The sequence below is a fragment of the Eumetopias jubatus genome, unplaced genomic scaffold, assembly GCF_037043125.1.
Source record: "Eumetopias jubatus isolate StellerSeaLion01/CBP00866 unplaced genomic scaffold, mEumJub1_p1.0 scaffold_3, whole genome shotgun sequence".
In the NCBI taxonomy this organism is placed as follows: domain Eukaryota; kingdom Metazoa; phylum Chordata; class Mammalia; order Carnivora; family Otariidae; genus Eumetopias; species Eumetopias jubatus.
This window is the reverse complement of record NW_028274809.1, coordinates 186924336-186994529: the sequence shown is the minus strand read 5'-3', so window position 1 is coordinate 186994529 and position 70194 is coordinate 186924336. Positions and strand designations below refer to the sequence as shown.

General features: G+C 35.9%; 1 pseudogene; it reads right to left on the bottom strand.

Moving 5' to 3' along the window:
* Positions 1-47805: 47805 nt before the first annotated feature.
* LOC114215843 (nuclear receptor coactivator 7 pseudogene) lies at positions 47806-58247 on the bottom strand (annotated as a pseudogene).
* Positions 58248-70194: the final 11947 nt, after the last annotated feature.

The following is a 70194-nucleotide window of genomic DNA, read 5'->3' as shown; positions in this document are numbered from 1 at the left end:
CTAAATGAATGGAAGAAAACTGGAGGAAAGCATAACAACCAACATTTTCTAGACTACAAAATTAAAATTGCATTTCAAGAGGAAAATAATTATGTGAGTGCTTTGACTTTTTTTATATCTGCACCAAATTGCTTTTATCTTGAATAGTTTCTAAGTATAAAATTGTTTGATAGAATACAAAATAGATGTAGGAGGAGAGTAGACACATTAAAAAATAATTTATATGATTATTTTATATATAATTCAATATAGATATGGCATATAATTTATAGGCTATTGAATTAATGTTGTATTTTAATAACTATAACATTATTCATTTCTTCAAATTCTTACTTTAAAGATTAAATAGCTAAGCCCAGAGTTGTTATTCAGTAAGTACTGAAACCCAAGCTTTAAAATTATGCCTGCTTATATTTAAGGCAAAAAAAATCTACCTTTCCAGTAAGTAGTTATTATCAATAACAAACCAAAATAAAAGTTAAAATAATTTTAAAAAATAAAATTTCTATAAAAGCAAAGTATTAGCAATGAAGATGATAGAATAAAGAACAAGGGGGGCCCCAAATGCAGAATTTACAAAGGAAGTACCAGTGAACCAGTTCCACAGCATTTGAGCTGCTTGTTCAATCTGATAAAGGATATACAAATGGGTCACAAACATGGAAAAAGGAGAATATTTTAAAGATTTTATTTATTTATTTGACAGAGAGAGAGAGAGAGTGCATGAGGAGGGAGAGCGGCAGAGGCAGAGGGAGCAGCAGACTTCCCGCTGAGCAGGGAGCCTGATGCGGGACTCGATCCCAGAACCCTGGGATCACGACCTGAGCTAAAGGCAGACGCTTAACCGACTGAGCCACCCAGGCACCTAAAAGGAGAATATTTTAAAGAGATACAATGTTTGTACAATTCTTTGCTGTGAGTCCCAAACCCGACTGAGAGGAAAGCACTTAATATGGCTACTTGAAGAGATTAAATGTGATCAAGGTAGCTGGAAAAGGATTGAATTTCCCCCAAAGCAACAGGGAGGGTGAAAGATAGCCAAACAATAGCTTTGCTGGCAGAAGCAAGACCTACTGCTATGTTGAAAGTGGGCTGAACTCCTAGAATTCGTCAGGATAAAGGATCCATTGCGTTCCCCCCAAATCCGAACTGGCACTGAGTCGTGTTGGGTTCTGTTAATGAGGCCATCTGGAGTGGGAAGGAGCCACACAATAAGGAAGAAGCCACAGCTTGATGATGAATGCAGAGGGACAAGGGAAGGTGGCAAATCGCCACTGAGAGTGAATTTGCCCAGAAACTCTAGTTCAAGAGAAGCCCAGAACAATGAAAATCCAGACACCTGTGAGAGAAGGAACCAGCTTACCACCTGCTAGGTCCAGAGCCCATTCAGTCCATTTACAAAACCACCAAGAAAGAACTTAACAATTCCCTTATTGTTTTCTGTCTTCTAGGAGTTCTAAGGTCCCAAAAAGCCGAAGCCAAGGTTAGGGAATTAAAGAATGGGAAGGAGAGCTGAACTAGCTACATCCCTTCGCCGAGACAAAGGAGGGTCTGAAATACATCTTAGTGGAGGGAGAAGGGAGTCTATGCCATGTATGGAGCCACCGTTGCTCATAATCATCCCCTAATTTTGACAAAGTCACTGAGCATGTGTTGAGGCTGACTAATACAGACATGGTGATCACTATATGCGCTTGATATGGGATTTGCAAAATCTGACATAAACAGTCGGGCTAACTATTATGCAATAAGTATGATTAAAAATAAAATTTTAATTGCAATTAAAATTAAAAATTAAAATTGCAATTAATAGCCTGGCTCTTATGGTTCAATTTTTGTGACTTACAAACTAAATGAAAAAAAAAATTAAAAAAGTTGACACTGATAAAAAGCTACTTTAAAGTACCATCAATGTGAAAGATAAAAATTTCAACTCCATAAATTTTCTCATAAGACTATATTTCTAGTCAGAATTATCAGAATTAAAGTTAACCTTATTCATTTTATCTAGTTACTGAGATCCAGGTTGCTTGATTGCTTAAATGCCATTTATTATGGGGTTCATTTTATTCTAAAAATCATATCATATCATATCAGTACCTGATTCTACCATTTAATAAATCTAATATTTTCATGTGATAGATTCAGAATTCATTTAAATATTTCACTCATTTAATTGATCATTCAGCAAATAGTAAGGCCCATTCTAAGCAATGGGTTAAAAGAAGGAATAAAATAGACAAACTATCACTTCACGAGCTTTAGCGGGTAACGGGGGAAATTGTCCGGGAGAGAAACAAGAGAAGGAAAAGAAATCAGAGTAAGGAAAATTGCACCTCAAAGGAAATACCATTTCAGATCTGGTGGTCTAGGAAACCCATCCGATAAGGAACCATTTGAACAGAAACCAAAAACAGATGGGAAAGATCATGTGGTTAAATAAAGAACATCCCAGGAAGAGGTACAAGCAAAAGCTAGTCCCGAGGGAGGAGCATCATCCCTGGAGGGTTAGGATTTCTACATAATAAATTTTAGGGGGGACACAAACATTCACTCTATAGTACTTATTCACATGGATTATTTTGAAGACATTTTTGGTTCAAAAATAATAATAGCAATAATAATATTATAGAGGCAATACTGTGTTTTTATAACACCAGGTAGACTTCTTAGGAATTAACATATTTAATTTGTTTATGGGATTAGTTCTGTTATTACCATAAATAGTTTACAAAGAAGGCAGCTGAGGCACAGGACGGTTATATAACCTCTCCAAGGTCACATAGCTAGTAAATTGGAGTCAGTTTTCCAAATCAGGCATCCTGACACCAAAAACCAGGATTTTTTTTTTTTTTTAAAGATTTTATTTATTTGTTTGGCAGAGAGAGACACCGCAAGAGAGGGAACACAAGCAGGGGAGTGGGAGAGGGAGAAGCAGGCTTCCCGCCGAGCAGGGAGCCCGATGCGGGGCTCGATCCCAGGACCCTGGGACCGTGACCTGAGCCAAAGGCAGACGCCTAAAGACTGAGCCACCCAGGCGCCCTCTAAAAACCAGATTCTTCACCACTATGGTATCTTAGTTATCATTAGCGATTTAGACCATTCAGAAAACCATTTCATCAAATTCAGACCATTTCATCAAAACCATTGACTTAAAATGTGTTCTTAAAATGACTACACATATCATTTTGATGGTAGCAAATAAAATGAATTATTTTTTAATTTCACAATCTAGAGTCTCATAGCAAGCCATCCCCAAAATATTCAACATCATAACTCTAAGGGGAGTAAAAATCACGGATTTCAGTAAATATAGTAGAGCTTAGGGGAAAATAAGCTTTGGGGGGACTAATATAAAGTTAGTCTGGGCACCTCATTTGGGCCGTGCTTTGAAAATGGTTTATCAATAACAATGCAATTCACTGACAGTGGAGAGTGTTAATTTCAAAGGTTTAGAAAAATCTGAATCATACTTTGTCAATCTGTTAACAAAATGACAATATAAGCACTATATCCAAAGAGCCTCTTACATCCTGGATAATTATAATGCTTTTTATGCTAGGCATGTCAATTAGCATTGATCTTCGCTCTGAAAGCATCGTTAAGTCTTAGGAAGTTTGTGAAAGTGTGTAAGTATGGGTCCTGTGAAGTGCGATGTGTAACAATTCATTAAGCAGCTTTTATTTTAGCAGGAAAAAAATTGCTAGAAATATAGCCAATTCAAATCTTCTTGGGAAAAGTAATCATCCAGTCACTGCTAATACTGGAAAGAATAGGAACTTAGAAATTCATAAAATCAGGTTTCGCCTGAATCTATTCACTTCATAAAACATTCTTCCAAATATAGTGTTTCTTTCAATCAACTGATATCCATCTGTAGAGCTTGACTCCAAACAGTTACTATCAATCAAAGAGTCATGAAAAGCCTGATGTGATAGGGACTCCCAAGGGCAGACCACGGTGAGCAAACTGCTGTCCAAGAGGTACTCAGTCTTAGGGAGGGAGGTACGTTAGCTCCCATAGTCATTTTTTTTTAATATTATTTATTTATTTATTTGACAGAGAGACAGAGAGCACAGGTAGGCAGAGGGGCAGGCAGAGGGAACGGGAGAAGCAGGCTCTCTGCTGAGCAGGGAGCTCGATGCGGGGCTCGATCCCAGGCCCCTGGGAGCATGACCTGAGCCGAAGGCAGTCGCTTAACCGACTGAGCCACCCAGGCGCCCCTCCCATAGTCATTTTTTTATTTAACGCAATTGCCTTTCGAAGGAATAACAAATTCATCTGTGAATAGTATATGAACTTATTTTACTGTGGGTTTTTAAGACATTCATCTTTAAAGGTACTGAGAAAAAAAATTAAAAGACATCCAAACCAGATAAGTTAAGATATAGGAGGAGAGAATATTTATATTGAAAGCAGAATGGGGCGCCTGGGTGGCTCAGTCGTTAAGTGTCTGCCTTCAGCTCAGGTCATGATCCTGGGGTCCTGGGATCGAGCCCTGCATCGGGCTCCCTGCTCAGCGGGGAGTCTGCTTCTCCCTCTGCCTCTGCCTCTCCCCCTGCTCATGTTCTCTCTCTCTCTCACTTGCACTCTCTATCTCTCTCAAATTAATAAATAAAATCTTAAAAAAAAAAAAGAAAGAAAGCAGAGGCCACTGTGAAGGAGGCAAGAATCACATGTGACTGACATGGTCGGATATGGTGACCAGGGGCCACTGGTGCACTTTATTAAACCAGATTTTTTTTCCCATAAGAAAACTCTATCAAAGTCATCTGATATGACAAATACATATATACATAAAAACATACAAACATACATACATAACCAGGATAGCAAAAGGATCATTTTGCTGTCTGCATGGCAAGCTCATCCAGAATATAAGATCCAAGAAGAAAGCAGTCATCTCTGTCTTGTTCACTGTGATATCTCCTACTCTAGGTCATAGAATGAAAACGAGTAAGTATTCAATTCCCATTTGTTGCCTGACTATAGACATACTCTTCCCTTGTTGCTCTGTGATGAAAAGGTCACAGTGATAAAGGTTTCTTTAAAAAAGCATCCTCAGGCTGTGACAGTACTCCATATCAGGATTAAATAATTGGTAGAACAGCCTTTATAATATCTATGCCGCTTTAATGTTACACACTATATCCTAGATGAGATGAATAATATCCTCTGTCTCATTGATGTTTAGATAAGAGAAACACATTAGTTTCTAATAGTCTGTAACAGGAACAAAAATACTCTGTCAGGTGTTTGCTTTTACTTAAAGGAACATATCCTTTCAAAACCATTGAGACTTATGTTCCATGAGGAAGTTTTAAGTTATCAAACAAGTTTATTGGATCCATTAATTCAACAGCCGTCAGAATGATTGTTAAATCAAAGCAGAGAAACCAAGTAACTTTCTCAAATATACAAGTGGTAGAGGCAAATTCTGAACCTCACAGTCTGACCCTAAAGAATACTCCCTATAAGCCCATTCCTCTTTGCCCACTAGTAGGAAGATCCTGTCTCTCTTCTTCACTATGACATCCCTGGTTTCTACAGACAGAAATTCTCAGCTTCTGCCAATAGAGTCTAGATAAGTAGGAAAAGGAGAAAGATGGTGCTAATTCTGAGACTGTAATCCATAAACCCACCTAACAAGGTCAAAGGCAACATATTGTTAAGGGTTGAATTTTGCCACCCTTCCCCCCCCCACCACACACACCCCCGCCCCGGGCAAAAAGATATGTTGAAGTCCAAACCCCAGTCCCTCAGAATGTAACATTATTAAGAATCAGGGTCTTTATAGAGGTAATGAAGTTAAAGTGAGGTCATTAGGGTGGGCCCTAACCCTCTCCCACTCCCCCTGCTTGTGTTCCCTCTCTCGCTGTGTCTGTCTCTGTCAAATAAATAAACAAAATCTTACAAAAAAAAATAAAAAAGACATTGACAAGCCAAGGAACGGCTGAGGCTATCAGAAGCTAGGGAGAAGAACGGAGGAAATGTTTCCTCACAAGCCTCAGAAGAAGCCAACCCTCTAACATTATTGATTTTGGAATTCTAAGGTCTAGAACTGTGAGACGCTACATTTCTGTTATTTAAGTACCCCAGTGTGTGGTACTTTGTTACAGTCGCTCTAAGAAGCTAGTACACATATCATCTGGAACATACTGATCATCTTTTTCTCCCCATCTGGAAATGCTGAATGATCATTATTTTACTCAGGCCAGTGAAGGTCGTGGAACCTCAACCATTAAGTGCTGAATTGAGCTACCTCTTTAAAGAGAAGTCGAAAGAAAAAAATTTTTTTTATCTGTTGGCGTTTTTATGCTTCCTTGTTTGCTTCCATTATTACCAGTCCCTTTATACTAGAACTTTCAAAAGAACTCACCTTGTGTTTACCCAACCAAAGCAAGTTGTTGGACAGTTGATTCAAATGGCCACTTTGGAAGTAAGGAACGAGAAGTTGTTTGAATAGATTGTTCTTCTAAATGAGTACTGGAAAAAAAAATAAAAACAAAAACCGATAATGTAGTCCTGTGAAGACTCATTTGATAAGATTCTTAATAAAAACAAAGTCCAAAATCACATTATGAAGACTTCCTTAAAATAAATTGTATGTTTCATTTTAAAATACATGTAATAATGCCAAACATGAATTAAAGGACATCCAGCAAAGTGGCTATTTGAACGATGATATTTTCCGACTGGTACATGGAAAACTTTGCCACATAAATCCTATCACCTAGGGGCGCCTGGGTGGCTCAGTTGGTTAAGCAACTGCCTTCGGCTCAGGTCATCATTCTGGAGTCCCGGGATCGAGTCCCACATCGGGCTCCCTGCTCGGCGGGGGGTCTGCTTCTCCCTCTGATCCTCTTCCCTCTCGTGCTCTCTATCTCCCATTCTCTCTCTCTCAAATAAATAAATAAAATCTTTAAAAATAAATAAATAAATCCTATTACCTAGCTGCAGCGTCCTGGAAAGTTGTAGCTTGAGAATGCTTTGATAAAAACAAGCTGCCAACATGGACAGCAACGTGCCATACAACGAAAAAAGCACATTTCAAAAGCAGATGATAATTATTCTTTTGCTCGCATGCCCAGCAATGGCACTGCTGAAGTGCTAGGACTTTTTAAGCGGGAACCAAACTAATCTTTATTAATCCTTGTAATTGTGATTGCATAATGTCTGGATTTGAATGCCTGATGTGCGATACTCTCTTTTCTCTTCCTCTGGCAATCAGAAGTGTGAAAATAAACCTTACACTTTAAAAGAAATGCTGAGTTTGAAAAAAAAAAAAAGATATAATCATCTGAACCGAAAAGAAAAAAAATGCTTTGCAGGAGAAAAAATATACACTATGTCAGAGTTACAGACACGCTCTTTTATGTTAATATATTCACTGCTATATGTCAGGGCTGTGAAAATAGGCGGCAAAACAAGAAGGCAGGTGGCCAACTGCATACAGAGAAATTTAAAAAATTTGTTCATTTGCATTTTTTGAGAATCTCTCTCTAGAGCTTAATTAATACCTTTAAAATTACTTCCTCGAATGATCTGTGTATAGTCCCAATTGAAATTGCCACTGGGTGCTAATTAGTGAGGAAGGTCAAGTTCCATAATAAATAAATAAATGCAAACACAAACACGCACACTCGTGGAGCCAACCTCCCAACAAAGACTAGTTTTTGCCATTCTAGATGTTCTCACTCGCCCATGTGGTGAGTCCGGCTCGTGTCTGAGTAGGTTCTCTGCCCGTAGGAGCCACACATACACACACACACACACACACACACACACACACACACCAATATTTAGTCCATTTTATGGTGTTGAATTAGACCAAACATCACAGCATCTGGTTACATTCTCTATAATTTGATTCTAATGTGACCACTGAATTTTAGACCTCACAGACTGACATCTCTGCACACACCCAGGGGTCATCCAGGTTGACCAGCCTCATTTTGACCAGGCTCCCAAACATAGCTTGTTAAAGAGCTCCACGCACATCCCTAAGGTCACTTTTGAGGATTCTAGATCTATTTTTAGATCTATTTTTTTTTCTGATCTTATTACTTTCTAATTTAGATGTTAGTCTTGATGTAAAAAATAATCACCAGTCTGTATCTTTTTTAAGGTAAGAATTATATTTTTCTACAATAAAGAGTAACTTACTGTGTCATAATTATTTGTCTAAATTCCCTAACTCAACATTAACATTAAAAAAAAAAATAGAGGTGTCAGTAGCTCAGAGTCCTAGAAAGGTCAGGGCACAGTTCTGAGGAGAGGGCTCAACAGAGACGCTGTCCCAACCGAGGGTAAAACTGTAGTGAGTGGTGGGTGTTAGCTTGGAGGGATGTTGGCAGATTCGGCACTCACCTGAAACTTTTGGCTTGGTGTCATGGCTGTGCCTTCACTGGGCATCTGTGGGCAGTGGGCAGTCAGCAGCAAGACTGGGGTAACAGGCCCCGAGTGTGACAACACACACCTCCAACCTAATGTGGGCTCTTTCATTAGAGATGTTAGAGGTGAAGCAAAAGAGAGCACATTTATTTACAATGGGCCAGGTGTGACTGAGAATCTGGCTGAGGTGGATTTGTACCTTATGGGTATACCTGTGGGGATGGTCCATGATACAGCGGATGCTCTGTCTTGTTTTTATAAAACCAAACATTTCTAAATGTAGAAACACAGCTAGCTCCCAGGATGTGGGCCACTGACCTGAGGACTTCTATGATCCATGTTTTCCTTCTACCCTCCATTCCATGTCTTCCCTTCTCTTCACAGACAATTTTTCCGCACTGTAAACAATTGAGGACCTCCCTTTTCTGCTCCCCAGCTTATCTTCACCCCATTCTCACTGTGATTTCCTTGTTACCAAACCAGCTAGATTGCTATCAACCCCGTTAACATCACCAATGTCATTGCTTGCAGGCTTGTACTTTACCTTGCCATGACATTGTAATGCGTTTCTTCTTACTCCATGAGTCTCTCACTAGGCGATCTGCTCTACCCCAGACTGCACACTGTCTGACAACCCCCTGCTTTACCGCTCTAGGTCATAAGGAACCTCCCCCATATCCGTATGTGCCGCCATTTCCCCAGGACTCACATAGGTATCACAGAGGTGCCTTAAGTTCCGCAAATTAAAAAAATCAAGCTCACAACCTTGCCCAAGCTGGCTCTCATCCTGTGCATCATTTCTCAAGGGGTGTCATTTTAATCTTCCCAGCTCTATGAGCTGTAAATAATTCTAAGCATTTTGTTCCCCTCACCACCTATAATTTACCTATTACCAGTTTGACTTTATCTCCCAAAAATTGTTTATGTTTATATACCACTCTACATTCCCACTGCCACCACCCAGTTAGCAAAAATAATGAACTCATTGGAGTTCATTCCTTTTAAAATACTATCATTCCTCTATTTAGACCTTCTCCATATTTTCTCTGGGTCCTGGGTGAAAGACAAAGTTCTGATTAGAAACCTACCAGGTGCTGCTTGACCTGCCTTCGCCCCTCCCCAACTCCATAGAACACTGACCCACGGTCCCCATCTTTCCCCCTGCTCTTTGCTGACACTTAAGGACCAACCACACGGCCCTGTCCATCCCTGACATTAATGGGAGTTTCTGGAATGTCATTCTCCTGCCAGCAAGATTATCAGATTAACCTTTGAATTCTATACAGCTCTATAAAACACAGGAGGCCAAGAACCCATGAGGAATTTTTCTTCACCTTGCCTGGCACACAGGATATAATCAATATTTGTTGGATAAATATACCTTCTTTTAACAACAGTATCATTCAAATTATATGATGCTACTATAAAATAGGTAATTCATACCATTATAGAAAATATAGGCAATTGGAATAGATTGAAAGGGAAAACAAAAACAAAACAAGACAAAAGAAAAAATAAATTACCCATTGATCTTTATCCAGAAACAACCATATCTTGTTTATATTTCCCCCACTGTTTTGCTATTGACAGTTATATATCATATGATTTATATGTTTTTCTGACTATAACTTATTTAAGATTTTATTTACAATGTTCTCATATCACTACCAACTTTAATCTTTGTTACTTTAATGACTATGTACTAATTCTTTGGGTTTATTATCTTGGAATTTAACGAACACTCATAATTCGCTATTTAGATTGTTTCTAACTTTTGGCAATATAAACATCTGACAAAATGATCTGACAAACATCTCTCCACATAAAGCTCCTCTTCTTATCATATTTTCTTAGAACAGTTACCTGGTAGAACAATTAGTGAATAGAAGGGTACATGGCCCTTTAAACCTGGGATATAATTGTTGCCAAGTTGTTTCTGCAATGGTTTACCCGTGACTAGGGAAGACACTTTCATTTACTTGCTACCACTTGTTTTTGCTAAAATGTTAGACTTCCAAATACTAAATTGTTGATTGATTTGTGTTTCTTTAAATTTATTAATGAATGTTTTCCTAAAATAGCATTAATTCTTATCTACATGATTTCATTTCTATTTTTGTACTTATTGATAGATATGTGTGTATATATTTTCATATGTCTGTATATTTAGATAATATATATATTTTCTATTATTCCATAGATGTTACTATGTAGGCATAGCTACATAAAATATTTATTTATATTCAAATTTACTTATATGTAATATATTAATATATTGTATACTATTTTTACATCTCATACGTGTGTCTGGAGATAGATGTAGATATAACTGTAGACACATTCTATGTGCAGACAGTGCGCTGGCCTCTGAAAATCCAGCCGTGGATGAAACACCTTCTAGACAGTAATGAAAGTAGGCAGGAGTAAATACTGAGGCTACCTGTAACATCGCTGATTTTTCAAAACATTCACATTTAAGGCATATGAATCGAAATATTACAATAATATCCAGGAGTGATTTTTCAGATCCTTTCCTTTCTTACTTAGTGTTTTTCATAACTGTACTGGCAGTGATGTCATCTCTCCGAGGGGTTGGAGTGAAAGACCGTGCATGGAGTGCTTTCTCTTCAGATGCACCCCAGTCTGTAATACCTTGGCACAGTTGGAATAAACCGAGGGGATGCTGCCCCATCTGCAGACCTCAATTTGGGTATTTTGAGTCCATCTTAACATTTCTGGAATGCACTTTACCTGCAGTTCTTTATTAGCTTTATGAAATGTCTGTCTAGAGTATTCTAGTCGGCAGGGAAAACTGATTTGCCAGTCATGCTTTCCTTAATCTAGAAGACCCATCAGGATTGAAATGCAGGGTAAGATTTCCCCTTTATTCTAAGGTTCTTCCCACGAATGAAATCAAGTAACTTGAGAGCTTGTTTGGAGGTTCTAGCAGGGGAGCACAGCCACTCGTATACCCTTGACCAGAGAACGGTCCTCCTCTATCGGGGAAGGTCGTCGTCTTCGACGGAGCGTGCAGCTTCGGGAGGGATGCACATGGAGCAGTGAGGGAATAAGGGGACATCCACCTAGCCAGCCAGATCGGCCGAATCAACCCTGGCGATCAATGGGGTGACAGATGTCGCAGCCAGATCGCCCTCACATTCTGAAATCAAGTAACTTTAGAGTAACCATCACACGTGGCTTTTCTATTTTGTTAAACATTTAACAGATATTATTTTAGTGTGGAATTTTGTTTTTCTTTTGTACTTACTGCCTTACAAATATAGGTACTTTATTTTAGATTTTAATGAGACTGAGGATGTTAAAATGATTGGACTTTTTTGCCATTCTGCTGTCAATTAATCTTGCATTGATCTAAGAACAGGCATAAACCATTTACTTTGTATTTTTTCACAGTGATTGATCTATTACCCTATAACTTTGAACTTTGAATTGCATGAGCCTGCGGAGTACACTGGGTCTCAAAATTATGTCCTATGGACACGTCATTGATCCAACTGAAATGAAAAACTGCATTGCAGCCAATGTTTGATCACTCCCAAACACATCAGGACTTTCAGCGTGTTTTTCATGAGTAAATAAAAAGCTACAAAGAATATCAAAGAGCTTTTTGATAAGTGCATCGCACATCTAATAAGTCAGTTGTTTGCTCTTTGTATGAGATGAGAAAATGCTAATGTTTCTGGAAATCATACCTTTTTAAGTAGAGTGATAAGCAGTAGTCACCAAAATCACTAGAAAGAGAAGACTGAAGGCAAATAATTCAAGTAGTCTTTCTATTTCTTAGCTTCTTACTCATATCAACACCCTGGCATGTATTAACTTGCTAGTGGGACTTTAAAGTCTCACAAGAATTTTATACACATTTTTAATATATAGTGGTTTTTTTTTATTAGTTAATTCCCCACTTCACCCTGACCCAGTTTGGGGTTTGTAGGAGCCACATATTAAAGTATCCCAAAGCTTGCATCCATATAAAATTTTTCCAAATCCAAACTATAACAAATGACTTCCTATATTATAGGTAGTACTGTTTATTTAGATATTTGACTCTTCTTCTCTTTGTGCAAATTAAGATAGATATATGCTATTTAAATGCAAAATCCTTCATGAAAAACTGCAATGATTCAAGTTCTTGCTAAGTCAAACTTTTTCCTAATTATCCTAGTTCAATTACAATTCTTGAGTAAAATGATGGGTTTTATGTATTTGTTGTTGTATGTGCAATTCGATTAGGGGGAGCTCTAGAGTCAGATAGAAGGGTTTGAATTCGACTTTGAGGCTTTCTGGGGGTGAAGGATATGGTCTCTAATTAAGTAACAATCTCTGACCACTGTGCCTGCTCATTCAAATGGGGCTAATAATGATGATGCCTGGTTTTTGTGAATTTCTGTGCACAAATCTTGGCCTATGTTAAGCTGTCAATTACTATTATTAGCTTTATTATCATCATTACCTTCATCATCACCACCACCACTGCTATCAGTATTTTTATGATAATCTATTAAGAAAGACACAATTATACTAATATTAATGTACCAAGCAAAAAAAAAAAACCCTTAATTTTGAAAAACAGCGAAGTCAACTTGATCCTTTATTTCCTAAAGAAATTAATGAAAGAATAGGAAAAGAATCTGTTGGCTTTATGTTCTAATTCTTTTCAAAATAAATTTTATTTTCACATGAAAATTTCATTCAAAACATGTCTTTCCTTGTTTTTTTTAATTTTAATAATTTTAATAATTTTTATTTTCTTCTTGGCTTTTCTTCAAACATGTATGAAAAATTGCCATATATCTTTTATTTTATAAGTAAATAACTCATTTTTTGAAGTTTGCTGTATTAATCATACTAAGTAACTATCTTGAACAAAGATTATCAACATTTTCTGTAAGTTGTGGTTGACGCCACATTATCTCTAGGATTAAAATCAGGGAAGAATATGGAATAAAATAGTATTTCATTTGCCTTGCCTTGCCTTGCCAAGACTATTATCCCTTCTTTTTAATGTCCCTGAAACAGAATATTAGATGCAGGCACAAAGAATAAGATCTTTCCTTAAGGATTTGGGGGGTAGTTTTGATTCGGGAGAAAGAACATTGAACTTGGTTCCAGAAGACATATTTAAACCTCAAATCTGCCTCTTACACAATGTAGGATTTTCAGTCAATCATTGAATTTTCTTGGAGCTCCTTCTCCTCAACTGAAATTGAGATGATAAAACTAACCATTTGTTTTTGTTACAAGAATGAATTGAGATAAAATATTTTGCTGGCTGCTCTCTCATCTACAAATCCAATATAATATTGCTAATTAATATAAATGCTGTAATAATTTAAACTTATGAAAAATGTCTCCCGGTCAATTTAATGAATATATTTTCTGGCTTCAGAAACAATAACTTTTCCTCTGCTTCAGAAACAATAACTGATTCAGAATGACTCTGTCCAAGGCCACTGCTTCTTAAATCTAAACTGATATATAGTGTGTGTGTGTGTGTGTGTGTGTGTGTGTGTGTGTGTGTGTGTGTGTGTGTGTGAAGGGAGAGACGTCGAGTTTTCAAGAATTTCTGGTTCTTCATGGCTTCCATTCTCCAAATCGTATCTGTCTTTGCTATGAATTTTATTTAAAAATCAGATCAAACCCTACAGTTCTTTCTTCCTTTCTTCGACATGGGGTGGGCACTGTCGTTGGGATGCGAGCTCTCTGTTGTTCTCAGAATTCTCTGTCAATGCGAGCTTCTTTCATCTTCTCTCCCATCTGTAGTGTCTCACCTTCCACCTTTTCAGGCACTATGTAATTATCATGTCCGCAGACTACTTTTCTTTTCTCCATCAGCTTTGACAAGAAGATGGACCCTCTCGCTACAGAGTACACGTCATTGTTCATGAAGCACTTGCACAACAGGAACTTAAATATTAATTGTGAAAAAAACGGCATGGGGTAAGGATCTTTGATGAACTAAAATTACTGTTGTGCCATAATGTGAAGGGCCTTTAATTTTGCCATCTGGGTCTAATTGACAGAGAATGACTAAGAATTGTAGCTCGGAGAATTGGTGAACTTTGCGTATGGACAATTAACTAGAAAAAAGAACAAGCTAGTTTGGAAAATTGTGAGTATCTCTGAAAACGAGGTGTCTGAATACCTTCAGATTATGCAGCCATTTTTCCATCAATGGGACACATTTCTTGCACTGAAACAGTAGCTGAGACTGCAATTAAGATTAGTGTTGGTGCATTTGGACCTAAACAGAGATTTCAGCAGCCTCCAGGAACCTTGTCCCTTGTCACAAGATCTCCCAGTGTTTTGCCAGGGCTCTTGTTCTCTAACATTTCCTATTACAGCAAAGGTACCATTTTGCCAGACCTCTGACAAGGTACGTAAATGTCTCACCTATGTGATTTAGCAGATATTCATCCCTGACAGAAAATGAGGAAAATGGATCATAAGCATATACATTTTTAAGTTAAAAATAATTGATTCTGGGTTTATTCACAAGATCAGATTTTATTTTTAAAAGATCACAAAGGAGAACTGAATTGAATTAAGTCACTTCATGCTTTGAAAACAACTCGTTCGCTCTAACAACTAGGAAGAAGAGGGTTATGGACCTGGTTTTATCAAATAATAATCTGCTTACCAAATTCATTACTGTATCTGATCTTATTTCTTTCAAAAATCAGCTTGGACAGACACACAGCCTAAGTCTCTTGCATTTGACATTATTTCTTATGGTTATCATGAAAGAATCATTTTTAGTGTGGATTTGTTTCATGGCAAAATCGATGAAAAAAACATTTTTTTCCTCATAAACATTAGCTATGTAGAAGTGACTTAAAAAAATAAACTATTGTGATTTTGACATTACATTAAAAAAGTAGTATTTCAAGTTTATATTTCTTTTTTGAACCTCAGGACTTTAAACATGAAAGTGATGTGTGGGAAAAATATTATACTCGATAGATTTTGTTTTACATTTCAAATTAGATGCGTTGAACATTCTAATTTTAGGTCTGACAGGTACTTTGGAAAATACCTACCTCCATGCTGTCTTTGTAAATATAAGGAACTGAGACCCAAAGGGTAGGCGACATCACTAGGTCCTATCACAACTCCCTCCAGTCTACTCTGCGAACTTGGTCTAACGCTTACCAGTGCAAGGCCATCAGGATGGTTAAAAGTACAATCCGATAATTTCAAGATCAAGATCAAGGACATTTTATGGGCAAAAATACTTACAGAACAACTCTATGAAAAGTTCAGTGTGGAGCCTCCATTTAAGGTTTAAAGGATACCAGAGAAAATCGGCAGATCTTGAACATTGCAAATTTTAATGGGGGGAGGGAAAAAAAGACAACACATTTCTAGGAGGAAATGTATCAGTGTTTCCTAGTTAAGATATATTTGGAAAGGAGAAACATAGCAGATAAGACAACTGTTTCCAGTAATTTCTTGGGAAGCCTCATGATATATGAATGAACAAAATTGGGTTTGGCAAGTATCCTGATAGATATATAAAGCATTTTCTCCTTATCCACCTCTTTTGGCATCTTAAGGCATCACTTATATATATTAGTAAAGTATATGTTTCTGTGATCAATTTTATGAACTCTGTGTTTTCATTTCACTCTTGAGGAGATGGTGTTGGCATTGATTTCCAGAAGGAAATAAGCTTGTAGGGGAACTATGTGACATGCTGTTGCCTCTGTTTCTATCATGATAATGGTTTACATGGATCCAAAGTTGTCATTTCAAAACGAATGCAAGGTTTTCAAAATATATACAAGTTGCCTAAGAATTATGCCAAAATTTATTTCCTTGTCATCATTTCAGGATATGCGAATCAAATACTCTCATAGTCATTCCACTTCAGACTGCTGAAATCCCAAAGGTTGATGACGTTTCCTCCCCATTGAACCAGTCATTCTGATCGAAATGAGCATGCCAGCATCACTTCATCTTAACCAGAAGAAGTTACTTAGAATAATGTGTATTTTGGGGAAAAAGAGATGCCGTCTTGTCCATGGAATATGCCTCCAACCTCTTGAAAAGCCACTGGAATGAAGGTAATGCATGGCGTGTACAAACTAATACATGCTTTTCCAGTCTTATTTTTGCTGTGTTAAAAAAAAAAAAAAATCAGTATATTTCTCCTGAGCCAAACACTGCTCCCCGTGTGACTTCTGTACACTACTATTAACCAGTAATGAGATATTCCATACACTGATATCAGCCTTCTATTTCTCTTCATGCCTGCCAAAACATCCTCTTTTAATAATACCCTAAAACAGATCTTTCCTGTCCTTTCTCTTATATAAATGTACTCTTGTTCCTGTGTTTTATTAACATCACCAGTGCTGTCTCCTAGGTAAAAGATTAATTACTTGGCTGTGATTCACAGAAATGGAGCACTAACTAAATTACTGAGGGACTATATCAGAAAAAAATCAGTCATTGTTACATCACTGGAAAAATTCTTTACAAGAGGAAATAAAGAAACACTCTTCAATATAGTAACATGCCTACATGTTAGGGAAAAGCACCTCAAGCTTTCTTTAGAAGTAGATGGCAAATCAGAGAACATTAATAGGCAATGAGCAATGCCTACTGAATGCTGATAAATGGGTCTGACTTATCACGATGCCACCACTTTAGTGAATATCTCTTTGTTGCCCATTAATTAAATTTGGGTTAGCTATATTTCTGTGAACCTCCAATAACTGGTGGGCACTAGGGGAGAATCAAAACCTTGCTTCTAATTAAAGTAGTAATTGTGATTTGTAGTCTTTGAAGTCTCAACCCCCCAAATGCTATCCCTGAGACCCTGTTTTGTTTTCTAGCTTCTTTTAAAAAAAATCTATAACTCTCCAATACCATTATACAGTGAAGATTTATTAAAACATAATGGGCCATTAATAATGATAACTTTGAACCAAAGATTATGAGTAATCCAATTTGGTGCACCCAACAGCCAAATTACAAACATAATAATGATAATAATTGTGACAGGAATGAAACTGGAGAATGTTGACATAAACAAGAATCATATCTCTGTGGCTTGATGAACCTCTCTCTCTTGCACTCTCTTTTTCTTTTTACCCTCTTCCTCTTTCCAACTCAACCTAGGCTCCAGCCCCTAGATTATTGATTATGGCCCCTGAGAAGCTTGCTGTCGGCTTTTCTCAAAATATCTTATTTTGCAAATATACTACTATTGTCTTCTATTATTTATTTTTAAAAATGATGATGATGATGATTTTTAGCTATTGGATTCACTGAGTTTGGAGGTCACCAGAAATACTCATCAGGAAAAATGTAAGATTGTGGCATCCCAAGAGTGATGAGTATGGGGAGAACTTCTATATCCACTCATTGTTTTCCAAAGCCTAGGACTATTGTTCTCAAACGTTTATTCCAGTAATACCTTCAATCACACATAAAGCAATAGAGAGAATTCACTGACATATAAGCAAATGTCAGAACCTAGATGGACACCAGTGATGGACACCGATACTATCATCATTGATAACAATTAATGGTTGTAGGAAACATATTGAATTCATCCTTTTGTTCTGACCCTTCTAGTCTGAATCATATTTTTAAATAAATTTTTTATTTTAAAATGGTAAGTAGAAGAAATGTGTTGGATCTGATTTTTACTCCAAGGTGAATAGAAAATTTCATATGTAAAATATATACTATAATTTAAAGCAAAGTCACAGAATAACAAATGTAGATGCTAAATATGACAGAATGCTTGTGAAGACACAAGATATGCTAAAAAGAAGTACAACACTTAGGCATATTGTCATTTGAATTTGGGCTTTGTCACAGTGAACCTGCTGATGTTACTTAACCTAAAACTGAATTTTTTAGGTTAAGTAAAATTAATTATCCCTTAGATTTATTGAGAGACTATATAAAAGACTATTTATGGAAAACTAGAAGCACAATATCTGGCATATATAGGTACTCAATGTGTAGCTATATAGGATTTGATCATCATGATTTTTTAAATGGGAAAAATGTTAACAAAATTCATGAAAAACAACATAAAAAATAATGCAATATATATCTGTATTTTCATGATACTAATACTTTTCCAATATAGCCCATTAGAAAATTTCCATGGAAAATGCAACAATATGGATAATATAAATAAATAAATAATGCCCAAGCTTCATCTTAATTTTATATTTAATTTTCCAGTACCTAGCAATAATTTGGCCTATATTATATATTTCAGGGAAGCATAAGTATAAATTAATTATTGCCCATTGACATCAATTCTTGTTTCTTTTTTTTTTGAAAGATTTATTTATTTGAGAGAGCAGAGAGAGAAGGAGACAGAGTGGGGGTGGGGGGAGCAGAGCAAATCTCAAGCAGGCTCCCTGCTGGGAACAGAACCAGATGTGGGGCTTGATCTCAAGACCCTGAGATCATGACCTTAGCCAAATCAAGAACTGGCTGCTTAACTGACTGAGCCACCCAGGTGCCCCATCAGTGCTTGCTTCTAAGATGATGTTTTTCCTGAATTACTCAGCTGTGGTGGCGGCATCTCAGCATCTTACATAATCCTCATAGAAAATGTGCAAAGGAGATAAATAGAAAATTGTAAATGTAGGTATACATATTTGTAATAATATTAATTTAATGTAACTTCAATTCATCATTGGTTAAGTGGGTTCTTACGATCTTTACTATTGCCTCAATCACCATTAATCATATACTGTTATTTGTAAAACTATGCTTTCAGTTATCTTAAAAATTGGCTATGTAAAGTGATAAAACAGATATTACTTTTAAACATAGATACTGGTCAACGAAACAAAGCAATTTTAGTGGAGAGCAATACCAAATAAAAAGGTCTAAATGGGCTATAACCCATTTTTAATGACTTAATTATTTCAAAAGAAGAATTCTGAGTTTATTTTTCCTTTCCTTTTCTTTTTTTTCTTTCTTTTTTTTTTAGAATTTTGACCTTTGAGTCTGTAAGTTTTATTTTATAGTTAAGGTGCAGTAACTTTTTAGACTGTTTCATTGTGTATATGTGTGTTTATGTGTGTATGTGTGTGTGTTTCTCCTAAATTTATTCCTACCCTTGAACCAGGATAAATGTTATGTTCTCCAAATTGTAGTGGAAATACTGACGTAGTGATGAGGAAAATTAATCTTCAGAAATACACAGTAGGAATGACAGAGGATCTTAGAGCAGGGGTCAGCAAATTACTTCTCATAAGTGAAATCTGGCCCGCCACCTGTTTTTGTAAATAAGGAGTTATTAGAACAGATATGCCCATTCATTTAGGCATTCACTGGCTGTGGTTGTGATAGAATAGCACAGTTGAGTATTTGTGAAAGAGATCCTATGGACCCCAAAGCAGAAAATATTTATCTGACCCTGTATAAAAAGTGTTTCTAAACCTCTGTACAGTATAAGGTGCCAACATCTGGAAAAAAGCAAAGTGTTTATAATAGTAGAACGAATTTCCAAAGCTTATATTGTCCACTTATTCAGTGATTCTTTTAGGCAGCTTTGGACTTCATGGGCAATTGTGGAACATATATTCTTTGTACATATTTTATACATAAGATTCTTATTTTTTCATAGCACAATGATATAACTGCAATCTGTGCAGAGCCTTTTTTTAATTTTGAGAACTTAGAAAGTGCATTTAGCATTTCTCACTTGGATCTCTTAAACAATGAGCTCAAATAAACACTTGTCATTTATGGAAAAATCATTATTAACCAACACCAATCCCCTTTCTTTGGGCTACCATAACCGGTTTGTTTTGGTTTTTATTCTGTCCATCTAAATGGCACCAGTGTTCCGGAGTCCATATTTAGTCTTCTAGGCTTCAATTCACTCCACATTTTCTCCTTTCCTTTGTTTTTCTACGAACACATATTTTAATGTTCAGGAATATATTAAACTTGATGGTAAGTGCCAAAATTTATTCTTTCTATGACTAATTTTTTTCACATATTATTCCATCAAATGTTTACTTTTTGCTTTTATGTAATAAGTGTCATTTTTTCCTAGGGTTGTTTCTACATATTTCCCCATATCTCAGCTTTGGAATTCCTTAGAATGCAGCTATATTCTTATTGCTCTTCCTCTACCAATATATTGTGAAATTCTTACAAAATTTATTTCATTTAATACATTTAACATACAGTCAACACCAAACAAATTTGTGTAAAATAAGGTAATAAAATATATTTTTTAAAGATTTTATTTATTTATTTGACAGAGAGAGACACATCGAGAGAGGGAACACAAGCAGGAGAAGTGTGAGAGGGAGAAACAGGCTCCCCGCGGAGCAGGGAGCCTGATGCGGGACTTGATCCCAGGACCCTGGGATCATGACCTGAGCCAAAGGCAGACACTTAATGACTGAGCCACCCAGGCACCCCAAGTAATAAAATATTTATATAAAATATGTATATTTATTATTTTTGATTTCTTATTACTTAAAACAACATTTATTATTACAGAAGCAATTACATCCACGTGACAGAAAATAAGAAAATATAAAGAGGCAAAAATGAGATTTTTTTTTTCTCTCCATCCATTGAGATCATCTCAGTTAACACTCATGGATCATTTTATATCCTTACAAACACTTACGTATTTTTATTACCAAAAGTATCTCATACAGTACATATTGTTTTGTAAACTACCATTTTTCTATCAAAGATCTATACATTTTTCAAGTGTTTTATCTCATTTAAGCCAATATTGAAATTTAAAACTTAGTGTTTTAAAGAGCACTCCCAAGAAAGTGAAAAACAATCTAGAGAATGGGAGAAAATATTTGAAAATCATATATCTGATAAGGGACTAAATATAAAAATATATGAAGAACTCTTACAACTCAAAAATGAGAAAGACAAGTGTCCCATTTAAAAATGGGCAAATGATTCTTGAAATAGGTGTTTCTCCTAAGAAGATACACACGTGGCTAGTAATCACCTAAAAAGATGCTCAATAACATTCATTAGTCAGTAGGGAAATGCAAATCAAAGCCCCCACGAGATATTGCTTAACTCCCACCAGGATGGTTATAGTAAAAAAGATAAACAATTATAAATAATAGTGAGGATATGGAAAAATTATAATCCACTGCCTTGCTTGTAAGAATGTAAAATGGTGCAGAATCTGCTTTGTCAAACAGTTTGGCAGTTCTTTAAAAAATTAAACAGAGATACCATATGACCCAGCAATGCTACTCATAAGTACATATCCAAGAAAAGTCAAAATATATGTCTACCCAGAAACTTGTACATGAATGTTTATAGCAGCTTCACTCATGATAGGCAAAAATAGAAACAACCCCACTGCCCATTAATTGAAGAATGAACAAACAAGTTGGATATATGCATATAACTGAACAGTATTCAACCATAAAAAGGAATGGCATACTTTTAAACACTGACATGTGGATGAATCTTGCAAATTTCATGCCAAGTGAAAAAAGGGAGACATAAAAAGCCACATCATGATGATTCCGTTTATGTGAAATGTTCAAACTAGACAAATCCATGGAGATAGAAAGTAAATTAATGATTACTAGGGTATGGAGGGAGGACTCACGGAGTGTCTGCTAATGGATGGTGAAAATATTACGCAGTTAGCGATGATGGTTGTACAACTGGTGATTATGCTGAAAATCACTGAATTGTACACCTTAAAATGTGAATTTTATTGTTTGTGTTTCATATCTAAAAAACTGTCATTTAAAAAGACATAAAAGTAGGTTGAAGTTTATCTAAATAAATTTGCCTTGGTTAAAAAAAAAGACAAATCATATTCTGAAGATAGGATTATTTTTCCTTTACTGCTCCAGTGTTTCTTTTTAAATCTTTTTTACACTTTACTATTTTGTTTATTTGCAAAGTTATTTAGCATAAATCGTGCTGTAAAGCCCTAATTGTCAAATATAGGCCAGGGTCTTTCTTGCTTCTATTTATTATATTCCATGCATCTACCTATAAAGGTTTGCATAAGTGGCAAATTGTTTTAAATATTTTAGTTTTCTAAATTGTTTCAATATGTGATGAAGTTACTTATCTTTTCAAAATTTTCCTAAATATTATCTCCACCAATCTTGAAAATCACTCAACATGGAATTGCACTCACACTGTACTGGCCATTTTGATAGATGCAGTTAAAAGATTGAGCAAAAGTATTTAGAGAAAGCTGAGACTACTGCAAGATTGTTCACTGGTGCGTCTCAGGGGCCCCCAGTAGCCCTTGCCTGAAGTCAGGGGACACACGGCAGCTGCTTACTCTTGCACTCTGTATGTTTCAGTGCCACAGGGTGCATCTTCACCTGCATCTGTATTTTCTCTTGCATCTTCAACAACCTTCTTGGTCCCAATCTGAGGCTTAATGGGGGCTGTCCTGCTGCTATTCTTGCCTTGCTGCTGATGATGGGTGACCACTATTTGCACAGTTATATACCAAGTGAGAGATTTTGTCATAGTGAACTTGATATCTTCATTTTCGAATTTTTGACATTACTAATAAAGGGAAAGATTTTTTGGAATAAACATTGACATATTTTGTGTGAACTGCTTAACTTTCTTTCTTCCTCTTTCTTTCTTTTCCTCCCTCTCTTTCTTTCTTTCTTTCTTTCTTTCTTTCTTTCTTTCTTTCTTTCTTTCTTTCTTTCTTTCTTTCTTTCTTTCTTTCTTTCTTTCTTTTTTTCTTTTTTTCTTTTTATTGGCAGTCTTGGCAAGACATAGGATCTCAGGAGAGAAATCATGAGATTTGGGGATCTGAAAAGAGAGACTTCATCTACTTCAGCCATTGCTCACCAAAGAAGGACACTAGTGGATGAAGGAAATCACATGACACCCAGTTTTTCATTAGTAGATGATGGAAGGTAGCTGATACTCTTTGCAATGATTTGGGGGTTTTGAAATTTATTTACAACCACTTAAGAACTCTTATATCTGGATTATAAATCAGTAAGTGTTCATTTAAAAGAGATTTGCATATAAGCCACATAAAAATAAAGGGAATTAAAACCAAGCTGAATCATTTTGTGTTTCATCTTAATCTTTTGTTTTACTTGCTAAATTTTCCTTACCTCCTCATTCCTTAATCCTTTAGATTTATTTTCTAGTGCTGGTGTGAGCTTAACAAACTTTATAGATTCAAAAATACCATATGTTATCAAATATGAGGTGTATACATTTTCACACTGGATATAACTTACTCTGAATGTGAGTTAAAATTATCATCAAGAAGAAGTTAATTTTTGCAAGGATATAGGTGGGTGACAGCTTGTTAGAGTTTCCTCACTTTTAATTTAATTGTGTATTTTTGGTTCTACATGAGGGGAATTAATTGTCAATTAAAATGTATTTTAGACGATTATCTCATGAATCAGCAATAAATTAAAAAGGTATTTTGTCACAGAAAAGAATGGAATTGAAATAGCAGAAAGTAAATTCGGTATCAGTGAACAACATGTTTGTCATTGGAAGAATGTTTACAATTCCATATTTTCTTGGAAAGTAACAAGAATGTGCTTTATGAGACCTAAGGAAGTAAGATATCCAAAAGTTTGAAGCTCTACTCAATTTTGCTTGAGTTAGGATTGAATGTAACACAACAAGCAATGGATCTGATGTCAGGATAAATTGCCAAATAGCTAGGAACAGATGATAAAAATTCAAAGCAACATGGATCCAGTATGACAGATTTATGTGTCAAACGACTATTGTTAAGGTGTCAAACATCAATTTGTCAGGAGTTTCCTGCTGACATTGAAGAAAAGACAATAATGGAGCACTCTTAAAAAACGCTGCATCACCAGTGCTCTTGATGGCAACTGACACAGTACTCTCTCAAAAAATATGACGTAAACAATTCTGACTTGGAAAGTGAGTAGGAAGACTTGGACTCTGAATGTGAAGTTAATATCAAACAAATTTGTTTCACCTAATGTCTTTTGTTTGTATGCACAGGAGTGATATGATGAAACCTGTATCTAAATTCTAATAGAGCTCCTTCACTAAGTATAAAATATCCTATGCAATAAGGAAAAATATGTATTTAGAAACCTGTATGTATGTGATTTGTAATATAATCTTAAACAATTATACAAATAATTGTATAATAATAAATACAAAGTAAGTAATACAAACAATAAATACAAAGTAAGTACACATATAAAGGTGTTTAAGTACAAAGTATAGATGTAAGTATAGATGTAAGGTGACCCAGATCTAGTCTTGGGGGAGGAGTCAGGGAGAACGTCGTTGGGAAGTGACAGTTGATATGATGAGGAAAGATGAGTGAGAGCTAAATAGACAAAAGGTGGAAACACATTCTGGGAAAAAGGAACAGAACCTTGAGGATGGGGAAGTATTATAAGTCTGAAGCATTAAAATTAAACTAGGGAGATTTGACAGCAGAGATGGAGGAAGAGAGTTTATGAGGTGAAGATGGAGGGCTTGCCAGAGACTAGATCATGCTGTTCTTGAAAGCCATGCTAAGGATTTGTTTTTTCCTCTGAGCAATGATCTTTTACGTGAGGTATGATACAATTAAGCTTGGGTTTTTAATAGATCCCTTGTGAAGAAGACAGAAGGGTTTGTAAGAAAGGATACGGTAGGAACTCTTTGGAGACCACTAGAGGTCTCAGAGGATGGGATTAGTCATTTGACGACAGAAGCTTAAATCAGGGGTATGGTCACAGATGCAGAAATAAATGAATAAATTCAAGGGATGTAGGGAAGGGAAATCAACAGAGTGCTGATAAAAGCAGTGATGTGGGAGGCAGAGCTGGTATTCATTCTAAGGCCACTGGGTTGGATCATTGAGAGAGGAAGCAATGTAGAAGGTTCACATCTGAGAGAAAAGGGAATGAGTCAGTGTGGGATTTATCAGAGTTGAAGTGTTTTGAACTCTAGAGGACCTGCAAATAAACACCCAGATAGTTCAAATTTGAGATCTTATGTAGTGATAGAAATTTTGGAAAATAGTCTATACTTACCCAGTAAATTTGAAGCTGCCTGTACCCTACAATGTAGTAATGTGTTCCCAGTTATCTACATTGGAAAAGTTTGTGCACATGCATACTGGAGTGTTGTATAGAAACATCGATAGAAGCCCAGCTCATAATAGCTAAATATTGGAAACTCCTTGAATGGTCTTCCTCAAAATTGTGATCCATTCACAAATTGCATGGTATACAGCAATTCAAATAAATTAACTGCAGTTAGGGGACTCTACATCTATAGCTATGGTGTTTCTTCATTTGGGGGGCAATCATCTAGGTGTTCATTATTTAACAATGCACTTAACTGTCCATTAATGTTTCATATAATCTTAAGTATGTATGTTGTATTTTATATTGAAATATCTAAGTGTAGGGGCATCTGGGTGGCTCAGTTGGTTAAGTTTCTGCCTTCAGCTCAGGTCATGATCCTGGGATCCTGGGATTGAGCCCTGCATCAGGCTCCCTGCTCAGCGGGGAGTCTGCTTCTCTCTCTCCCTCTGCCGCTCCCCTTGCTTGTGCTCTCTCACTCTCTTTCTGTCAAATAAAAATAAAATCTTAAAACAAAAGAAATATCAAACTGTAATATAGATTGTAGTTATACATGCATAATACACACAAATGCATGTGTATGCACACAAAGAACAAAATACACATATTAATATAAAATAAGAATGAAATTAAGAAATGCCCAAGAACTAGGTGAAGTGCAATTTTAAATGTTTTTTTTATTAACACAAAAGATACATTAAACAAGAGAAGTGGCACATTGTGATGCTGGATGGGAAGACTCTCAACATCATGAAATACTTTCTCCCTTAGTTAAGTTATATATTTAATAATATCCTTATACAAATATTAACAGGAACTCTTTTTAACCAAACTGTTTGAATTTAAAGTTTATATGTAAGAAAATGAACAAATAAAAAATACATATGAAACTCCAGAAAATAGTGAGTGGTCACTACAGATAGCAGAGATGGAAACATACTGTATAGACTTAAAAAGATACAATTTCATGATTCTGGTATAGATATAGGAAATTAGAACAATGGGACGTACCAGTAATCTGGAGATAATAAATACTGGACAGTGTTAGTTGTCATATTAAATGAGTGTGTTGGAACAGGGAGAGCTGGAGAATTTCATACGTGGTCCATCCACCATTGTGCAACCTTCTGGTGGAAACAAAAAGTGAACTTTGATCAGTCCTTCCCACCTTAAACAAATTGTTTAGACGACTGTTAATGGATCAAAAATGTAAAAGTCAAAAAAATTAAAATCATCGAAGTACTAAATATGTGGGAGAAAAGACTTTTCTCCCATGATTCACCTGAGAAGTCATGAAATAAAAAGATTGAAAAATACAACTACTTACAAATTTTAAAAATCTATATAGGGAGGGGAAAAAAAAACTTACCACAGGCAAAGTCAAAAGACAAGTGACAAATTGGGAGAACTATTTTCATCTGATATCAACATCAGAAGGCCAAAGTCCCCGAGATATGTATACAGTTCCTAATAATGTATAAAAAAGATCGGCTACACAATAGAATTAAGTAGCGAATGCCACAAGTTCACAAACACAAAAATAATACAAATTACCCTTAAGTATTGAAAAAGGTGATCAGACTTACTCATAACAATAATAAAAATTAAAACCACACTGGCATATAATTTTCCTCATCAGATTATCAAAAATTTTCTAAAAGTATAATAACACAGTGTTGAAGCAAGCATGTGCCGACATTATAACCCAATGGAAGGCAATTTGGCAATATCTATGAAAATCGGGATGCATGTAAAGGGTAGCGGAATATGCTTCCCCCAAATATGTCCCTTAGTTTTACTGATTATTATGAGCTGTAGGCACTTGAAACTGCAAATTCAGGGAGAGGATTTCTCTGAACCTCTCTTACCTGCCTGAAGATAGACTCTTTGAAAGGAACTTGATTGTCATCAGTCCTCACTGGGAGTTTCGTGACCAGGAAGATTGTATCTTGTCACAGGCGAGGAGACTAGATATTGACCTCATCCCCAGAAAAACCTTGTCACAAACTATCACAGCTCCCATCTTTTCTCCTAAGGGTCCATTCTTGTCCATTCTTTATTCCTAAAAAAGCATTTCTTCTTCCCTAAGACGCTTGTGTCCCCTCTCCCGTTTCCAAAGGAAGATGGGAAATACACTTAATTTCCATCTGTTTCCTTCCCTCCATATATTCCTACTTAGGTCTCTCCCTTTCTCACTTTTTTCCTACTTTTACCCTTGTATTTTATGAAGGACCATCTAGTTGTAAAGCAAAGCACGTGCAGCCCTGCTAACCTTGGATCCCACTGTATCGTAGTTTGGGAAATTCACACTTATATTCTGGCATAAAGTTATCTGTCATTTGTAGACATTATCCTTCTGTGGTGTGTTCTAATTTCTTCTCTATTTCCATGGATGTTTTAATGGAAGCTTAGGAGAAGGAAAACTTGGTATATTTTCAAAGACATTATTTTTAAAATCTCAATTACAACATGTGGTATAATTTTTTTAAATTTTAAACTGGCTTTTAAGTACAGCCGATTTCTTTTTTTGAGTGAAAGGTAATAATAGGTATTTGAGTTTATACTTTTCACTAAGTATATTAATGACAATCTTGTTTTGGCATATTCTCATAACTTCTATTCCTGCAAAACCTGATTATAAAAGAAATACTATTTGATTTAAATAAAATTAAACAAAATAACTTAATGCTTAGCATTTTTCAAATATAGAAAACTGAACTCGGCCTATTTTAAAAATCAGGTTAGGTCCAAATCATACCCTAGAGCAATTTATAAATTTTATTTCTCTCAGCCATCATTCCGCCTTGCACACACATGGACAAAGCTAGAGGAAGACACAGAGAGAGATTTCTACATCATGAACAAAAATAGTGAGATTGTTTCCACACTGCAAAACCACTGATGATACTTTAAGAAGACTTATGCAGAGCCCGTTATTTTTATTGAAATTTTTTAAGTCTGTAAACCATTAAAATTATTGTGGTTCTTCTGAAATTAAACTATCAAGTATTCCTGTGACCTTGATATGCTACTGATTTCCTTCAGAAAGATTTGAAGAAATGTGATGGAACCAAAAGATAAATGGAAACTAAATTTTGTTTAGCACATTGTCCCTTAACCAGGAGGGTTTCTTAATTATTTCTGTAGTATTTTCTTAGCTGTATTTTCTTCTATCAAAAATACTCTGATCATTAAGGTATTCTAAGAAATAAATATTTTAACATTACAATATTATTGAACATTGCTCATAAAAAAATAAAAGAAAAATCCATGTGTCGAAAAGACAGACCACAAAAAGGCCTTGTTCCATAAAAATACATCACTGATTTTTACTTTCATGATTGCAGTGCTATGTGGTTGCTCTTTTCCTTGACTAGATTCATTTTTTATCATATATTTGAAGAAGGTATGAAAACAATTTCCCTCTACAAATACTTCAGGATTCACTCATTCATTCACCCATTTATTCAAACACTCATTCATCTCTGAAATCTATGTTGTACTCCTTCCATAATTTATTATCTGAGAGACAGAGGAGGAAACTCAGCCCTATGTTTCAAATGTTCATGGTTCAGTAGGAAGAGTGGGACTCTGGGTGCGGCTGGAGCACATGAGTTTAGCATAGGAGCAGCTCATTAAATGCTTACCCACTTTTCCACTCTCTATGTCCTTTGTGTTTCAGTACATTTAACCTGAAAACCAAAACAGAAAAGGAGATGGTTATGTAGAGAATTGTGGGGAGGTCATTCCATGCAGAGAGAAAGCTGATTTAAAGACCCTGAGGAGTGAAAATTTAGTGTTTTTGGTGACCTGAATGAAAACCAAGGAGCAATGTGAGAATAGTCGGGATCTGGTCACATGTGAACTCTGAAGCCCTAGAAGAAGTGAAGTCCTGACTCTGGAGAAATGGAAAGGCACTGAAATATTTGAAGGGGTAGTGGAGAGACGGCAAGAATTTGGGAGCTATATTTTTATTCAGTTCCTCATAGACAAAGTAGCAAATACTGTAATTGTGTCCAACCTTCAGAGAATAGTAATGTTGACCCATCCTAGTAATGAAATATGGCAGAGACATATTGACTTCAGAAAATACTTATATTATAATATATATAGTGAAAGAGTAGAAAATGATGTGCCTATATATTGTAATTTTACCAAGTACTCTTTCAAAAAAATAATTTGAAGAAAATATTAACCTTTGATGGAACATATACTATGTACTTTGTGTATATATATATATACACTAAATATATATATATATACACACACACACATATACACACACATATATATGTGTGTGTACATTGGACTAAATGGCTATATTACAAATATTGGCTGAATGAATTAATTAGTTAGGTAATGGGAATGACACATGTATTTATTATATTAAATGAACGATTAAACAGGTGCATGTGCACAACTGTGTGTGTGTGTGTGTGTGTGTGTGCTCGCACACACGTGCATGTGTTTAGATAAAAAGGGAATAGTCCAAAGAACTAATAATGGTAGTTTTGATATTTAAATTGTATTCATTTTTAAAGATTTCTACTGTAAATATTTGTTATTTTTTAGACGCACAGAATATATGCCATTCTTTTTTTTAAAGATGTTTTATTTATTTGACACAGAGAGAGAGACAGCAAGAGCAGAAACACAAGCAGGGGGAGTGGGAGAGGGAGAAGCAGGCCTCCCGCTGAGCAGGAAGCCTGTTGCGGGGCTTCATCCCAGGACCTTGTGATCATGACCTGAGCCAAAGGCAGATGCTTAATGACCGAACCACCCAGGTACCCCTGTGCCATTCTTTTTAAGTATTACTTTAACATGTTTTTGTACTCATTTTCTAAGACAATATGGTATGTCTCTATAATCAATATTTGGTAATAGCCATAACATATCATTATGTTATACCTTAAATTATTAATTTCTTTAGATTCATTTTTCATCTGTCAGACATAAATTTATGCTTTGCAATTTGATAAATAATTGGGTGAATTTAGTACTTAATTGTGCATACCTTGCAGAAACAACAAAGATATTAATACTAATAGATTTGATTACAAGGATTCACAATTTAGTTCTGACTGATTTTCTTACACTGGTTTGGCAAACTAATTCCAAAATGCTCAGCAAAAATGACTTCCTTGATAAGTAAGTTTTTAAAATGCTAGGGTAACCAAGTTGGAAAGATTGTATGTGTAGTTGTGTGTTTTTATTGTTGTGGCTTTCTAAGGATGTGCAGTAGAAAGTGAACGATCGGAAATATTTTTCCACAATTATTTCAATACCATAGTTAATCAGAATATGCATTATAATCTCCTCCAGATAGTGTTCTAAGGACTACAGTTTGAGAACTGTGTTCTTCTGGCTCTGAGAGGTAAGGGAGGCAGTGTCGGACAGTGGTGTCCCCACTGGACTGCACACTGGAAGAATCCAATTATAGTTCTGACACTTAAAAATATTTAGCCTTGTGAACAAGAGCATGTAAACTATATAGCCTCGGGTTTACTTAACTGTAACAACAGAGTAAACAACAATAATCTATCTGTCTTGCACAGGTAGGCAATTATTTTATATAAAATAATGATAATAAAATTCTATAAAATTACATGTAGTTACTAATTTGAAAGCCCTATAATTTTCCTATGGCAATAATACTATTTTAACATAATGATAAAAATCACATTAAAAACTCTAGACAGTCTATATTTCTAGTACAGTTTTTCTCAAAAAAAAGGAAAGAATTAGATGTTGAAAGAATTAGTCCCTAGTGAAGCAGAAGGTCTGTTTCCTAAGATTCTCTTCCCTTTTTTTTAATTAATTTATTTATTTGAGAGAGAGAGAACACAAGTTTGGGGGGAGCAGACACTTAACCGACTGAGCTACTCAGGCGCCCCTAAGATTTTCTTTCCTGAAGGAGGAGAGGTATTTGGGAAGTTAATATGCACTTTTGCAATCTTTTATCCAAGTCTCTTTTATCAGACAAATAAATGAACAAACTTCATAGTTGTAACAGTGATGTTATCCATACTTTAAACCTGAAAAAGTCAACAATTTATCACAGAGAAAATATAGAAAACATACTGTTAATTACTTTAAAAGTTTATGCCATTATAATTTATAAGTGCTAAATTGCCAAACAGCAAACTAGACACTGCAGTTACTAATTCTGTTCCTGCAGAATTTTTAACATGTCCCCGCTACATGTACAAAATATGAACTGTGCTACCTTCATAGTGCTTAGCTTACAAGAAAAATACAGAAATTTCTCTCTATATTGGTAAAGCGATGCCAAAAATAAACATTCACTACTCATTTTCTTAAAAGGGAAGTAGAATGTGGCATATTATATATTTAATATGTATTGGCATATTATAAAATAGTCTTGGTACATATCCCAATCTGCTATTATAAATAAAAAGGTTTTATGACTTATTTGTTCTCTAAATATATTAGGAGGCCACTAGCATTTCAATCTCTATCTCCTCATTAACTACATATTTACTGAGACTGATTAAGAATAAAGAAAGAATAATCACTGAAGCAACCACCATCCAGTATCAATTACTCCTGGCATATTGATACATTGGCTTCCAATCACTTTGTATGGGTGCACTTCTGTTTTCAAATATGGATATTCTTTTTGTGGCATATTAGAACACTACCTCCTTTGACCATTAACCTTGTTCCAAATACTTCTCCCTCTTCAACTACCATTTATTTGTTCTTTTCCCTTTGAGTATAATGTCTGTTACCTGGTAATTCTTAGCACTTTTTCTTCTGTGTGTTGAAATTCCTTCTCATATTTCCAGTTTTTGGCCTTCCTTATGTGGCTGATAATGTTTATTTCCCTCAGGGAATTTTATTCAGGCAATTTTGGGGATGTTTTAACCACAGCATTAAAGAGTGGTCTTAAGGAATCATCCTTGCTGTCTTTATAGAAACTTGACTCTCTTATAATTGTTTCCCAGGTACCTGAGTTCCTAAGCCTCACCTCATGGGGGCCATGATTTGGTGGAGCCCCTGCAGATACCCTGGAGATTAAGGTCTAGACCTACCGTAACTGGTGCCTAAAAAGACACCAGATATGGCAGCATATGCTTTGTCTACAGAGGTTATTTTCATTTTAGTTAAATTTTATTTCATTTGGGGGCACCTGGATGGCTCAGTCAGTTGAGCGTCCAACTTTTGATTTCAGCTCAGGTCATGATCTTAGGGTCGTGAGATCGAGCCCTGCATCAAGCTCTGTGCTCAGCTCAGAGTCTGTTTGTCTTTCTCCTTCTGCTCCTCTCACCACTCACACTCTATCTCTCTCTCTCAAATAAATAAAATCTTTAAAAAATTATTTCATTTTATTTGGTTATGTATTTTTGTCATTATGGTTAATATTTCTGTTATTCAATTATTTTTCATTTACATGTAATGTACTTCATCACGTTGCGTCAGAAGTCTCCCATTTGAATGCCAATTTAAATTTAAATGTCAAACATTTAGGTTTTTAAATGTTTCATAATAGAAAATTTAATATATTCTGTTCTCTTTTTCTACACTTCTATTATTTCCCTTAATTTCAATTATTATTATCCTTTAAACAAATTTAAGCACACACAAACTCAATTATTCTTGCTCTTAGATGGTTAGTAGACAATACATTTCTTACTTTAAATTTGTCATCATTTTCATCAATCACAGAATTAGCAGAGGTTTTGAATATTTTTTTTATTTGTTCACACATTTCAGTTTTCAAGAGACTCTGATGTAGGAGCATCAATATAGGTTTTAACCGATAAAGTTAATGTGATCAAATTATAAAACCAATTGATTTAATTATTGTATGTTTGTTTTCTGGGTAATCAGAATAAGGAGAGGTTTATTTTGAAACTTCATCAAAACTTAGTGAACAATGTTACAAACACACATGTTAAAAAGTGTTCACACATGGGCAGGAGAAGAAACCTAAACAAGTGGGCATAACTTCAGAGGCCACCTAAAACGAACTGAGTAAGAAACTGTGCTGGTCAGAGGTCAAAGAACCTTGGTAGATAAAGGAAAGGGCTAGGGATCAATTAGGAGATCACAAGTCATTAAATCTATGCTTTGAGTTTTTCATCTTTACTGAAAAACATATTTGGTTATTACTTCTGACCTTGAGGTTACAGTGTGCCAATTATTTCCATCCGTTCATTTTATAAAATTCGTTGTGATTGACTATATAATAGGAAAATGTTACATTTTCAACTACGAAGAGTAATAAATGTTCTTTTTTCCTTTGAGAAGTTCCAAAAGATTATAAAAGGTTAAAATTGATTCCACTTGGGATTAAATACATGTACCTCCCATATTTAGGATAAGTTTACTATGATGCAGCACCCCAAAGCAAGAGGAGATACGAGGCATATCGATGCCGATTATCCAAGTTATCATCACACTAAGTCTCACACTGTCTCTACTTACACTGTGAAAAATAGGAAACACTTCTTAAATAGGAATTGGGGATCCCTTATAGTCACTAATAACTGATTAATGTATTTTATTAACTGATGCCATCTGGGGTTTTTCAGATGTCTGTTATGATTCTGGAATTCCTTATGCTAAAACAAAGTTCATAGAGTAAAATGGCCCAACAGCAAGTTAAATGTCCTCGAAGTATAAAGGTGCTAGACAATTTATGCCTTAGGAAACCCTCTGATTGCAACTGATATAAGTTTTAAAAATAACCAGACTTTAATAGACTAATTGTGAAAGATTAGTCCATTTATCTGAGCTTGTTAAACACTGCAGTAGACTGGAACCAATTAAATAAATAACTCTAATTCTATATTATTAACTTCAAAAGTCCCCAGTTCCCATCACTGCAGTGCTATGATAGGTAATTTTTTTCCAAAGCACAATTCCTTTCCCCCACAAAGGGAAGTGTAATTTGGCACATTTTTTAGTGAGTCTACGTATATCAGAGTGCATATGGTCAATTGAATTTGCCACATTAGGCCTGTGTATAAATAGAGTAAAATACCAAATTAAAGTTCTGTTTTTTAGATGCAAGTAAAACTGCACCCAAATAAACAGATATAACAACAGATTTAATTCACTGTGTTCATATAAATGAAATCTACTTCTGGTTCTTAAAGATGATCTTCTTTAAATTGCATTTAATAATTTAATTTAAAATATGTTCCTGATCTTACCAACCACAAAATGGAATATGAACAAGTCAGAAGTTCTAAAATCCTGGAGAAAAGAATGAAAAAAAGAGCATTATTCAGAGACTCGACAGCACTGCTTAGCATATGTGTCTGATGTGAATGTGTTGCTTCTTTCTTTAGATTCACTGTTGCCTAAATAAGTAAATAAACATCTTTATCTCAGAATTAAATAGTCAGAGCTTAATTTCCTTAATTAAACTTTCTCTGTTCTATCTTGCTTAAGCCAGAAAACAGTAAAAATAAATGTAATATGTTAAAATGGGGATTTTCAGTAAAATGGTCTCCAAGGGAAAAATATTTGTGATTATTTGAACTGTGTGATTGGAAGTATTAACAAATGTTACCAGTATTGAATTGGAAAGGGATATGAATATTTGTTGCCTAGATTTTCAAAACTTGGCATCTCTTTCTTTCTTACAAACTCACAAATGTGACTTGCATAGCTACATTTCCAGAAGCTATTGGTTTTGATAATAAATACATTTTAGGTGAAATTCTTTCTCTGGACTAGTTTATAAATCAGACACTAAAAGAGAAGCTGTGGGGGAAGCCTGGATGGCTTAATACTTTAAGCGCCTGGCTTCGGCTCAGGTCATGATCCCAGGGTCCTGTGATGGAGTCCTGCATGGGGCTCCTTGCTCAGCAGGGAACCTGCTTCTCCCTCTGCCTGCTGCACCCCCTGCTTGTGCTCACTCTCTCTCTGACAAATAAATAAATAAAAACTTTAAAACATATAAAATAAAAAAATAAAAGAGAAGTTGTGAGACATTATAGGCAAGAGCAGGGATACTTTCTGATACTTCCTCCATCTCTATTTGTCAACAAAAATTAGATTCCAAGTCCAACTGTACTAATGTTGAATCATGTTCATCCACGTGTCAGAGGCTAACATGGATTCAACAAAAATTGCTTTAAGAGTCAAATGTGCCATTTGGTATACAGAACTTTGTTGTGGAAAAAAGAAAGGATAAAAGGTTGACTGCTAATTTCTTCTTTTGACCAAAGCTAATGAAACCCTAGAGTACCAGGGGAGACTATCCAGGTTCTGAAGTCTCCTGGACTGTGCCCTCAAGTTCCATGGTCATGTGGGCTTCTGATTGGAAGCAGGCAGAATGATGCTTTATAGAGTCCTATAAGAATCTATATCTGGTTTGCAACATTTTCATTCTCCCAAGTGCTGAGTACCTGTAAGTGTTTGCTAATACTTACAAAGAAATGAGTAAGTGAATTTTAATATGCTAGCCAAAAATCCGATATTGTATCATTTTCTCATGCACAGACAATTTTGAGGGAAAAAAATTGGAAATACATTTGTTATCAAATGAAACATCATTGTCCTTCTTTGGAAGATGAGATGAGCAGATAAAATATGATTCCAAGAAAAAGGGTAAAGACACCCTTTAGATCTTGGGGAAAGCAGTTTTGAGAATCACTTCTTAAGGGAACAAGGTCAACTTTTAAGATGAGAATAAATGGGTAGTGTAGGTAGACTTCTTAAGAATAAGCCCATGACTCTTTTGGTTAATGCCCTGATATTTGCTCCAAGAAAGAGACTGGAGACATTAATTCACAGCTGCTGTAACAACCCATTTAACCCAAATCACAGACCCACAGTGTCATCTAATTGACAGAGAGCTCAGGGTCTAGAGGGGCACTCCAGACTTGGGAGAGAGGGAGTGAACTGGCTTGTTGACAGTAATTGGTGGTGGAGGTTCTGAGAAATAGATCAGCTTTCAGTTCAGTGTATGAACTGTTTTCTTTTAAAGATTTGTAAATTTAAAAAAATGATTTTTTACTATCAGAACTATTGTTTTTAGGGAATTGCTGTTGCATTATTGGACCAAACATTATGACACAAACCAGTAGGGAAATGTTGTATAAACTCAACAATTTACACTATAAAACTTGCCTTAAGTTAATTTAATAGCTTTTTAGTTTCCCTCTGAGAACATGAGCCTGTATTTAGAATCCAGTGCTAAATTTGTTGGGAGTCCTTTAATCTGTGTTCTATATTTAGTTTCTAATCAAGTTTCTTGTAAATAGGACCATTTTCTCCACTTCTCTTTCCTTTATGTAATTTGGAACTGCTTAGCAAAATTCCTAATAAGTTTTGTTTGAATTTTGTTGTTGTCTTATTTTTTGACACTGAGATTCAAGGCTAATGTTAGCCTTTGGTGTGTAGTTCCAACTTTGTGACAACATTCCCTCTGATCTGTAGACTGTAAACTGTCAATTCTGAGTTCTCTATGGTAGAGATGCTGGGCTTCCTGTGGAGCATCTGCAGTGATCCAAAGATTCTGATTCTTCTCATTTAAAGTGAACTTGTGGTGCTCGCTTTGTATTTTGTAAGATAAATTAACTTTCAATCTGGGTACTTTCAATCTGGGTGACAATGGGCTACTAATACTATGGTATTCCTGAGGGGAAATAGAAGGGAGGCTTTCAAAAAATACTAAGGGGAATTTTCTCTTCCTGAGAAGTAAGCAAAGTAATAAATATTTCAACTGAAAGACACAGTTATTCTGTATCTGTGTTTACAAATATAAGATCTTATATGTTATGATTATTATCCAAGGTGATGTTGAATATAGTTTAAGCTAAAACTATTTTTCTGCCTACTTATTAATTTGTTTATTTATACCCCCTCTAATTTTCATCATTCCATTATTTGGGATGTAAATGAAAAACTCCATATTCTGTTCAGTTTTTAACTTACTTTGATGACACTGAGCAAATTTTTAATCATGAAATTCCCCCAAAGCATAATAATTCCCACTAATTTTTAATAAGACTTAAATATAATAACATGCATAAAAAGGAATGCACATCACAAGGTTGAAAATCATTGTTCTGTTTTAGGTATATTTTTATAGTTAGATGGATTATGGAATTTTTGGAACAGAAATATTTCCCTTTGCCTCCATGGATTTCTGCTACTGGCTGATAATCACTGCTAGTGCAGTGTTAATGTTCTTATTAATATCCCTTCATGTCAGTGCTCTTTCTAAGATATCTTGCCTCTTTTTAACGCCAGAATTCTCCTTCAAGCACATTCAGCCATTTGATGAAATTGCTTGTAAAATTCTTGCTCAAAATCACAAGTTTACTAAAACTCAGCTATTTAATCATTTTTGAAGAAAGTGAAAGAAGATAAACTGTTTTTTTGTGTGGGGGGGAAGCTGTAAAAGTTGCTCTTCTTAGACTTGTTCACTTCCAGTAGAGGTTTAATTCAGAGAATTGGTCAAACTATTAGCAGAACATAAAATATCTGAGGTAATAGCTGGAGAGATGAAATAGAAGCATTATGGTGTACTAGTTTACTAATATGTTGTGTCTATCTTTCCATCCATGGACCCATCCATCCAAACTAAGAGTTAGTGAAATGTTATGAAGGCAAAATCCATTTTTCAATGGTTATTAAGTGACAGGCACTACTTACAATGACTCAATATGTCAATATTTGCAAACTTTTCTCTTGGGTAAGTATGACATGGCAGATCTCTAGTTTCCTAGTAACATTCAATAAACATTTTAGTAAAAATAACTAAAAATAGTTAACAATTATTTTCATCTCAGACGCTGTTGAAATGGTTTCCATTTTGCCCTCACAGGCCTACAAAGTAATTATTGCTATTCACATTTTGTAGATGAGGAAACGACAGCATAAAAAACTTGAATAAATATCTCAAGGTCACACAGCTGTTGATTTATCACTTAATCCACAGGAAAATTTAGACAACTCAATTGTCATTAACTATTTCTAAATGAATTGAGGCTTCCTCAAGATTTTTTGTAACAGACTTAACAGAGGTAAACAGACCAAATTGCTTTAACTTTCCTCAGATTTTGTAAAATAAAAGCCCACCAAATTAAGCCCATATCAGATTACAATGACAAAATTCTGTTCAAAAATATAACTTCTTAAGAGAAAGCAAGTGTTGGGTGAAATGTACTTTATATTTTAGCATATCAATGAAAAACTATAGTTTTAAAATACCAGATAATTTAGTTTATCACATCCCCCCTCTTTCAGGAAAATTGGTCAATAGATCGGAAGAGGGGAAATTCCCCAACCAGAAAAAAAATTATCCTTATTAAGGTTTCCTTTCAATTGCTCTATTTGACATCTTAGAAGATAACATTTATAATGAAGGAATTAGAGTATTATAAAATTTTTGAGCAGATAATTTTCTAAAGCTGAAAGATAACAAGGAAATTATTATAATCTGGATTGTCATCATTATCAAAAACATCAGTGGAATAGTTCTGGGTAATTTCAAAGAAAATGAAGGAGGATGATGATTGTCTTGCTAAAATCTGCATACTAAAAATTCATATTCTCATTATTGAGTACTTATGTTGGGAAATGTATGAAAGGCATCTCCGTGCTATCAAGCTTCAGCAGGTAGGAAACAGAAAGCTCAAACACGTTCTAGAGTTAAATCTTGAGCTGTAAATATACTGATGAATTTGCCCTGAATGTTTACAAATAGCGTCTTTGCTGTCTGGATGGTTACTGAAGCAATTCTGGGTTTCTCAGCTTTCATCTCAATAACAGCTGCTAATTGCGTCCAAGTTTCCCTTTCCTGAGACAACTCTCATTTCTCATTTACTCTTCAGTATATTCTGTGTATTTGTCAACTTTCCCACAAACAGAATCCTTTTTATGTTTTGGTGTTTTTGTTTTTGTTTTTTTTTCCTACAGAAATGTGAGGATATTATAACTGTTCTTCATCTTGCTTTTTTACTCTTAATATGTCATGGAGATCATTCCACATCAGTTACACATATAGCTGGCCAATTCCTTCTAAAGGCTGAATATGAGTGTATAGATGTAACATGATTTATATCACTAGTCCAAAATTGACAGACTTTAGATGTTTTCAGTCTTCTATTGTTTTAAATCATTGCTATGAATGACCTTTGGTACAATTATTTAATTGTAGGACAAATAATAATATATAAAGAAACAGAATTGTTAGATCAAAGATTATGTGCATTTTAAACACATGTACAATATATAGCTAAAATATGTATTCAAATATAGATGTAAATAGCCCTCTGTAGATGTGCCCTTTTCATAAGCAATAGTAATGTATAAGAAAGTCCCACTAACACAAGATATTGTGATTTTGTTTAAATTGTTCCCAAGCTTTGTCAAATTTAATTTACTTTGTCAAATTTATCTTACTATGAATGAGGAAGACCATCTTTCTACATAACCAAAGCATATCTGCTTATTTTCTGAAAATTATCTATTCCTATCCTTTGTTAATTTTTCTTTTGCATTTCAATTTAATTCTAATAGATCTGTAGAAGCTCCTTATGTACAAGAAAATTTCCCTTTGTATGTAATATGAATTCTAAATATCAACCTCACTGTCAAAAATTGAATTATTAGTCCTAACTTTTCACTTCTCTTTGATATTATTATACATTAAAATCCTGGCCCTTGCTGCATTATGAGACGGTATACTTCTCCACCCCTTAGACTTTGTTCTTGTCAATGTGACTTGTTTTGGCCAAGGATGAGTTCATAGATGTGACAGGAGTGGAGAATTTAAATTACTTACAAGACTGGTCTTAGATTCTGGCATTTTGTGATCCATAATTAAAGAAGTTTTCCTCCAGTTACCATTGTCCTTTTAGCCTGGTCACCACAGTGAACACATGCAAAGACCTGAGTCCAACCACAACCAGCATCTAAGCCCAGCTGGTGGTGCAGGATGAGGCAAAGTGCCCCAGTAACCCAGTCAAAATTTCCTTATCCAGATGCAACATGGGGCTGCATGTGCATAAACAAAAATTGTTACTGCAGTGAGACTCTGAGATTTGGGGGGTAGTTTCTTATACAGTAACAGTTGACACAAACATTAAGTGGTCAATTACCTCTAATTGTCATTTTTTAAGATTATTTATTTATTTGAGAGAGAAAGGAGAGAGAGAGTGCACAAGCTGTGGGGGAGGGGCAGAAGCAGAGGGAGAAGCAGATTCCCCGCTGATAGGGGAGCCCAACTCAGGGCTTGATCCCAGGACCCTGAGATCATGACCTGAGCTGAAGGCAGATGCTGAACCAACTGAGCCACCCAGTGCCCCTGACATGATTGTTTTTAATTCCTTTTTTTATTTTTATAGCTTGAATTTATTAATAATTTTCATGTGTACTTCTAAGATTTATATGCTGTCGAGAAAGGCCTAAATACTGAAAACATGAATTAAAATGAGATATCCTACGTTTATTTCATTGCTTTTTAATGTTATTTTTCTTTCATTTAATTATACAGTAACTTTAGAATTTCTTTTACTGTAAATTTTAGAGTAGAAACTAAAATATGTTGTTCAACTCAAATATTGACATGCTATTTATTCAATAAACTATGTTTTATTTGCTGATTTGAAATGTCTCCATTAAATATACCGAATTTTGCAATGTATTATAGTTTATTTCTGAAATTTCTTGACATTCTTTCTCTCTCTCTCTATATATCCATTTAATGGATATATCCTTAATGGCCATGTATGAAAAACCAACAGCTAACATACTTAATGGTGAAAAACTGAGAGCTTTTCCTCAAAGTTTAGAAACAAAACAAAGATGTTCATTCTCACCTCTTTTATTCAACAAAATACTGGAAATCCTACCCATGGCAGTCATACAAAAAAAGATGCAGAAAGCATTCAGATTGGTAAGGTAGAGGTAAAACTTTCACTATTTGCAGATGACATGATGCTATATATAGAAAACCCTAAAGACTCCATCAAAAAACTACTAAAACTGATATATGAATTCGGTAAAAGTCACAGGATACAAAATCAATATATAGAAATCTGTTGCATTTCTATGCATTAATAATGAAGTAGCAGAAAAATAAATTTAGAAAACAATCCCATTTACAATTACACCAAAAATAATAAAATGCATTAAGAATAAACTTAACCAAGAAGGTGAAAGACTTATACTCTGAAAACTATAAAATATTGATGAAAGAATTTGAGGATGATGTAAACAAATGGAAGGATAGTCCATGCTCCTGGATTGGAAGAACCAATATTGTTAGAATTCCCATACTACCCAAAGCAATCTATAGATTTAATACAATCCCTATCAAAATGTCAACAACATTTTTCACAGGACTAGAACAAATAATCCTAAAATTTGTATGGAACCACAAAAGACCCGAGTAGCCAAAGCCATCTTGAAAAAGAAGAACAAAACTGGAGATGTCACAATCACAGACTGCAAGATGTAATGCAAATCTGTAGTACTCAAAACAGTATGGTAATGGCACAAAAATAGACACAAAGACCGATGGAACAGAATAGAGAGCCCAGAAAGAAACCCACAGTTATATGATCAATTAAACTTTGATGAAGGAGGCAAGAATATGCATTGGGAAGGGACGCCTGGGTGGCTCAGTTGGTTAAGCGACTGCCTTCGGCTCAGGTCATGATCCTGGAGTCCCGGGATCCGGTCCCCCATCGGGCTCCCTGCTCAGCGGGGAGTCTGCTTCTCCCTCTGACCCTCCCCCCTCTCATGTGCTCTCTCTCTCTCATTCTCTCTCTCAAATAAATAAATAAAATCTTTAAAAAAAAAAGAATATGCACTGGGAAAAAAACAGTTTCTTCTTCTAAATGGTGTTTGGAAAACTGGATAGCTACTTGCAAAAGAATGAAACTGGACCTCGTTCTTACACTATACACAAAAATAAACTCAAAATGCATTAAAGACCTAAACATGAGGCTTGAAAACAGAGGCATAACCTCTCTCTCTTTTTAAAAAGATTTATGTTTTATTTATCAGAGAGAGATAAAACAAACACAAATGGGGGAGGGGCGACAGAGGGAGAAGCAGGGCCCCCGCTGGGCAGGGAACCCGGCACTGGACTTGATCCCAGGACCCTGGGATCATGACCTGAGCCAAAGGCAGATGCTTAACTCACTGAGTCACCCGGGTGTCCTGGCAATAATCTCTTGACATCAGCCTTAGAAACATTTTCCTAGGTATATCTTCTTTGGCAATGGAAACAAAAGTAAAATTAAACTCTCGGGACTACACCAAAATATAAAGCTTTTGCACAGTAAGGGAAACCATCAACAAATCAAAAAGACAAACCACTGAGTAAGAGAATATATTTCCAATGATATGTCCATTATATCCAAAATATATAAAGAACTTATACAACTCAACACCAAAAAAAAAAAAAAAAGAAAGAGAAACAATGAATACACAATCCAATAAAAAACTGGGCAGAAGATATGAACAGACATTTCTCCAAGGAAGACGTAGAGATGGTCAACAGACACATGAAGAGATGCTCAACATCACTCATCATCAGGGAAATGCACATCAAAACCACAATGAGATATCACCTCACACCTGTCAGAATGGCTAAAATAAAAAACACAAGAAACAACAAGTGTTGGCAAGGATATGGAGACAAGGTAACCCTTGTGTGCTGTTGGTGAGAATGCAACACTTTGCAGACATTGTGGAAAATTCTATGGAGTTTCCTCAAAAAAATTAAAAATAGTATTACCATAGGATCCAGTAATTCCACTACTAGGTATCCCCCTCAGCTGAAAACACTAATTCAAGAAGATATATGTGCCCCTATATTTATTGCTGTATTATTTACAATAGGCAAGAGATGGAAGCAACCTAAGTGTCCATCCATAGATAAATGGCTAAAGAAGATGTGAGATATATACATATATATACAATGAAATATCACCCAGCCATAAAAAGAATGAAATCTTGCTATTTGCAACAGGATGGATGGATCTGGAGGGTATAAAGCTAAGTGAAATAAGTCAGTCAGAGAAAGACAAATACCTTATTATTTCACTCTATGTAGAATTTAAGGGAAAACAAACAAAACAAAACAAAGAAAGAGAGAGAGAGAGAGAGAGAATAAAAACAGACTCAAATATGGAAAACTGGTGGTTACCAGAGGGGAGCTGGGTGGGGCAAATGGGCAATATAGCTGAAGGGGATTAAGAATACACTTACTGTGATGAGCACTGAGTAACGTACAGAATTGTTGAATCCCTATATTGTACTCATGAAACTAATATAATACTGTATGGTTATTATATAGGAATTAAAAAATAAATAAAAATTTATGTATTTTTATTTTTTAAAGATTTTATTTATTTATTTGACAGAGAGAGACACAGCGAGAGAGGGAACACAAGCAGGGGGAGTGGGAGAGTGAGAAGCAGGCTTCCTGCGGAGCAGGGAGCCCGATGCGGGGCTCGATCCCAGCACCCTGGGATCATGACCTGAGCCAAAGGCAGACACTTAATGACTGAGCCACCCAAGTGCCACAAAACTAAATAAAAATTTAAAAAGTAAATGTCACCAACACTCTCTACTCATCACTTTAATATTAGATCCATTTTCCTCTCCTTTTCTTCATTTTGAGAAGTATCCTTATGTATTTTCTACTACGACTCCAAAATCATACTAGTATTTTCAAAAAGATTTCAAATGACAGTTTCATTGGAATTACATAAAACATAGAGCATGATTTAGGGGAAAGCAACAGTTTTTAAGACCTACTGAGTCTTCATTTTCAAGTATGTACTTTTTAATTATTACTCTTTTGTGTCCCTCAGGAGCAGTGTTTTTTTTAGTTTCTGGATGTGATGTCTATTATTTAATTATATCAACTTCATCTTCTATCTTCCTATTGTTTGTTTACATAGAAGATACATACATTTTTATCCAGCCAATTAAATGAATTGCATTTTATTCTGAGTTTCATTATTTTTATCTTTTCTTGTTTATCATAGTTTTCTAGGCAAAATATAATATCTTAAAATAATCATAAGTTTTTTTTAAAAGATTTTATTTACTTATTTGAGAAAGACAGAGCACAAGCAGGGGAAGGGGCAGAGGGAGAGGGAGAAGCAGACTCCCTGTTGAGCAGGGAGCCCAACAGGGGGCTCAACTCCACGACTCTGGGATCATGACCTGAGCCGAAGGCAGACGCTTAACCAACTGAGCCACCCAAGTGCCCCCATAAGTGGTTTTTTAACAAATTTTTAAAAAGCTTTTTTGGGGAAATAATTGTAGACTCACATGCAGCTGTAAAAAATAATATAGGGAGACAGAGATACACTGTGTACCCTCTACCCAGTTTCTCTACATGGTGACATCTTGCAAAAACACAACACAATATCATAACCAGGATATGGACACTGATACAATCAAACTACACAAAATTTCCATCACAGCAAGATCCCCCAGGTCCCCTTTTATAGACACGCCCACTTGTCTCTTACCTCTACTCTCTTCTCTCCTTAACCCCACTCCGACACTAATCTTTTCTTCATTTCTGTACTTCTGTCATTTGGGGAATATTATATAAATAGAATCAAAGAGTAAAAAGCCTTTTGCAATCGCCTTTTTCACTCAGCATAATTCTCTGCAGATCCATCCAAGTTGTTGTGTGTACCAGCAGCCTATTGCCTTATAATGTTGAGTAGGATTCCATTGTTTGGATATACCAGTTTGTTTAATCATTCACCCATGGCAGGACATCTGGCTTGATTCCACTTTATGGTTATTATGGATAAAACTTCGATGAACATTTGTGTACAGGTCTTTATCTTCACTTCTCTGGGGTAAATGCCTAGAAGTGAAACTGCAAGTTTGTATATTCAGCATTTTAAATAGCAAGCGTACTATTTTCCAGAGTGGCTGTATCATTTTCCATTTTCACTAGTAACGTATGAGCAATTCAGTTCTTCTCCATCCTCATCAGCATTTGGTGATGTCACATTTCTTTTTCTTTCCTTTTTTTTTTTTACTTCAGCCATTCAAATAGGTGTGTGGTGATATCTCCCTGTGGTTCTAACTCACATTTCCCTAAGAGCAAATGATGTTAAACATCTCTCCTCATGTGTTCATTTGCAATCTATGTATCTTCTTCAGTGAAATATCTCTTCATGACTTTTGCCTTGTTCTAATTGGATTGTTTGCCTTTTTACTGTTGAGTTTTAAGAGTACTTTTTTTATATTCTATGTGCTTGGTCTTTACTAGGTAAGCGGTTTGCAAATATTTCTCGCACTCTATAGCTTGTGTTTTCATCCTGCTGCCAAGTCTAAGAAGTCTTTGCCTAGCTCCACGTCACAGAAAGTTTCTCCTATTTTATAAAACAAATTTAGTTTTGCATTTAATTCCATGATCCAGTTCGAGTTAATTTCTGTGTAAGGTATAAGACTTAGGTCAGGGTTTACTTTTTTTTTTTTGCCTACAGATGTCCAATTGCTCCAGCACCATATGTTGGTAAGGTTATTTTACCTTCATTGAATTAGTTTACACCTTTGAAAAAAATCAGTTTGGAAGAAGAGTGTGGATCTGTTAGTCCTTTTGCTATTTTGGTTCTGGATCTATGTGTCTATCCCTTAGGCAGTACCACGCTACCTTAATCCTGCAGCTGTATAGTAAATTTACCATTAACTTGACCCACTGTCCTATCCCCTGGTCAGGTTATTGGGGCACCTTATGACAGCCTTGCAAAAGTGGAATTCTGGGCTCCTTCCTCACCTTTTGTTGCTGTGTTTGGAGATTAAACCACAGTATTATCTGTGGCATTTGGCTGGGGGAGAATAGTTACTGTCTAAATTTATCTGTCTTGTTAAACTTCTCTCTGGTCCTTGGGAGAGAAGGAGAAAGCTTTGGTTGTGGTTTTTTCTCTCTGCACACATTGGGTTTCCAGGTCTACAGCTTCTTCAGCTCCAAGTCTGAGAAATAGCAGGCAAAAAGAAAATCCAAAAAACTCACCACCAAATATTTCCTTGGGTGTCAACGTGTCTAGCTGGTCTGCCTCTTTCTCTCCACCTTTCAGAGTCTCTTTATGTTTGTTTTATGTGTTATGTACTTTGCAGAAGGAATTGGAGAAGTACATTTACTCCACCTTCCTGAAAGCCAAAGTCTCCATTAAGATTTTTATCTTTCATTTCTATTTTTATCTAATGGGATTAAACTGTATATCAGAAAAATGAAGGAAGAAGAAGAAGAAGAAGAAGAAGAAGAAGAAGAAGAAGAAGAAGAAGAAGAAGAAGAAGAAGAAGAAAAAGAAGAAGAAAAAGAAAGAAAGAAAGAAAGAAAGAAAGAAAGAAAGAAAGAAAGAAAGAAAGAAAGAAAGAGAAGAAAGTACTCTTGTTATAATTCTTATTTTGAAGATAATGCTTCCTCTAAGGTTTTATATGCTTTCAGAACATTAAGAGAATGTTAATATAGGAACTTCTATTTTATCCATTAAAGAGATAGGAATTCATTTTATCTGTTATGAAAGTAATTATCTATGCTCATTTAATTAAGAATTTTTATAAAGAATGGATTATGCATTTTAAACTGCGTATTGAATACACAATGGGAAGATCATGAGTGTTTTTTTACTTTCATTTATTAATATAATGAATAAAATATTCTAACACCAAAGCAACTTGACATTATACCTTAAGTACTACTGGGTCATGATGTATCAATGCCATGTTGAAGTTTGGATTCTGTTTCCTAATATTTTATTTGAGATATTTTAAATTGATATTCAAAAGAATGATTCATCTGTGATTTTTTGTGCTATGTTTTTGAGTTATTTTTTAATTAGAAAAAAAGAAAAGCTTTAATTTGAACAGGATTATTGGTTCTTTCTAAATAAGGAAATAATCTCTTAGTATTAAGGAAAAGATGATTGTGTATTTTACATAGAACAGTATCCAAATCTATGGAATACAATCATATTAAGTCTCCAGAAAGTGCTAGAAACTGTTTCATCAGATTTCATAACCTTCTCAAGGTAGAGTCCCAGTCACTTATCCAGAACTAGCCCAGTACATGCCAGGATATATGCATTCATTAATATATGCACCAATTTGTTTATGCATGATCCAATCACTTAACACAATGACCCATTTCTCAAATTAAGAAATTATGTTTCAAATGGATGAAGAATCTCAGTCCAGGGTACACTATTTCTAGGAATTCTCATTCTTCACTGCTTGATTCTGTGGCTCATTATTCCACTGACCAGAGCAGAGCAGTCCAAGACTACACACTTCTTCTGGGGGCAGGCCACAGGACGTCTTCTTCTTATATAGCCAGTAGCTGCTAACACAGGCTCTCCAGAGGAACAGCCAGCCAGTACACTGGCTCTTTTTTTCATTTGCCACACTGCTGGACTATGGCTGCAGTGTGAGTCACAAAGAATTTTCTCATTGGCTTAACTAATGCACAGAAACATGGGTAGAGTCTTGTTTTTCTCTTCTTTTGAAGAAAGGTATCTTCAATGGATACTTGAATTCTCTTTAGTACGCGTAACTGAATTTCAAACTTATTATCCATTTGTCTGCCTTGGCATTTGTTGTCCAGAGCAGCTTCTGAAGAATTGTCTGGAGACTCTTTATTCCTATTTGCTTCTGTACAAGAGGCCAGTTGCAGTGGGAGGGACACTCACCCAGGTTTTATCCGGCTCTTTATTGCCTTCAGTTGAGGGATCACCTACCTGGGGAAGAGAATTACTAAGGGTGATGTGTATTCCCAGTGGCTCAATACTTTTGCCATCATTTAATTCTGCCTTCTGTAACTTTTCTGATAAATGTGACCTTTCTTTGTTCTTATTAAGGTAATATTCAATGTACTTAAGTTTATCTAGACCTTCACATACATTCCATGTGTTTTCTACGTGGCTTTCTGGGGAACCAGACTGCTTGTCTGTGTCTAGCATTATATCTTGCTTCTCATAGGTTTCTAAATCTAGGGCTCCCTTCAGTTCAGCATTACTATCTGTTCCTGAAAATTTCAGGGCTGACTGCACCTACATTTCTGTTGCAGAACTATTTTTCATGACTTAGCCTTCCTTAGCTCTTCTAGGTCAAGAGAAAGGCAATCTTTTGAGGTGTTCCTTTTGTCCATTTCACTATCAGTTTGAGAAGAAACTTCTTTCAAGTAAAAAAAGTCAACGTCTTCCCCTAAAAGTAAATTTTCTTTGGCTAGAGATTCAAATAGAGCATGAGTGACAGAAGTCTCTTTGCTGACCTTAGTCACTGTGATAGATCCATTGGTTTGTTCCGGAGAAATTCCAGTGTCTTTAACTTTCCTGACACAGAGTTGTCTGAGGGCTTCATGTGTGTGTATTTTGTTGATGTCTCCGAAGGTCTTGTTGTTTTGGGATCTGAAGAGATGGTTCTCTCTTCATTCTGCTGCTGCTTTTCCATGTTGAGAGACTTGAACTTCCTGGACCATGGAAGAGATTGTTTCCATTGCCCTCTACAATGACATTCCCACATGAAGATCCAAAAATTCCTTGCCATCGCCTGGAGAATGGTAAGATCTGGCTCAGAAAAGGATATCAACCCATTCAGTAAGTGTTTGAGCTATTTTTGATGTCAGTATAATCTTAACTTCATTTTTAAAAACTGATATTCCTTTTTTTTTTTTCTTTTACTCCGTTCCCATGTTCCATGACAGGAAAAATAGTATTTTAAAGTTTCATCATGTAGTTATTGACATTTCTTGTTACATTTATTCCTAGATATTTCATTCACTATAGTAAATGAATTCCATTTTAGTGTCTTTCTTAAATAATTGATAGAACACGCTGTGAAATTACCTAGGCCTGATATTACCTAGGTATAGTTCTTGACCAAATTTATATATATAAATTGCCTAGCTATCTCATTGTGCCATAGACCTTTGACATTAAAAACACTGTACACTTGTTCTTCTGTCTATTTCCCATAAATATGTTGAAGTAAGTCACTCTGCAACTGCTAGCACCTTTTTGGTGAAAATACATACTTAAACTATGTTTGTTTAATTTTGAATGCAATGGGACAATTTTCAAAAAGAATTGCACAACGCTTAAGTTTTATATTTTTGGTTTCCTTAAATAGATATAGGTCTGAGAAAGGAAATGATGGAAGAGATTCAGAAACTTTAGGAAGATAACAGCAGAAAGCCTGAAGGACATTGACTGGATATTGGTAATTAGGAAGAAGCAATGATTTCAAGTGACACTGAAATTTTGCTAATGCATAGGTGGGCAGATGAAGCACTCTGGACAAACTTATGAGCGTTAGGATGCGAGACATACTGGGGTAGTTACAAGGAGATGCAGCAGCCAGCCCTGGCCCCGTGGCTCACAGGCATCTTGTAAATGCTTTTTGAATGACTGTTAGATGAATTCCATACCAGAAACACTGAATTTGATGTGGATGTTTTCAGTGGTCCTGTAACCTTAAACCTGCGGGGCACTTTCAGTTTACAAAGCGCTTTCATATGCTGGCCCATTAATCCCCACAATAAACCGTGGAGTAAAATATCATTAAAGCCCTCTTAGAGCTGAGGAAATGAGGCTTAGAAAGATTAAATTCTTTACTTAAGTTCTATGTTTAGTAGAAGCCAGAGATGAGGTTTAAGCCAGAGTGTTTTTGAAGCGAAAACCTGGTCTCTTTCTCTTAGTGCAGAAAGTTCCAAGTAAAAGTTGCTTCATCTCTAGAGGGGAGTGGGGTGGGGGGATGGGTTAGCCTCGTGATGGGTATTAAGGAGGGCACATTCTGCGTGGAGCACTGGGTGTTATGCACAAACAATGAATCATGGAACACTACATCAAAAACTAATGATGTAATGTATGGTGATTAACATAACAATAAAAACAATTTAAAGGAAAATAAAATAAAATAAAATAAAATAAAATAAAATAAAATACAGCTTCAATAAAAAAAAAAGTTGCTTCATCTTCCAGTAGCCAGCTATCTCAGACATATCCGAGGAAATTATAATGTCCGGAAATACACAAAGAATTGTAGAGTGAGTTAAAAATGAGAGCACATCAGCCATAGGCAAGAGATTCACAAAGGTTGGGACACTGTTTTTTTGTGACCAACACAGAGGGAAACTCAATGCTGTACTTACGGGAGTGAATGATTCCCCAGAGGCTGGAGTATGCTGGAAGGATACAGATTTGTTTGGTAAAAAAAAAAAAAAAAAAATCAAATGCCAGAATTATGGTAAAAGAAGGACCAGTATTTGGCAACAAATTTCATGGAAGAGCTAAGGATATTGGGAAGCAAAAAGAAGGATTCCACAGGGTTCTTCTTGAGGAAAAGGTCTTACATATCAACTATAACAAACTAAGATATCTGAGGAAACTAAAATAATTCAACAACTAATATTCTTTTCTAATTTTAAGATACACCTTTTTATAGTGATTTAGATATGGGTAGAGTGTTGGTGAAGTACATGACTTACAGCTGGTGGGGTTTTGCTGACAGAATATACTACTTTTGAGAAATTTAAAAATTTCTCAACTTTGATTTCATTGCTTTGGTTTTTGTTTGAGGTCATCTTTTATAAATCTATTGGACAGTCTTTATACACATTCTATACCAGTCACTTTTTCTTGGTTCCCTTTTAACTTTTTATTTCTTTTTTATTTTAAAAGTTTTTCTCTCCGGGGTGCCTGGGTGGCTCAGTTGGTTGGGCGACTACCTTCGGCTCAGGTCATGATCCTGGAGTTCCAGGATTGAGTCCCACATCGGGTTCCCTGCTCAGCAGGGAGTCTGCTTCTCCCTCTGACCCTCTTCCCTTTCAGGCTCTCTATCTCTCATTCTCTCTCTCTCAAATAAATAAAATCTTTAAAAAAAAAAGTTTTTCTCTCCTTGCTTATTCTGTTTGTCTAAAGAAATTATCTGTGTGCCTAGGTTAATATTGTTATTCATTATTTCATACCTTTCTCTACGTGCTATCACCTCATTTCTGAGTATTTCTATTTTACATTTATGCTATTGTTTTATATCTTCTATCACTTTCTTAATTTATTTTCACAGGTTTGGAAACACGTGGCTTGTTTCCCTTTGTTCTTTGCCGTGACTTTTTGGAGTGCTTCTATTTTCCACAGGGTCAATATTCTATTTCAATATATCTTTTAAAAAATAGGAGTATGGGATTTAATTGTGATAATTTGTGTTGTGCTATTTTTTCTTTCTCTACAGTAAATTAGTTTTGTGGCATTTGAAGAAGTAGCAGTGGTCTGAAGAGTTTTTCTAGGCTCACAGCTCTAATGGGCTCCCTGTAATTTCCACCAATTCTTTAAGTATGTTCCCTTACCATTTGAAATCTCCTAGTGGTTTTTCTTTGTTCATTTTAAACATGCTTAACTCTTGCTTTTGCTGCTATCATTCCACTTCTGATAAATTTAGATTCTCTTTCGAATAGTCTCTCTCCAGTGTCAGGCTCTGTTGTAGAAGGGATTTTGCAGATTCAGTAGACATCCAATTGCTCCTGTCACATCGTCTTAAATCACGGACTCATGCTAATTATCCACAAGTTAGCATATGAAAAAAATACTTAGAGTTTCAGTAGATTTTTCTCAAATTGTCCTGCCCATATTCCAGTGTATGCCTGGTGGCAATTTTGGGGTTCTCTACTTCTCACATCCACCATGTAACACCTTGCCCCCTGTCTTTCCTCCTGAAGAGATACTGATACCCAAGTCTTGAGCTGCCAGGGGTTTGTGCCCCAGCTCTTATTTCCTGATTTATTTATTTCTAAGATTTTATTTATTTATTTATTTGAGAGAGAGAGAGAGCGTGCATGCATGAGTTGGGGGAGGGACAGAGAGAGAGGAAGAAGCAGACTCCCCTCCGCCATGGAGGGCTCAATCCCAGGACCCTGAGATCATGATCTGAGCTGAAGGCAGACACTTAACCGACTGAACCACCCAGATGCCCCAATTTCCTGATTTCTTGTAGTGGGTGTCATCATGGGGTTTTGGTATTTGCTATTTTTGAGGAACAATTCCAACATTACTGTACTACAGCTGCCGTTTTCATATCCCTTCACCTGACCCCAAGGTGAGAGCATAAAGCTCAGTCTTCAGGCTTCAACTGGCATAACTGCTTCTCCTTGGATTGTGGACTCCAGTGCTTCAAAAATACATATTTCTGAATTTAACAGGATAGAATAAGCATTTATATTTGTAGGTGCCTTATTTTCTGAAACTTAAAATCTTCATATCCTTGTATAAAGCTTTATACACACACACTCAAACACACACAGTAACTGTTCATAATTAAAAACTGATTTTGATTTTCACAAAACATTCTAAATGACATAGAATATTCTTTATCACCAAATTATCTCAAATATTCTCTTTTCTACTTTATAATTTTTATCAGATTGACAGAGCTGTTCTATTGGTTTGATTTTACTGTAGAATGGTGCCCATTTTTTTCTTTAAGACTGAAAATTCCAAATCACTCTTCCTATCCCAGTCAGAAAGAGAAAAAAGGAAATGTCTTAAACTCAAAGCAAACATTTGTAATGATTAGATAGGAATATTTTTGCAATTTCAAAGACCTAAACAATTTTTTTTCCTCAAACACTCAAGTTTATGTATTGATTTTATTAAGAAAGTTAGTAGATGTCAAATATTTGGAAATCATTTCTCTGTTTCTTGACTGGTGATAAACTGAGAAGTAAACAATTAATCGTCTTTGAGTGGCAATAAATACTATGCTAAATACTCTGTCAGGGAAATCTTTATATGCTGGAAGCAATTTTTAAATATCAATGTAAAGATGATGCCATATTTTCCGACATAGTTATGCTAGGCATCTACTGAAGCCAAACCATTAGTGAGATTCATTACCTTGCTGGTGTCTTCATCTGAACCTTTTCAAAGGTACTCCATGGCGCATGACCATACAGCTCATGGTTTCATAAACAAATTATCAGGGGATTGCAGCATCCCCATAGAACTCCTAACTATTCCTTTTTAACTTACTTTGATAGTTAATTTAGTCAAATGACTATATGATTAAAATTTGAAAAATAGCTCCACATATCTAGCTAATTGTTTGTTTGGTTTAACTAATTAATAGAATCTATTTAAAAATGTTTACAATCTTATGAAAGGTAATTTTGGTTTTACCACAGTAATTTTTACACTCCATAATTTCCAGCACAGTATGGCAAGTTACAAACTCATTCATGGTTTCTCTTTACTAATATCTTCTTACCAAAATATATGCTAGGTCATTCATGTAACGTTCAACACAAGAGGTCTAGCAATAAATTTAACATGCTTTTTAGCTAAATATTTTCATAGAGTTGTTTAAAACATTCTTCTGAGTAAAATTCCATTATACATACACACATGCACACATGCATGCATACACTTCTTTATCCATTCATCCAAGGACACTCAGGTTGTTTCCACATCTTGACTATTGTAAGTAATGCTGCAATAAACTCAAGGGTTCATACATCTTTTTGAGTTAGTGCTTTTATTTTCTTTGGGTAAATACCTAGCAGTAAAATTACTGGATCACGTGGTATTTTTATTTTTAATTTTTTGAGGACCCTCCATGCTGTTTTCTATAGTGGCTGCACCGATGGCAAAAATAGGTAAAGGGGATTAAGAGGTACAAACTTCTAGTTATAAAATAAATAGGTCATGGGGATGAAAAGTACCACACAGGGAATAAAGCCAGTAATATTGTAATAACTTTGTATGCTGACAGATAGTAACTCTACATATGGTGGTGAGCAATGTGTAATGCAAAGAATCGTCAGATCACTATGTTGTAAACCAGAAATTAATATAAAATCGTATGTCATCTATACTTCAATAAAAAATAAACAAACAAATAATCATTTTTCCTTGTGATCTGTATTCCTCAGAGATTAAAAACTATTTAAAAATTTTAATCTTCCCAAACTGCTTAGATCTACAGATACAAACTGAAAACAAAAGTTTGTTAAATTCTTCATCTTCAGAAATTTCCGCACAAATAGAGATTTTAAATATCTATTACCTTTCAAGATATAGAATGACTAAAAAACCCATTTTCTTCTTTCAAAAATCTTTTAATTTTTTTATTGTTATGTGAAAAATCTTAGGCAAGTTTCAAAAGAAGGGAAGTAAAGGGATTACAATTTATTGGAAGTCTAATATTTGCCAGCCACTATGCCAGTACTCATACATGGTTTTATTGACTTCTACTCGATTTACTTACTTTGATTTAAACTTTAAAATATAGGGAAAAATAGATTTTATTGTCTTATAAATAAAATAGATTTCAGTGTCTTAATAGTATTTTAATGTCTCAAAAATAAAATAGGTTTTATTGTCTTATTGGACATGTGAAGAAACAATGAGATCAAAACCACAACTTAATCATCAGTAGGTGTGATATTTGTAGATAAGCCTCGCTGGCCCAAGTGGTGAGTTTGTTCATTTTCCTCCTCGTATGGTGTAAAGCAGGTTTGCTGGGGATAGAGAAGCCATTCATGTGGATAATTGCTCCCTGAAAAATAATAATCTATTTTTTATCTGAAGGTAGAATTTCAAAGGTAGAATTGAAATAGGATTATAATATTTACTTGCATAAGCGATACATGTTTGATACCATTTGTCTCATCTTAAAATAGGAGTTCAAACCAAATAAATAGAGATAATGTATAAATCAACTGTGAGAGGAGTTATACTTGCCTGGAAGGTAATGATCATATGAAAATGCAATTGTCATATAATTTTACTAAAAGCTCCTTTACTCTTTTTTGAAACTGAAACAGGAGTTCTCATGATTTTCGTAGTCTGTAATACCTTACAAGAAGTGCATTATAAAAAAGAAAAAAAAGAGTGCATTACAGTTAACATAGTTTAGGGCTAAATAAGCAAGTGAGAGTTAATTCTTGGCTGATGACAAACAGGCAGGGTGGTCATCAAAAAAGAAGTCACCTGTCTGTACCTCTATTTTCCTTGTCTGTGACATGCTAGGAGGATGTCAATATTCCCCATAATTTTCACTGTTACTTATGATTGTCTGAAAGTTCTAATCAATAGAATAACACAAGAAACAGATATGGGAGACACTCTTGCTGCATTAAACCTACTAGAAGACAATATAGGAACAAAACTTTCCTTTTTTTACATGAGGTTTGAACTCATGACCATAAGATCAAGACCTGAGCTGAGATCAAGAGTCAGTCGCTTAACCAACTGAGCCACCCAGGTCCCCTGGAAAAAATCTCCTTGACATTGGTCAGGAAAATGATTTTTTTGGCTATGACACCAAAAGTACAGGCAATAAGGGCTGCCTGGGTGGCTCAGTCGTTAAGAGTCTGCCTTCGGCTCGGGTCATGATCCCAGAGTCCTGGGATCAAGGCCTGCATCGGGTTCCCCTCCCTCTCCCACTCCCCCTGCTTGTGTTCCCTCTCTCGCTGTGTCTCTCTCTGTCAAATAAATAAATAAATAAAATCTTTTTTTTTTTTTTTAAGTACAGGCAGTAAAAGCAAAGATAGACAAATGGGATTGCATCAAACTGAAAAGCGTCTGCACAGCACAGGAAACAATTAGAGTGAAGAGACAAGCAACAGAATGAGAGAAAATAGTACAAACCATACATCTAATAAGGGGTTAATATTCAAACCAGGTAAAGAACCCCTACAACTCAAGAGCAAGGGAAAAACAATTTAAAAATAGGCAAAGTAATTGAATAGACATTTACTCCACAAAGATACACAAATGTACAACAGGTATTTGAAAAGATACTCAGCATCACTAATCATCAGGGAAAGGCAGATGCCTTAAAGAAAACAGAAAACACATACCATCTTCATACACTAGTGGATGTCTTAGATGCAAAGGACAGTTCACGAGGAAGAACCAGGCTGGACACACAAATTCTGGAATTTTCAACAACTAAATGAAGTGAAGCCAAAGACATGGATGAGTTTACCAAAGAAGGGTGGAAAGACACATGAGAACCCAGGGTCCAAATCCTGTGTCTAATGCAAGTTAACAAGAGATGGATGCTAACGACGGGGGTCCAGTGGCCTGTTAAACAAGAGCAAAAATAGGTGAAAATGGTACCTCGAAAGCACAGTGAAAAAAAATGTGGCAGAGAATGAGCTGTTTTAAGACAAATGCTGTTATGTAGGGTGACAGACTAAAACTGAGCTTGGACATGAGGAGTCCAAAATTCCAGTGAAATCCTTCAGAAAATACAATCATCTCTATTGTTTGAGATCAAGAAACAGCAAACTTACTTGCACATATTATTACATAAACTTCAGTAAAACAGTAGCAAAACTATCTACTTTATTAAAATAAATACTTATTATTAACAAATAAGATTTGGCACAGAAATGCAAAAAAAGTTTGCATGCTCAGAAATGCAGTTACATTATCTATTGTACCAGAAGGTCAGGTGAGAAAAGCTAGACCATCATTTTTAAGGAATCTGCAAAGACATTCATGAAATTCCTCAGTAAATTATATGGAAAAACAGGCTATTTCTTCACCTAATCAATAATACATATGGATGTACTTACAGGAGGCAATCGTGGTTTTTAACTTATATTTTTGTTTTGGAGTTTTCAAAGTTTTAAAAGGTCTTTTTTTAAGAATGCATGCTATTTGGGGCAACATATATTGTTTATTTTGTTTTGGTTTTTATTTATTTGCACAAACCATTCCTTTGACACACACCATATCTGGTGACTGTTGACCTTCCTTGATCCATGTTTATGTCAGAAGCAGGTAGCCTTTGTCATGACTCCAAGTCCTCTACAGCTGATTAGAACAGAAGTGATATGAGCTGAGCTGAGATAATCTGTATGTGTACCTTGGATTCTGGATCAGTATCTTTCTGGGTGGATGAAACTGAAGATATGTAAATACTGTCCCTCTTGGTAACCAAGTTTCTCTGTCATATAAACACCAAACAAAGAAAAATCAGATTGCCAGTGAACAAGGAGGTTGCAGTGGATGAAAAGACATGCAGGAAGAAAAAGAAACACAGGCAAGACGTAAAGTGAGAGAAATATCCAGATTATCACTAATATTTTAATCCTTTTATTCTAGCCAAATTTTGACACCTATACCCCTATAATGAATACCTTTTGTTATTGAAGTTCACACAAGTTGAATAATTATATGAATCTCAAATGATGATAGGTAATATGTTAATTCCCATATTTATTTTCTATAGAGTCCTGAGGAAAAAAACTTGGAAAATGAAAAAGAGATCCTTAGATCCATTCTGCTTCTATTAAAGAAAAAAATGGGCTTTTTTTTTGTATTTTTTTTTCAGGAAGGAGCATCTTTGCTTTATTTTTATTTTGTATATTTACATTTTGTTAGTTAACATATAGTGCAGTATTGATTTCCGGGGTAGAATTCAGGGATTCATCACTTAGATAGGACACCCCATGCTCATCACCCATCTAGCCCATCCCCTACCCATGTGGAGCATCTTAGGATAAAGATAGTCTCTTCCCGATAATAAATGGAAAAGAAAGAGCTCTGTAGATTATTTGGAAATCACTACAGTTTGTTTTGCCATACATTATCCTAACCATTTGCTACTTAAGCTAATATTAATATTAATCTCTATGCCCTCAAGACACACCGACTGAAGGAAAAGAGACACACACTACTGGCAGGGAAAATCAGGCTGATACTAAAACCAGGCTACTGGTAGTCTCACCGAGGGTAACACATAGATATAACACACGTAACAGCAGTTGCAGCTGTAGGCCATTTTTCTACCAGTCTCCAATGGGAACTACAGCAAGTTTTCTATCTTCTTATTTCTTTTTTCTTTTTTTTTTTTGTTCTTCTTTAAATTTTTTATTGTTATGTTAGTCACCATACATTAAATCATTAGTTTTTGATGTAGTGTTCCACGAGTCATTGTTTGGGAATAACACCCAGTGCTCAACACAGAACGTGCCCTCTTTAATACCCATCACCAGGCTAACCCATCCCCTACCCCCCTCCCCTCTAGAACCCTCAGTTTGATTTTCAGAGTCCATCGTCTCTCATGGTTCGTCTCCCTCTCCGATTTACTCCCCTTCATTGTTCCCCTCCTGCTATCTTCTTCTTTTTTTTTTTCTTAACATATGTTGCATTATTTGTTTCAGACGTACAGATCTGTGATTCAACAGTCTTGCACGAGTCATAGTGCTCACCATAGCACATACCCTGCCCAATGTCTATCACCCAGCCACCCCATCCCTCCCACCTCCCACCACTCCAGCAACCCTCAGTTTGTTTCCTGAGATTAAGAATTCCTCATATCAGTGAGGTCATATGACACATGTCTTTCTCTGATTGACTTATTTCACTCAGCATAACACCCTCCAGTTCCATCCACGTCATTGCAAATGGCAAGATCTCATTCCTTTTGATGGCTGCATATTATTCCATTGTGTATATATACCACTTCTTCTTTATCCATTCATCTGTCGATGGACATCTTGGCTCTTCCCATAGTTTGGCTATTGTGGATATTGCTGCTATAAACATCGGGGCGCACGTACCCCTTCAGATCCCTACATTTGTATCTTTGTGGTAAATACCCAGTAGTGGAATTGCTGGATCGTGTGGTAGCTCTATTTTCAACTTTTTGAGGAACCTCCATACTGTTTTCCAGAGTGGCTGCACCAGCTTGCATTCCCACCAACAGTGTAGGAGTGTTCCCCTTTCTCTGCATACAAGCCAACATCATTTCCTGACTTGTTAATTTTAGCCATTCTGACTGGTGTGAGGTGGTATCTCATTGAGGTTTTGATTTGGATTTCCCTGATGCCGAGTGATGTTCAGCACTTTTTCATGTGCCTGTTGGCCATTTGGATGTCTTCTTTGGAAAAATGTCTGTTCATGTCTTCTGCCCATTTCTTGATTGGATTATTTGTTCTTTGGGAGTTGAGTTTGATAAGTTCTTTATAGATTTTGGATACTAGCCCTTTATCTGATATGTCATTTGCAAGTATCTTCTCCTATTCTGTCGGTTGTCTTTTGGTTTTGTTGACTGTTTCTTTTGCTGTGCAAAAGCTTTTTATCTTGATGGGGTCCCAACAGTTCATTTTTGCCCTTGCTTCCCCTGCCTTTGGCAATGTTTCGAGGAAGAAGTTGCTGTGGCTGAGGTCAAAGAGGTTCCTGCCTGTGTTCTTTAGGATTTTGATGGACTCCTGTCTCACATTTAGGTCTTTCAAACATTTTGAGTCTATTTTTGTGTGTGGTGTAAGGAAATGGTCCAGTTTCATTCTTCTGCATGAGGCTGTCCAATTTCCCCAACACCATTTGTTGAAGAGACTGTCTTTTTTCCATTGGACATTCTTTCCTGCTTTGTCAAAGATTAGTTGACCATAGAGTTGAGGGTCCATTTCTGGGCTCTCGATTCTGTTCCATTGATCTTTGTGTCTGTTTTTGTGCCAGTACCATATTGTCTTGATGATGACAGCTTTGTAATAGAGCTGGAAGACTGGAATTGTGATGCTGCCAGCTTTGCATTTCTTTTTCAACATTCCTCTGGCTATTCGGGGTCTTTTTTGGTTCCATACAAATTTTAGGATTATTTGTTCCATTTCTTTGAAAAAAGTGGATGATATTTTGATGGGGATTGCATTGAAAGTGTAGATTGCTCTAGGTAGCATTGACATCTTCACAATGTTTGTTCTTCCAATCCATGAGCATGGAACATTTTTCCATTTCTTTGTGTCTTCCTCAATTTCTTTCATTAGTATTTTATAGTTTTCTGAGTGCAGATCCTTTGCCTCTTTGGTTAGATTTATTCCTAGGTATCTTATGGTTTTGGATACAATTGTAAGTGGGATCGACTCCTTAATTTCTCTCTCTTCTGTCTTGTTGTTGGTGTATAGGAATGCCACTGATTTCTGTGCACTGATTTTATATCCTGCCACTTTACTGAATTCCTGTATGAGTCCTAGCAGTTTTGGGGTGGAGTCTTTTGGGTTGTCCACATAAAGTAGCATATCATCTGCAAAGAGTGAGAGTTTGACTTCCTCTTTGCCACTTTGGATGCCTTTGATTTCTTTTTGTTGTCTGATTGCTGTGGCTAGGACTTCTAATACTATGTTGAATAGCAGTGGTGATAGTGGATATCCCCGCTGCGTTCCTGACCTTAGGGGGAAAGCTCTCAGTTTTCCGCATTGAGAATGATAATTGCAGTAGGTTTTTCATAGACGACTTTTATGATACTGAGATATGTACCCTCTATCCCTATACTCTGAGGACTTTTGATCAAGAAAGGATGCTGTACTTTGTCAAATGCTTTTTCTGCATCTATTGAGAGGATCATATGATTCTTGTTCTTTCTTTTGTTAATATATTGTATCACGTTGATTGATTTGTGGATGTTGAACCAAACTTGCAGCCCAGGGATAAATCCCACTTGATCATGGTGAATAATCCTTTTAATGTACTGTTGGATCCTATTGACTAGTATTTTGGTGAGAATTTTTGCATCCATGTTCATCAAGGATATTGGTCTCTCATTCTCCTTTTTGATGGGGTCTTTGTCTGGTTTTGGGATCAAGGTAATGGTGGCCTCATAAAATGAGTTTGGAAGTTTTCCTTCCATTTCTGTTTTTTGGAACAGTTTCAGGAGAATAGGTATTAATTCTTCTTTAAATGTTTGGTAGAATTCCCCTGGTAAGCCAAATGGCACTGGGCTTTTGTTTGTTGGGAGATTTTTGATGACTGCTTCAATTTCCTTAGTGGTTATAGGTCTGTTCAGGTTTTCTAATTCTTCCTGGTTCAATTTTGGTAGTTCATACATCTCTAGGAATGCATCCATTTCTTTCACGTTATCTAATTTGCTGGCATAGAATTGCTCATAATATGTTCTTATACTTGTTTGTATTTCTTTGGTGTTGGTTGTGATCTCTCCTCTTTCATTCATGATTTTGTGGATTTGGGTCATTTCTCTTTTCTTATTGATAAGTCTGGCCAGGGGTTTATCAATCTTGTTAATTCTTTCAAAGAACCAGCTCCTAGTTTCGTTGATCTGTTCTACTGTTCTTTTGGTTTCTAGTTCATGGATTTCTGCTCTGATCTTTATTATTTCTCTTCTCCTGCTGGGTTTAGGCTTTAGTTGCTGTTTTTTCTCTAGCTCCTTTAAGTGTAGGGTTAGGTTGTGTATTTGAGACCTTTCCTGTTTCTTGAGAAAGGCTTGTATTGCTATATACTTTCCTCTCAGGACTGCCTTTGTTGTATCACAAAGATTTTGAACAGTTGTGTTTTCAGTTTCATTGGTTTCCATGAATTTTTTTAATTCTTCTTTAATTTCCTGGTTGACCCATTCATTCTTTAGTAGGATGCTCTTTAGCCTCCATGTATTTGAGTTCTTTCCACCTTTCTTCTTGTGATTGAGTTCTAGTTTCAAAGCACTGTGGTCTGAAAATATGCAGGGAATAATCCCAGTCTTTTGGTACCAGTTGAGACCTGATTTGTGACCTAGGATGTGATCTGTTCTGGAGAATGTTCCATGGGCACTAGAGAAGAATGTGTATTCTGTTGCTTTGGGATGGAATGTTCTGAATATATCTGTGAAGTCCATTTGGTCCAGTGTGTCATTTAAAGTCTTTCTTTCCTTGTTGATCTTTTGCTTAGATGATCTGTGTATTTCAGTCAGGGGGGTGTTAAAGTCCCCTACTCTTATTGTATTGTTGTCAATGTGTCTCTTTGCTTTTGTTATTAATTGCCTTATATAATTGGCTGCTCCCGTGTTCGGGGCATAGATATTTACAATTGTTAGATCTTCTTGTTGGATAGACCCTTTAAGTAGGATATAGTGTCCTTCCTGATCTCTTATTACAGTCTTTGGTTTAAAATGTAATTTGCCTGATATAAGGATTGCCACCCCAGCTTTCTTTTGGTGTCCATTAGCATGGTAAATGGTTTTCTACCCCCTCACTTTCAATCTGGGGGTGTGTTTGGGTCTAAAATGAGTCTCTTGCAGACAGCATATTGATGGGTCTTGTTTTTTAATCCAATCTGATACCCTGTGTCTTTTGATTGGGGCATTGAGCCCATTTACATTCAGGGTAACTATTGAAAGATATGAATTTAGTGCCATTGTACTGCCTGTAAGGTGACTGTTAGTGTAGGAACACAGACTGTCTGTGTTCCTTTCTGGTCTATGCTGCTTTTAGGCTCTCTCTTTGCTTAGAGAACCCCTTTCAATATTTTTTGGAGGGCTGGTTTCGTGTTTGCAAATTCCTTTAGTTTTTGTTTGTCCTGGAAGCTTTTTCTCTCTCCTTCAACTTTCAATGACAGCTTAGCTGGATATAGTATTCTTGGCTGCATATTTTTCTCATTTAGTGCTCTGAAGATATGCCAGTCCTTTCTGGCCTGCCAGGTCTCTGTGGATAGGTCTGTTGCCAGTGTAATATTTCTACCATTGTAGGTTACATATCTCTTCTCCTGAGCTGCTTTGAAGATTTTCTCTTTGTCTCTGAGACTTGTAAGTTTTACTATGAGATGTCGGCGTGTTGACCTATTTTTATTGATTTTGAGGGGGTCCTCTGTGCCTCCTGGATTTTGATGCCTGTTTCCTTCCCCACATTAGGGAGGTTCTCTGCTATAATTTGCTCCAATATACCTTCTGCCCCTCTGTCTCTTCTTCTGGGATCCCAATTATTCTAATGTTGTTTCATCTTATCATATCTCTTATCTCTCGAATTCTGCCCTCATGATCCAGTACTTGTTTATCTCTCTTTTTCTCAGCTTCTTTATTTTCCATCATTTGGTCTTCTATGTCACTCTTTCTCTCTTCTGCCTCATTTATCCTAGCAGTTTGTGCCCCCATTTTTGATTGCACCTCATTAATAGCGTTTTCGATTTCGACTTGGTTAGATTTTAGTTCTTTTATTTCTCCAGAAAGGGTTTCTCTAATAACTTCCATGCTTTTTTCAAGTCCAGCTAGTATCTTTTAAATTATGATTCTGAACTCTAGGTCTTCCATCATACTAATGTCCGTATTGAGTAGGTCCCTGGCAGATGGTACCACCTCTTGTTCTTTTTGTTGAGGTGATTTTTTCTTCTTGTCATTTTGTCCAGAGGAGAGTAGATGAATGAGAGAACAAAATGCTAACAGTGTAACAATGTCCCCAGAAAATATACTCTAAACAAATCAGAAAAGACCTAAAACCAGGGGAAAAGAAAGGGAAAGAAAAGAAAAAGAAAGAGAAAAAAAAGGAAAAAGAAAAAGATAAAAACAAACAAAAACAGAACAAAACAAAAAAAACCAGAATATGATCAAATATGATCAGGCTAGTGCATAGATCAGTGCCACACACTAGCTTTTGGGCGTATTTTGGTCTGTTAGAAGAAAGTACCTCCTAAAATTTTAAAGAAAGAAAGACATATATGTACAAAATAAAGGTTGATACGATGAAGGGATGGAATATGTCTGTAAAGGAGAAAATTATAAAAAAATTAAAAAAGGAATTGATAAAATGTTGTTTGAAAAAAGAAAGAAGATTTAAAAAAAAAAAAGAAAAAAAAGGTAGAGAATGTGATCAGGCAGGAGACTAGAATAAAGCCATACACTAGTGATTTAGGATATATTTTGATCTGTTAGAAGAAACTGTATCCCAAATTTTAAAGAGAGAACAACTTATATATATATGCCAAAAATAAGCGTAACTACTATGAAGGGATAGAATATGACTCTAAAAATGAAAAATAAAAATGTTTCTTTTAGAAAAAGGATTGATAAGGTGTTGGTTGAAAAAGGGAAAAAGAAAAATTAAAAAAAACAGTTAAAAAAATTAACTTTGAAAGACTGATGAATCATGGTAAAGAAAGCCATAAATTCTCTGTGCTGTATTTCCCTAGCACTGCCGTTCTCCCGTTCTCATTGATCGGTAAACTTGGTCTTGGCTGGCTGTTCATGCTGATCTTCTGGGGGAGGGGCCTGTTGCCATGGTTCCCAAATGTCTTTGCCGGAGGCGGAATTGCCCCGCCCTTCTCGGTCTGGGCTAAGCAATCTGCTCGGGTTTGCTCTCAGGAGTTTTTGTTCCCTGCAAGCTCTCAGTACAGCTTTGGAGGATGAGAGTGAAAATGGTGGCCTCCCAATCTCCACCCCGGAGGAGCCAAGAACTCGGGGCCCCGCTCCTCAGTGCGCCCCCAGAGAAAAGCAGTCAGTCACTCCCATCTCCCCAGTCTCCGGCCACACTCTGTGCTCACCCGGCCTGTGACCGAGCATTTCTATCTCTGGCACCTGACTCGGTGTGGAGTCTCCAAACCCAGCAGATCCCTGCGGTGCGCTCCCGCGCCGCTCCTCCAGGGGGAAGGAGGGGAGTCTCCCTGGCTCTGCTGCTTGTTGGGTCCCTGCTGAAGGATCAGTGGCCCAACTGTCACTGATCACAGTTTATGGCAACCCCGAGCTGAGAACCCGCGCCTCGGCTCCGTCTCCGCAGCCGGCTTCCCCGCTCTGATACCTGGGAGCTCTGCTGCACTCAGGCACCCCCGGTCTTTCTGTGACCCCTGAGGGTCCTGGGACCACACTGTCCCACGAGGGTTCCAGCCCCTGCCTGACCACCGGAGCGACGTCCCTCAGCGGAGCCGACTTCTAAAAGGTCCGATTTTGTGCTCCGCGGCTCTAGCACTTGCCAGAAGCGGCCGATGAAGGCCCTTCCCCCGCCGTCTATCCTCCCGAATATCGCCTCGGATTCACTTCTCCGCACGTCCTACCTTCCAGAAAGTGGTTGCTTTTCTGTTCAGAGAGTTGTTGCTTTTCTTTTCTTCGATTTCCTGTTGAGTTCGTAGGTGTTCAGAATGGTTTGATCCCTATTCAGCTGAATTCCTGAGACCAGATGAAATCCAGGTCTCCTACTCCTCCGCCATCTTGCTCTGCCCCCAAAAATGTTTTTCTTAGAATCAAGAAGTTTCTTTTCTTTTCTTCAAAGATTTATTTATTTATTTGAGAGAGAAAGAGCATGGGGATAGGCAGAGGGGGAGAGGTAGAGAGAATCTCAAGCAGACCCCCCCTGAGCACGGAGACTGACATGGGGTTAGCTTGATCTCAGGACCCTGAGATCTTGACCTGAGCCGAAATCAAGAGTCTGACACTTAACTGACTGAGCCAGCCAGGCACCCCAGAATCAAGAAATTTCATTCTGGCATTCTTTCTAACAATTTGAATTCCAAACAAGCAATCAATATCCAGTACAAATATTTTGAAGTGATGGCATATAGATAAGATTAAGTAAGATTAAAAACAAAAATAAGAACATGTGGCTATATTTGTTTTCAAAGCATAGACTCTTCACAATATAATTATATTGCTAACACACTGAAAATTATAATGGTGTAGAAGAACATTTTTTTAATTTAAATTTTGTTAGTTAACATACCATGCAATATTGGATGCAACTTCTAGAGTAGAATTCAGTGATTCATCACTTACATACAACACCCAGTGCTCATCATAGCAAGTACCCTCCTTAATACCCTTCTCCCATCTAGCCTATCCCCCACCCACCTCCCTCCATCAACCCTCCGTTTGTTCCCTATGGTTGAGTCTCTAATCTCTTGTTTCTCTCTCTCCTCTTTTTCTTTTCACCCTTCCCATATGTTCATCTCTTTTCTTTCTTAAATTCCACATATGAGTGAAATCATATTGCATTTGTCTTTCTCTGACTTATTTCACTTAGCATAAAATATACTCTAGCTCCATCGACATAGTTATAAATGGTAAGATTTCATTTTTTGATGGCTGAGTAATATTCCATTGTGTGTGTGTGTGTGTGTGTGTGTGTGTGTGTGTGTGTGTGTGTGTGTAAACCACATCTTTTTTATCCATTCATCAGTCAACGGATACTTGGGCTCTCTCCATAGTTTGGCTATTGTTGATAATGTTGCTATAAACATCAGGGTGCATTTATCCCTTCAGATCAATATTTTCATATCCTTTGGTAAAAACCTAGTAGTGCAATTGCTGGGTCATAAGGTAGTCCTATTTTTCAACTTTTTGAGGAACTCCAAACTGTTCTCCAGAGTGGCTGCACCAGTTTGCATTCCCACAATAGTACACAAGGTTTCCCCTTTCTCCACATCCTCGCTGACACCTGTTGTTTCTTGTGTTGTTAATTTTAGAAGAACATTTTAAAATGTATTTTAGCTTCTGTTTATATTATTTTATAGTAATATTTTCTGATGTAAATTTTTGAGTTCTGATTGATCTAACCAAATAATGCATAAATCAAGACTAATTCAGCATTCCATAGTGATTCCGTTGCACAATAAAATCAATAAAAATACCTCTCAAGTCATGGAAGTCAGGACCCAGTAGCCCGTGTTTCTGGCTTACAATAACAAGACAGGAATAACTTTACTCTGTATGATCTTACAAATATCTTCAAATAGTGTTGCAAGAGTGCTGAAAATCAGAACAAGTTTCTAACTGATAAAAATGATTAAAGTCCTAGAATTATTGCGAGATGATATCACAGACTGGAATGAGATCAGCTAAAATAATTGCATGGCGCATCATTTTTTATCACAGAGTATTTTTCTTAGGATAGAATGTCTTTTGTATATTTTTAAATTTTGTTTTCCAACTAATGAACCACGAATATCTGTATTAATTTTCATGCATAACTGATCCATGTAGTACAATCTCATCTATTGTGTTATTAAAATGATTAGTTTTGTTATAAAATTAAATGTAATACAGATTGAAGTAGTTTGGGAAAACAGAAACAAACAAAATTGCAATATTACACTAGAAGATTCCACCACTACCATAGGCCTTCTAGGTTTTTTTCCCTACATGTTTGTATTTTTGTATGGCAGACATTAGCTTATATATAAAATATTGTCAACAGTTTCTGCATGGATTTGAATGCCAATGGTACAACTTAGATTATATTATAACAAAATGGAAAAAACAATGTTGCAGAAAAAAATGTTAAAATGCAAATAAGACTTGGCACTAATTTTGCAGCTTAGTCCATTTTTATCATGCATTAGTGTCTACCCATATGAAAGAATCAGTAAGAGGCCAAACTGACTTCCTATTTTGTAGATAAAACTTTATTGGAACATGGCCACATTCATTTGTTAACATATTGTCTACAGTGCTTTTCCACTAAAATGGCAGAATTTAGCAATTGCAGCAAAGATGGTATGGCCCACAAAGCTGGAAACATTTATTATTTACCCCCCTACTGAAAAACATTTGCCAATTCCTGCAGTAGGATATCAAAAAAATACAACACTTGGTAATGGCACCCAAAAGCTTACAATGTATTTAGGCAAAAAAATATACACATTAAATACATAACCATCAAGAGTTGCAGTTGGTCTACTGAGTTCCCCAACCATGGTTTTCTACTTGGGAAAAATCCAGTTTGAGATAATCTTTCATGATCTTTGGTGATATGGGCAAAGTGATTTTTCTAGATAGACTAGAGTGAATTAAGAACCAACAATTTAAAAATTTGAGTTAAAGCAAATAAAAGTAACATTCTATTCCATCGATTTAGATTTTTATAAATTAACATATTTAATATAATATTGATTTATATATTTTTTTGACTTAACAACTTAAGCGTGAACCATATCTGGAATTTCCTTTAGAAGTTAAAAAAAAGGGGGTATCTGGGTGGCTCAGTTAGTTGTCTGCCTTCAGTTCGGGTCATGATCCCAGGGTCCTGGTATAGAGCCTCGTGTGGGGCTCCCTGCTCGCTGGGAGCCTGCTTCTCCCTTTCCTCCTCAGTGCTCTCTCTGGCTATCTCTCTTTCTCTTAAGTAAATAAATAAAATCTTTTTAAAAAAGGAGTTAAAAAAAGTCATGCATCTGGTTGAAAATATAGACACAGCTATAAAATCTAAACATTTTCAATCCTATGTATGTTTTATGCTTTGATAAATGACCTCCATAGAGGTAAATAAAGCCATAGGGGGAAAATTTTTTGAGAATGCAAAATTCTCCTATGGTATAGATTTTGCAGACGGATTTGTTTAATGAACTGGCTTAAGTCCTGGGGTACATAGAGAATTAATATTCTGGATGAAGAATTACATTTGAAAAAACCATATGATAATGGGGAAATATTAGGGAACGTAGAACTAAAACATTAGAATGTTAGTTAAGTTGTTTGTGCCTCTCTAATTTATGTTTTCTATTGAGGTAAGAATAGTTAACATGAGATCGACCCTACTAACATGTCTTTCAGTGCATAATACAATGTTGTTAACTATAAGCACATTGTCAAAGGGCAGATCAACATAATTTATTCATCTTGCATAATCAAAATTTTATATACATTGAACAACTTCCCATTTCCCCTTCTCTGACAACCACCATTTTACTCTCTTTCCATGACTTTGTTTTAGGTACTCATGTAAGTGGAATTATGCAGTACTTATCTTTTTTAATTGGTTTATTTCACTTACCATAACATCCTTCAGATTCATCCATGCTGTTGCATATGACAAGATACTTCTTTTTTTTAAGGCTGAATAATATTCCAGTGTGTATGTATGTATGTGTGTGTGTATAAATGTGATTACATACATATATGTGTGTATATATATATATATATATATATATATATACATATATAAGAATTGAAATCAGAATCTCAAAGATTTATCTGTATTTCCATGTTTATTACAGGATTATTCACATGGGAGTAATAAACATGGGAGCACAGGTATCTCTGAAATTTGTTTCAATTGTTTTGGGTGTATACCCAAAAGTGGGATTGCTGGATCAGATGCTGATTCTATTTTTAGTTTTTGAGTGACCTTTACACTGTGTTCCACGGTAGCTACACCATTTTTCACTCCCTCCAACAGTGCACATGTGTTCCCATTTCTCCATATACTCCTCCATACCTGATATTTTTTGGTTTTTGGAAAATGCCATCTTAACAACTGTGAAGTGATATCTTGTTGGGCATTTTCCTGTGGATTAGTGATGTTGAGCATCTTTTCATATGCCCATTGGCCATGTGTAGGTTTTTCTTAGAGATATATCTATTCAAGCCTTCCTCCCATTTTAATTGGGCTGTTTATTTGCTATTGAGTTGTAGGAGTTCCTTATATATTTTGAAAATGAATTCCTTATCAGATATATGGTTTACAAATATTTTTCCAATCCCAAAGGGTTTTTTTTTCACTTGTTGATGATTTCCTTTGTTCTGCAGAAGTTTGTTTGTGTTTTCATTTGATGTAGTGCCACTTGTCTATTTTTGCTTTTCCTTTGGTGCCATATCCAAGAAATCCTTGCCAAGACCAATGTTGTGAAGCTTTTTCCCTATGTTTTCTTCTAATAGTTTTATAGTTTAAGGCCTTATGTTGAAGTCTTTAATCCTTTTCAAGTTTACTATTGTGTCTGGTGTAAGATAAAGGTCTAGTTTCGTTCTTTTGCATATGGATATCCAGTTTTCCCAACATCATTTGTTGAAGAGACTATCTTTTTCACATTGTGTATTCTTGGCACTTTAGTTGAGAATAATCAATCATATATATGTGAAGTTTACTTGTGGGATCTCTATTCTGTTCTGTTGGTCTATATATCTGTTTATACCTCAATACAATGTTTTTCATTACAATAGCTTATATATATATATATATAATATATTTGTTGAATTTGAATATAATATATTCAAAGATACATATGTATTTGAAATCAGAAGTGTGATAGTCCCAAATTTGTTCTTCTTTCTC